This window comes from Onychostoma macrolepis, chromosome 08, assembly GCF_012432095.1.
Source record: "Onychostoma macrolepis isolate SWU-2019 chromosome 08, ASM1243209v1, whole genome shotgun sequence".
Lineage (NCBI taxonomy): Eukaryota > Metazoa > Chordata > Actinopteri > Cypriniformes > Cyprinidae > Onychostoma > Onychostoma macrolepis.
Genome location: NC_081162.1, coordinates 25,220,553 through 25,292,641, shown reverse-complemented (window position 1 = coordinate 25,292,641; position 72,089 = coordinate 25,220,553). Strand labels below are relative to the sequence as shown.

General features: G+C 35.8%; 1 protein-coding gene across 3 annotated transcripts; it reads left to right on the top strand.

The window, feature by feature from the left end:
- The first annotated feature begins 15,890 nt into the window (after window positions 1-15,890).
- lrrtm4l2 (leucine rich repeat transmembrane neuronal 4 like 2) lies at window positions 15,891-69,860 on the top strand. 3 transcript variants are annotated; one of them, XM_058783737.1, is made up of 3 exons: window positions 15,891-16,243; window positions 23,777-25,389; window positions 69,588-69,860. In XM_058783737.1, the coding sequence occupies exons 1-3, from the start codon at window positions 16,240-16,242 to the stop codon at window positions 69,645-69,647; spliced, it is 1,677 nt and encodes a 558-aa protein (XP_058639720.1). In that variant the 5' UTR covers window positions 15,891-16,239; the 3' UTR covers window positions 69,648-69,860. The 3 variants fall into 3 exon arrangements, with proteins under 3 accessions (XP_058639720.1, XP_058639722.1, XP_058639721.1); XM_058783739.1 differs by lacking the exon at window positions 69,588-69,860 and adding an exon at window positions 50,128-50,651 and having other exon boundaries at window positions 23,777-25,438; XM_058783738.1 differs by lacking the exon at window positions 69,588-69,860 and having other exon boundaries at window positions 23,777-29,328.
- Window positions 69,861-72,089: the final 2,229 nt, after the last annotated feature.

Genomic DNA, 72,089 nt, shown 5'->3' with positions numbered 1-72,089 from the left:
CACATTTACTGGAGACTGTTAATGGGGTCATATCATGTGGAATCACATTTTTTTCTCATTTTCTGAGATAAAAGTTTTTGGTTTTATGAACATAAGACATCAAAACTTCCACCCCGGTCCATAAAGAGCATTCATTAAAAGCATTAAGCTGCAAAAACAGCTTTTGGCATCTTGTCCCGTCTCTGACTTTTTGGGCATATTTTGTTAATAGTGATCCAATTTGGACTCTAATGTACTCTGGATTGCATCCAGTTGCTATTTCCACCCTTATGGTTTTGAAATTACACTATTGTTCAAAAGTTTGGGGTCAGTTAGGTTTTTTTTTTTTTTTTTAAGATTTAAAACAAATTAATAGTTTTCTTTCAGAAAGGATTAATTAAATTGATCAAAAGTGTTAGTAAAGATTTAAAGATTAAAATAAATAAATTTGAACTTTCTATTCATCAAAGAATCCTGAAATATGAACAAAAATATGAAGCAGCAGCACAACTGTTTTTAACATTTGATATTAATAATAAGAAGAAATGTTTCTTGAGCAGCAAGTCAGCAATGATTTCTGAAGGATCATGTGACACTGAAGACTGGAGTAATTATGCTGAAAATTCTGCCTTGGATCACTGGAATAAATCATATATTCAAATAGAATTTTTTTTGAAATTGCAATAATACTTCACAGTATTACTCTGTACTGTATTTTGTATGATGATCAAATTAGTGCAGCCTCTGTGAGCATAATAACCTTTTTATAAAAATAAAATAAAATACCCCATTGGGGTTGGTAAGAGCTTAGTCAGTCAGTTAGTTAGTTAGTTAGTTAGTTAGTTAAAGTAGGTTGGTAGTTGTTTGTATATCACATGCAATATCTCTGTGTTGAGATGCATGCATGCATTCAGTGTATTGACACCAAGAAAAATTACTAATACATGGAAAAATAAATGCCAACCTTGATACATTATTCAAGAACATACACAATCAACACAGCTATAATTAAAGGGATAGTTCACCCAAAAATGAAAATTTGATGTTTATCTGCTTACCCCCAGGGCATCCAATTAAATTTTTGGGGTGAACTATCCCTTTAAGTGAAATTTGAACATATGAATCAGTGCTGATTGCTGTCAAGCTGTATTTCATTTCACATGCAAAGAAAGTGAGTACACATGTTGTTTTGCTGCTGTGCCTTTAAGATGTCTATGAGTCATAGAAAGGGTAGAAAATGTTCATAAATTAAACTACGACTGTTTTGGCACACCAAAAAATAAAGTTTTCTAACATTATAAGTGAAGAAATGCATGACATGATCCCTCTAAAAGATAATGCCACCTCATTAATCTCCTTGACTCTGGCATGATTGGGAATTTCTGGCACGTTGTGCCACCCATAGAAGGCTTAAGGGATGCCACAGGGCACAGCTCCTACTGAGACTCAAAATTAAAACACCGGCCTCCCTCTGCCTGTGGATTTACGAGGAAAATTCAAAGCTCAATAACTGTGCGCAAATGGCCAAACTCTCAAACTATTCTGCTTTATAGCATCATTTTAGCAGAGCTTGTGCAGTGTGGCCATACAACCAGTCCTGTGCACTCAGCTCAGCTTTATCATTAATTCATTACCTGACCTTTCAGGGGTGTAGTTAGCTGCTTTGGGACGGTTCTAGGTTGCTACACGCTACTTCCTTGAATTTATTTTCATAAAGCACAAAATGTCATTGAGGTGCAGAGGAAGTACATGGTGGTTCAATCTATCAATTAACTATATTAACAACAACAACAATAATAATAAAAATGAGGAGCATACAGTAGTCAACATTTGAAGTGGATCAAAAAAGTTCATCAAAGTTGTCCTAACACAAGAACGCATTTTGGTTTTAGGTTTTAGGACAACTTTGATGAAAGGTTTTGATCCACTTCAAATGTTGACTACTGTATATGTGTGTGTGTATATATATATATATATATATATATATATATATATGATCCACATTATTATTATTAATAGATAAAAATAATTATATAATAATAATAATAATAATATATAATAAAGACAAAACAACACATTTCTATATTAAATATGCAATATTACAAATATAATAGATCTTGGTATATGTACACACAAATGTGTATATACACACACTTCACGTTTCTGAAATGTTTAAATAACATTCACATGCATTAAATGTATATACTCCTAATTATCATTAATAACACATTAATAATATCATAATTTATTATTTGATAAATAAATACATTATGTTAAATATAAATATTATAAATATAATACTGTAGATGTCAATGTGTGTGCACACACATACATACATACACACACACACACACATTCTAAAAGGTTTAAATAATATTTATATCCATTATATGCAAATACTCCTAATTATTTGTATTAATAAGTGTAAATATGTAAAAGTAATCTACAATGCGGTAGTCGGTGTGTGTTTTTGTTGTTGTTGTTTTTTTAAGCAACAGCACTATAGGGCATTCATTAGTGTCTTCTTAGCCACAATCTGAAAATCAGTGTAACACATGGCCTTCTGTGGGTTATTGCTTCACCAAGGCTGACATTAACACTGAAGATTTCCACTGATACACAATAGTTTTGACAGTGCAAAACACATTACAATCTGTGGGATAATGCCACGGTTCAGTGCACTGTCATCTTATGTATAGCTCCATGAAAAAAAGCTGTTCGTATAGTCATGAGAGACACATAACACGTGTCTGAGAGACCGCAGTACATGATTATGTGGTATTACTTACACTTTCACTTCAGACACAGAGCACCATGCGTGTTAACCTTCTCTTAAAGGCCAAATGACAGAGTCGAGATGAAACCGCTAGACGGACATCTAACCTGAAAAATAATAACCAAAGAAAGTCCACAAAGGCATTACAGGTTTGAGTTCAATTCCCATATCTCCAATTTCTGAACTTCTTGAGCCATTATTTGCTTTCAGTGGAGATTTTGAGCGAGCGGGAGAGAGCGAAGCATCTCATATGTGGGCGGCAGTAAGCCGAAGAGGAGCCACAAATACAACATAACTGTGAAAAGTCTTGAGATCTACACATGCACTTTCTAAAGACGTTTGACACGTTGCTCCCGATGGTAACCTCAAAAAAGGAAAAACAAGAGAATTACACTGGATTCAATCCATCAGTGTGATGAACTCTATTGCTGAAGGTGAAGAGTGCAATTTCTGCGCCACTGGCGGCATCAAACGAAATCGAACAACCCTGAACAGACTTAAGTGGTGTTTGCCCATGCAAAACTGACAACAAAGATGCCAATGTGTTGTTATGCGGTTGCTAGGGTGTTCTGGGTGGTTGCTAGGTGAAATGCATTTCAAGCCTCCAGGATAGTCTGGTCTCTAGATGTGGCTGTGGGAGTCAGAGTGTTTACACTCTTAAACAATAAATGGAGAAAGTGTTTTAACATTGAAAATATAACACACATCACCTTTAAACATGCTTGTTTTCAGAGAGCAGGCTTTCACATTTTATTGACAGTTAGCGTTAGCTGCCAGTGTATACATGTCCTTGAGCATCGCTCCTTCAATGTAAGAAGAGCTCCGCTTCAGTTCATCAAACTAAATAAAAGACGGCAAACAGATGAAGAGGATTTGATAGTCACTGTCAAACAGTCATTTCAGGGCAGTTCAGAAATCAGGAAAAAAAAGCATTCCAGTTGCACTTGGTGTGCCGTTGATGGGATGAGCTATTGTTTTGTAGTCATATTTCAAATTATGAACACAATAGCAAGAGCTGCACACTAGAACAGAACGTATTCATTTGTTCGAGCCACACAAACATACGCACCAGAGTATTATTGTACCTTTCATCTCAACTCTCATAAAGGACACGTCATTGATCAAGTGAGGCTGTCATCCACTCTATGTGATGTTTTCAAAAGGTTCACCTCTTCCCGATAGCGACAAGTGGTACCACAACACAAGGGCATGTTTTAGAAACGCTAGAATCACTGTGAATGCAATAATGGTTCATTTTAAGCATATTGACAGAGACGTTCACAGAAAGTTTAGCAAATACTGCATTGTTCTGCTCAAACGATTTGCCATTTCCAACCTCAACAAAGTATAGACCCACACAAGCTGTGAGAAGATATTCTATCCCAATGAAGTTTGAGGTTTACTTCCAGATTTGTGGTTTGGCATAAAGGTAAGAGCTGTCACTGGGGCAGTATCCTCTCAAACGATATACCTTTGTAACCTATTTACACCTACATGGTGCATGTTAGTTCCAAAATGGTGTATATTAGTACCTTTAGAAAGGGTACTGCCCCAGTGACAGCTTTTGTACCTTTATTTCAAAAAGATAATCTACAGGTTACATTCAATTTGCATATGTATATTAAATTGTTTGTTTGGTTCCTCAAAGGGCCTTTCAGTGAAAAGTTCTTAAAAAAGAATAATAATCTCTTAGTGTAAAGAACATTTTGATAAATTAATGAATGTTTTGTCCATTATAAAGAAGCAACAGTAAGGTCCCATGGATGTTAAAAGATCATCGTGGAACTATGAATGCTAATAAAAACGAACCTTTATTTTTAAGAATGCATGGATGTTTGAGATTCTTCATGAAACTGCAGATGACAGTAAATAACCTTTATTTTTGAGAGTGCATTATAAAAGTGTTTAAAGGTCATATAACATGGTATTTTCCAAAGTAGCATATGAAAATAAGCTTTTATTAAAGCCCGTTTAATCATAATTTGTGTGAAATTGAATGTTAATGGTGTTTTATTGCCACTAGTTTTCATTTCAACTGGAAACTGCAGTGTATTGAAAGTTGTTCTCTCATTTTTGAACCAAGGTTGCGCTGTCATATTTAACCTGTTTACTAGCAGTTTGCATGTGTTTTGGCTCATATTATATCCTGTTTCCATTTTCCTCACCAATACATGAATAAAAAGGCCAAACAATGTAACTACATTGACTTAGAATAAGAGTTTATTGTAAACCACTGACCTTCAGTATTAAAACTCCGGCTCATAACTCATTCCACATCATTTGTGCTACAGAAATGAATTATATCTAAAATCATGCAGCTTATAATAGAGATGTATTATTACTTTTCTTAGCAATCAGATATGCACCCTCACCTGATGGATAATAAAACAGCTGAAAATGCATTAAAATGATGAACACAACTCATATCTAGAGACTAGAATATAATATATACTTGAGGGTGGACAATATACAACCTAGCAACCAGCTAGAACACCGTAGCAACCACATAGCAACTCTAGGCTGAATCCACTCTTGGCAACTTACTGTAGCAACCTTAAAACAACACTTAGCATGGTGGACACCAGTGCTTGAACATAACATTTCATTCTTCAAAACTATCTGAAACCACAGGAGACTGGTCATTAAATCATAAAAACACTTCATTAAAACTGAAAGATGTCTCAACGTAATATTAAAGTTCAATCATGACAACTCCCTGAAGATTTTAGCATGGTGATGGATATGACAATGGATATTTGGTCTTGGCGGAATAGATCTGCTAAGCTGCTGCTGTTGGTTATTGCTGTAGGTGTAGATTATCACTGCTGCTTCAAGCAGGTACAGGAACTTGCTACTGCCAATGCATATGGCAATATGGTGCCGTGAGTATTTAAGACATACTGCTGCTGCAGAAATAGCATATAAAATAACCCATAGTAAATCTATAAGGTGGAGCTGGGGAAGGTGGAGGATTTCAGAGAAACTCTGAAAACGCGTGCTGCAGGAATCTCAAGTGAATGCTAGCCAGCCAAATAAATGCAAGGCTGTAAGCTTTTTGGCTGCATATGCATCATGAACCAATCAGCTTGTGCCAAGTCGTTTAACTCTCTGAATATCATCAGTTACGTTAACAACCCGTCAGCCTGCGCCATATAGAGTTTCATGACTGAACTATATATTTATATCAGCTACAGAGATGAGTCAAGAGGGCTATATGGGGAGATGTGGACTGGTCGGTGAGTCAGTACTGAGAGTCAAGGTACGAGATGGTGAAAGAAAGACTTTGAATAAGGTGCATTTCAAGGTTGAAGCGGGACTGACAGACTTGCATTTGAGATTAAGAGAAAAACCTGAGGGGGAAAGAATAATGTCACAGTGCTGGTGGACTCGGACGATACTCTCCTCTACGTTTGAGGAAATAGTTTGATGTCTTGTTTTTTTTAGATGAGTTACAAAACTTTAAACTTGAGCAAAATAGTTGAATGCCTCAAGATAAACTTTGTTTTATGATGAGTTTAACTCTAAATGTGGACTGGTCAACATGAATGGGAAATAGCAATTTTACAATGCTACAACGATACAACCAAACAACCTATTCTAACTCTATAGACTCATCATCAATGCTTCGTTTATTCTTTAAATCAAATCACAACAAAAACCTTTTGTTCACACTTTATTTTAAGGTCCAATTCTTGCTAACAAACCATTAACTATGACTTTTGCTTCAATGAACTCCTAATGTTCTGCTTATTAATAGTTAGTAAGGTAGTTGTTAAGTTTAGGATTAGGGATGTAGAATATGGTCATGCAGAATGTGCTTTATAAGTACTAATAAACAGCCAATATGTTAATAATAGCAGCTAGATAATAGAGAGAATTAATCCCTACAGTGTTACTGTAAGGTTCCACCCACCAGCCCAAAAAACGGAATCCAGCAGCCTGGTCGAAGGTTTAATGCATGTTCGGTCTTTTCCTTGCACCTCTGAATTTATCTGGAATTAGCTTCAATTTTAGTCTAGCTCCGTATTCAATATGACTCCAATTTCAAGTGATCATTAAATTTAGGCAATATTCTTAATTAAAAACTGATCACAGATATCGATTTGTATATTCATTTAGATATTTGATTATTCTGGAAATCCCCTACTTTCAAATTTTTGTTCATTAGGGACCAGGTATTTACATTTACATTTATGCATTTAGCAGACACTTTTATCCAAAGCGACTTACATTGCATTCAAGTTACAATTTTTACATTTTATCAGCTCTTGCTTTCCCTGGGAATTGAACCCATGATCTTGGCGTTGCTAGCGCCATGCTCTACTATTTGAGCTACAGGAAAGCACAGGAAAAGGTATCGCACAGGAATTACACTTCGGCCGATTTTAGTGAATCCACGGACACAAACTCGTAAGTTCTAAACTTACCAATTTACCCATCATACAGAGACCTTTAAAATGACACCAAACATGAAAGGGAAAAACAACAGGTTCACAGGTTACATGATATGTGGGATATACATATTCTTAATGAACTTTGAGTGAAAACCTTTGGGGTAAAGAGGGAGAGGTGGAGAGGGCAGGAGGGAGAAGGGAGTCGTAAATGAACAAGCGGAGTGGTGCTGTTTGTTGTCTTTGGAGATCTCTTCTCCAGATTAGTTTTATGGTTTTATTGCATGGCATCTGTTTTGCGAGGGTTTCTGAGTTTTGGCCTCATGAGAAATTAATTTCATAAGAAAATAATTTCACTCCTTTCATTACCAACCTTTTTCATTTCTCAATTGTGTCTGCTTGTCTTTTAACAGCAGTGACATCAAATAAAGAGAAAACAAGGATTTTTTAAATGTATTTTATTTATTTTTTTTATTATTATTATTTAGTCATTTATAATTTTTACTTCCAAAAAAACATATGTTTTAGAGTATATAACAGTAAAATTACATGCAATGCATTGTTGAACCATTTTTCACATATGCAGTAATAATAAGGTAAATTACAGTTTATCAATTAATAGATTTTTACTTTAGCATTTTTACTTTTATTCTGTGGAAAAACAAAACAAAAACAAAAACAAAAAAAAAAATGATATAAACATTTAGAGGGTAACTATGTGCTCAAATTTGCCAGTACACCAAAGCCTGCAAACAACAATCTCAATTATTCCATGGCCAAATGATGTATGAAATAAGCCATTATATCCACATTAATTTTACTGTACCATACTCTGTATGTCAGTCAAAAATTGTCTGTTTTAAGTCAACTTTTATTTCTCTAAAGGACTAAAAGGCATTTTACAGAAACTGAGAACTCAATTACGTCTCCAGAGCTATGCAAGAGCAACCTCTAAGCAATAAAATTTTTCCTTTTGTGTGAATGGTTTGTACATCTTCCACTTTGTGCTGATTTTTTTTTTTTCGATTGGGCGGCGGAACAAATTATTTATTTCCTGTGACAGCACAATATGCTTAAGGTGTCACAATAAACTAAGCAATATGTCTTCCCTTTGGGACTGAGCCCAGAGTGCTGTCTGAAGTGAGAAATATGACAGTTTCCTCTCATTTCCATAGTTCGGCGTTTCAGAGTTTATTCAATTGAATTGAAATGCAATTGTTATTTATATACATTTACATGTATTTATTCCACATCAGTGCCGTATAACATGGCTGTTTGGTCCAAATTGGAAGAAAGCATCATGAATATTGGCATAAAAGTTTCCAGTCTCCCATGGACTGAATAAATCAACTGCAGAAAATTTGATACACATTTATCACACCATAAGAAACTTATTGTAATTCCAAATAACCTTAAATTGCAGCACAAACAGCTTGAATTCAATATTCAATAGGGGTTGATTAGAGTTCATAGGTTTACCATGACTTTCTGCCATTTTGGGACAAAAGCTGGCTCATTTCAGAATAGCTTGGTGCATTACGCAGTCAGAGAGCTGTCTGGCTGATAAATTGCATATTGTCATTTTCTGACCAGTATTCCCCATTCACTGCAACGTAAGAGATTATCGATTAGGTAAATGTTTTAAGGGTTTCATGATGCGAACTGCAAACAAGAACAAAAGCTAATTTGGAACAGGGCGTCTCTCATTTTTGTCCTTTCAGAACAAACCACGGGAGAAAAACTTGCTAAACGCTCACAAGTGTCACATGAGGTCTTCCATCGATCCAAAAGACTCATTCCTGAGGTTCTATTCTCTCTCTCTCGCCTCATGCCTGCCAGGAACTAAAAGCTTTCTCATCTCACGCTCGTTCCAGGCTCGTGGCCCTCTTCTTCCCTCTTTTCCTGCAGTGGCAGCCCGGCGGCTCTCCTGCCTTCCGAACCATTTCTTAATTACTTTCAGATGAGACCTGACAGAGAGCGCTCGCTCTGATTAACTGGACGCAGCGAAAGCTAATTCCTCCAGCAGCATTCATAAAGTCCAAGAGGGGTGTTTTGAAGCATCGCAATGATATCATTCTCCATTTCTGCACTGCTTTCCGCCATCTTGAATGAAGAAAGCTCACGGTGTGCTCTCAGTGGGTCATTTTATGGCAAATCAGAGTAGTTTAAGCGCTCACAGTGGGTGAAATAAAAATACACCTGCGGTCTACGCTGGAAGAGACTTTCTAAACGTACATTAGCACTAGGGAAACAACCTCTTGAGCATGTTCTTGCAGTGATTTAAGTCTTTTCATAAAGTCCAACTGAGAAATGTCTTTGAACGATTGACCCTTCGCAAAGACCAGACCCCTCTTCGTTACTGTTGCTACATCCGACAAGCCATGGCGCTCTCACGCTGCACATCATGTCCTCACGCAGTGAAAAATACATTGCAGAGCGAAGAGGAAACCGAAAATGCGCCGACAGATCAGATAGAGCGGGTTACTTTTAGTATGAAACAAAGTCTCAACTTTCAAATGTTGTCATTTTTAAGAAATTCAAGCAATAAGTATCGTTTTGTGGCTCTTTAATGTTTCATGACAGATCACTGTAGTGTCTCAGTGCAAGCGTCACGTGAACCGATCATCTCTTCCACTTTAATAGTTAAAGTGTGAAATAAACATGAATGAACATCAGAAGGCATCTTGTTTTGGCTGTGGAGAGACGTCAATAGACACCATTTTTCAAGTTCAAGTCCACTGATGTTAATCTCCTGTCTGGTTTGTTTGTCAGAAAAAAAAATTTAAATCACAGATTCTACGTTATGATTGCCCAGATCGCCAGTCAATCCAACTCCTGGTGAAGGGTGCATTTTTATTTTGAACTAGTATGGCACAAGATGCCACCAAAAATGATAACCCAAAAATGCCACCCAAAATGAAATTTATTATATATAATAAAATATATTATTATATATAATATTAAAAAAAAATCATTTTTGGATGAACTATCCCTGTAATTAGGTATCATGAATAACAACAAACAATATTTTTACATCATGTATTCATCTTGATTCTATTCATGTTCTAATGCATTTAACATTAAATTGTTCAAAAAATGAAAAGAAAAATATTACAAATATTTTCACAGCTGATTTTTCAAGAAGAGTCTTCAAGCAAATACAAAAATACATTACTTTCATAATTATCGGACATTAGTGCTTTGTGCAAGCACTCAAGGTCCTTTTCTGAACATGTCTGCTCATTTTTTCTCCTATAAATTCATGTTTTCACTGAACTGACCTATTCAAAAAAGGAAAAATATAACTAAAAATGTACCTTTCCACTCATTCACAGAATGTTTATTTTATAACAATTGTTACAAGCACCGCAACCTCTAAGCAATGATAAACGCTTATATGGTATAGCTGCTAGCGACAAAGTTAGCATCTGTCATTCTAACTTTAACCAACAACCTAAAGATAAAATAAAGTGATAGAAATCACTGATAGAAAGATCTTTCTCTGCATATTTAAATTTTGACAGGATTGAAAATGAGGCTGTGATGGATAGAAGTACAGTGAGTTCACTAGACTGTACTGTAGATTAACAACATAACAACTGTTCATCTGACAAAACATCTTTCTGAAAAAAAAAGAAAAGTTGAAAATTGTGAAAATCACATGATCTTGAATCTTTATACAGTGCCGGCCATAGCCTTGTTTTCACCTGCATTAAATTAAATTTGGTGTCTAACCAGGTGTATTGAACATCCAAAAATTATTTTCTCAAAGTACCATTACTTACCAAGTGAAATGACCGCATTTATTTTTCTCAGACAGACAGAGAACTTTTGTATTACAGAAATGTTGCGTTACTACTTAACAGTTTTAGGTTTCATTATGGTTGCATAACATCATACTTTTGTGCATTCTGTCAGCCTCAGTAATCTTATGAAGCCATGGAGGAGTTTACAATATTGTTTTTGACGGTAAAAGGTCAAGGTACACACCCCTGCCGTATACACACACAAACACAAAGTACACACAAAACCTTAGAGCATGACATGAAGACGCTTGATAAAGCAGAATAAAGTATGTATAAATGTCATGCCTTTCTCCAAGGATTCCTTATACTTGAATTTTTTTAAAGCACCACAGATTATTAATTCATGTTCACTCTATAGAGACACACTGAACAATGTTTAAGAGGTTTAGTGAACAGGGGAAAAAAGTTAGATGTGTTAACACTCCAGTAAATACCAAGGGTGCATGAATAAAGTCCATATGAGTCTGTCGCCACAGGTAATAAGAACTAAATGCTTTTAGAATCAATTCTCAGTGTCAGTCATTGTCAAGAAAAAACGCATAACCTGAAGAAACCATGCACTGACAGCAGTAATTATGCAAGTGAAAAGATTTTTTTTGTGGTTAACTGGCACTGCTCATTTAAGTAATTACCCAGAGGTCAAAGCAGACAGTCTTGCATAAGTCAGGGCAAGTAATTTGAGATTCGGTCTTGTATTTTCCAGAGCTAATGTGATCAGAAGCACTGGGATAAAAGTTATGGCTTATGGTCTGAGTACACTCTTTCAGATTACAATATCAGCTTTACATGTTATAGGTGGAGCTCTTTTCTGCCTTTTCGTTAGACACAAAAAGAGAAGCCATAAAGATTTGAAAAAATGGCATGAAATGTAGCTTAGCTGTTAAATCGGTGCCGGAGTTCCACTTTTCTCACATCTGGACTCTTTGCAAAACTTCACTGAGAAGAAAATGATATCAAAATGACTGCTTCAAAATGTCAGGCTTCATGATAAACGACCAGATAAATCCTTAATACCCTTTTAATGCAGTGGCACGTTTTCAGTGACTCGGTAATAATAAAACAAGCTTCTTTTAGATGCCTCAGATTTTTTAACCTTTAAGCTACATTCCAAATATTGATGTTGTTTTCATTTTGAACTCAGGAAGTGTTGTGGTGCTGGAAAACTTTGACTTTCCCCTCCAAAAGAATCCTCTGGGAGCTCACGGAGCTGCACACAGACCGCTGTGTACTCGAGCTGTTGATATGAGATGTTTTTTTTTTTACACACCTTGACATTTAAAAATTGCATTCTTTGGGGATTCAGTAGCAAGACATTGTGTGCTGTTAATTTTGTGATTCATACATATAAGTGCATTTAACAAAAAAAAAAAAAAAACACACTAGCACCGCGTATTATTGACTATTCATTTTACGCATAGAGAGAGAGAGAGAGACTAGTTGAACCCTTTAAAAATATGAACTACTTAAAATTCAAAGGCATTTCACATTCAACGAATCCCTCAGCAAAAGTATGAACCTCACTTATGAAGTTACTTGCCCAGCACAGGATATACAGTAAATGATTCCTCAAATCAAGCGGAGAGGTTTGCTATTACTTTTCTAAACACCTGGACGGAAATGGGCAAAAAAAAAAAGAAAAAGTCAATTAGGCCTACATTTAAGGAGGCACCTGAGTCATACTGAGAATATAACAGAGATACTGGCCAGTAAGCAACCATATTGCAACACAATAAATAAATAAACAAACAAACAAACACATAAATATATACATACATGCATACAGCACCCTCGCATCCACATATACTCAGCCCATACTCTGGCAACCAATTTGGGCAATATTCAGAATTTAAGAATTTGTATTACTTTCAACTTAAGAGTTTGAATTGGCAATTACACACAAAATGTTAAACTGGAAAACCAAGAAAGGGAATTTATATCAGCCACATTGTTTTCAGATATATAAAACAAACTTAAATTATAACCACCAATGATAAATTAGTTAATTTTATTTTTAAAACATATATAGAAGAAAAAAAAAAGAAAAAGAAAAGCACTGGGACTTTGTGTCACTCTATTTTAATTCAAATTTGTTGTTTCAATTCTCCATCCTGTTTACAACCATAATTCAAATTTGGGAAGTAAAAAGAAACATAAAGGGCATTTCATAAACTTTCAATATAGAATTCTGAATGGTGCCCAACTCTCTCTTTCTATAGATAGATAGTCAAGTGATACAAGTTGTACAATTGTAATATAAAGGGTAATACAGCAATGATAGCTGCTAGCAGTGTACTGCTGAAAACTTGTGATGAGAAGCAGATGGTAAAATGAAGAGCTTAATATATTTAAGGGTGTTTATTACAGAATTTTGTACTGTTCTTCAAGAATAAATGACCTTGTACATCTGAGTTGTCAGCATATGCAAGAAACTGCAGGGATAATGAACAAATAATGCTCTATTGATAATGATCATGTAATTTTCCCCAACTCTCTTACTGAACTCTCTTAAAGAACTTCTCTCATGGTCAATTAGAAAGCAAGCAAGCCTTCATTTAACAGCTGAGGACTTAATACTGTAAATTCACAGGTTATGCAACTGACATTTAATCATATACATCTATTATTATCTCAGAGACTGCACAGAGGTAATTCAATGTTTAATGAAGAAACGCGAGGGGTTGAGAATGAGTGTTCTGGATTAAATATACAACACCCATGTTCAGCCGGGACAAAGACATCACTGATCACCGTAATCACATGAGTCATGTTAATATGACCTTTAAACGTTACTTTAAGCGCATATAGCTCTGTATCAGAGCTGATTCTGGTCCAAAATGATGGTGCTGCTAATCTGTGATTAGCTGGTGAGTCAACAGCAACTCCTGACTTTGGCTGATGATGAGAGAATTACAACATAATTACATTTGACATCAATTAAAGATCACGAGAGCATCGCCTACTGTCTGCCAACAACTTTAATTTATTCAAAGGGTGATTTCAATGAAGCATTAAATAGTCAAAACAGTCCTCAAGGCACATCAAATCGTTACAAAGCGATTTCACTTTTGCATCGATGAATGATCATTTCTTTCCTAAACTTCTGCAGGGCAAACTTTAAAATCATACTGCCATATAAAACTTTCAGATATTTTTAGTGCCCTCCATGGAATCAATGAGAAATGGCTGTTTATTCTGCACAGACTGATTTCGTTGAAGGCAAGATTTGTCATCATTTACACCTCCTCGTTCCAAACCCAAACTTTCTTTTTTGGTCTGGTGGAAGACAAAAGCGGATGACTCTTTTCCATACACACAAAAAAAAAAAAAAAAGTGAATGAGGACAAACTCTGTCAAGATTTAAAAATGAAAAATGCACCGTGAGAGTATCATAAAGTGGTCCATGCAACTATTGCAAGTCTTCGGTAAAATATCATAAAGACCTAGATCTGATGCAAATGTAGCTCAAGAGCATAGATCCCATTTTGCCAATATCATCTCTTTATATGAAACCTTAATAATGGCCTTCTGCCGGATTTACAGACGGCAGTAGAAAAGATGTAAGGTACTGTAAGATCAAGCCATTAGACATCAAAATGAGACCTCATGAGGATACAAAATGTGTATCCTCCTCCTTGCCATCAAAACTTTGATATTTAAACCTTGATTTATCACTGCCTTATTCTGCGCTTCAGGGATCAGTCTTTTAACTAACCCAAGAAATGGTTTGATAAACACAGTTCTCTTTCCTGTAATGATCTATTTCCTATTGAAACGAGAAGTCAGGATGGGACATGGATCTTAGATCTTGTCCTCTTTTCAGATAATCAATTTGTCACAGTCTGGCCAAACCACAAGTGGACATTCTCATTGTAGAAAGCACATTCCTTGCAGAACCTATAAGATTACATTTATTTAGACAAATTTAGTAACATATTTCAGGAGAGAAATATACACAGACCAATCACAAGCAAAAACTGCCCAAAACAGTTCTAAACGAATATGTGGATGGAATTTGATGTTATTATGGACACACATTTTGGCCAGAAGTGAGGGTTTCAAGTTAAAACATCTTAATGGAGGATGTGTTTCTTACAAAAACACAGCTTTTCAATTCTCAAGACATTAGTTGATGGACTGAAGTGGTGTGAATTTCTTGTGCATTATTGTGATGTTTTTATCAGCTGTTTGGACTCTCATTCTGACGGCACCCATTCACTGCAAAGGAGCCATTGGTGAGCAAGTGATGCAATGCTAAATTTCTCCAAATCTGTTCTGATGAAGAAACAAATTCATTTACATCTTGGCTGGTGAATAAAGTTTCAGCATATTTTCATTTTTTGGGTGAACTATTCCTTTAAAGATTCTGCAAGGGCTATTTAAATTCATAATTGTTATTGACTCAACTGTACCTGCTGAAAGTATCCACTAAGAAATTGTGGGAAAAAATATATTAAATAAATACATATCAGAAAATAAAATCACTAAAATAATCGCAAGAATGTGTTAGAGAAAAGAAAAATCAATAAAAAAAAAAAAAAGCTAGAATACAGTATTTAATACATTTTCTTGCAGCACCCAGTGACATGAACAAATTGGTAACATCTATAAATCAAAGTTGTGAATTCAAATGAAATTAACCACTATGTTGACAATAGTATTGTGATACAAAACACAATTCATGTTTGATATTTCACTCATTCTATAAAGGTGAAACATTAAAACGTACATAATTAGTCACTCTGAACTGTCTACAGGTAAACAACAGAAATATTTGATGAATCAACACTTGTTTGAGTTGAGAACCTGCAGCCTATCATCTTCAATCATTAAACCACTAAACCACAGCCACCCCCAGACGCGTGACGTGTGATCGCTGCCGTCCATCCGCGACGCTCCTGAATCGCTCGCAGCGCAACACTGTAACCGGCGGATGCAACACGTCCCTCAGACTCACCGGTGCTGAAGCTGCGCGCGTCCCGAAGATTCCAGCATCCCAGCCACAGTATGGATCACGATGCCTTTTATCGCCTGATAAACTTCTCTTCGTTTTGTTTTGTCGCTTTACTCATCACGTTCGCATCATCTCGCGATTTAACATTCGTGGGAATCGGTAACCTGACACATCAACTCGGTTTTTGGTAGTTACGCTTGTCAGTTTGACTCTCGCGCAACTGCGCTCAATAAGCTGACGCTTTTATTTAGTTGCACTTCAGCATCACCAAAGAGCGCAGAGAGATTTCTGGAGTGAATCACCTTCTAAACACTCAACTGGAGCAGAACCAGTGCCATGGGTAAGAACATGAAGCAAAGAAACATTTCTGTCGGTTTGCGTTTTAAGTGCGTAATGGCACGACAAACAATCTTTCAACATTCGGAGCGCATGCAAACCATTCAGCTTGAATCATCTGTTGCAAATGCGATAATTGTGTGGTTTTGACGCGTTTGATTATTATGGATTTGTGCTTGTGCGTTTGTTTTGCATGCATTTCGATGGGCAATCAATTTCTCCCTTCCTGATTTCAGTCATGTTCTTTTCCACCTTCCTGATCATTCATCACTAGACACATGCATTTGCTCAAACGCCTTGTAATTTATAGTGAAACACGGAGCTGAAATGGAAAAGCGTTAATGCTTCTGGACTTTTAAATGTGAGCCTTTTTGTACAAAGCGAGCATTATCGTGCAATTTTAAAGATATTAACATATGATGCAACAATATATATTAACAAAAGCATCTCTTTTTTCTTATGTTTGTCTACAAAACTGAGCTCAGTTTTGTAGTTTTCTAATTATTATGGACACGGATAAACGGACAAATAATATTTTTTCTTTTTTTTCCTTTTTTTTTTTTAGTGAGAAAATAATGCACTGTTGCCCACAGTAACGCGTGCAGCAGTAGATGTGCGTTTTCTTCTAGATCTATAAGGCTTGGCACATTTATTTTATCACCATTTTAGGAAAATGTCACCCTTTTATCTTTACTATTTAATTTTATGCATTTATCACACATTTAAACACACTAGTTACATGCAAAAATGTGACTTTTCCCTTATATATTGTTAGCAAAAATACTGATAAATATTCATAGTCTCACATCTGCATGCATAATAATAATTAAAATAATGACCACAATCTTACTTTAGATATGTTCATGGCATGCCTCAAGACATCAACTTCCCAAAAGTATTTCCTGTCAACAACCCTATTAAATGTTTAGAAGCGCTTTATGACAAGTCTGAATCATATGGAAAGAGGCTTTAATTGGTCTCTTGCTGGCAGTCCAGTGGAAAATGATAGACCTTGCCTTTTGTGTCTTTGCATACTAGGCTGCACTCAGCAGTTGCTGGGCTTCATAATGTTACATTTCCTTGTGCTTCCTACTGAAATCCACAAGCACCTCAATCATCATTTGAATCAGCGGCCATGTTATTATCAATTAAGTCTGTGTATTAGAGAGCCTCCATCTGTGGACATAGCTGACTCGAATTAAGTACAAATAGACGTCTGTCCTGCAGTCATATAGATCACTAACTACTGTACACTGCAGAACCAAAGTTCTGCATGTTCCCCAGAAACGTTGATGTCACATTTAGCTTCTAAATTTTATATTAGTTCCACAAATGATTTTGAGTGAGCTTTGTGTGACATCTTTAATCATTATAATTCAGATGTTCAAACTGCTTAAAACCAAATTGTATGGCCAAGGTTTGATCAGATTGAGCTAAACCTGCTATTATGTTGAACCAAATGTTGGAAGAACTCCAAGCACCTATAAAAGGAGCATGCGAGGTCCTCCTACAGAAACTGCACCTGAAAACCAGAGAATTCCCATTCTTGGCATAATGCAAGGAGTTGCAGATCATCTTATGATAAAATCTTTAACAAATACTCCATTTTGAGTCTCAGAGCTAAACAGTGTTAAATGAAGTATGTTGACATGAATAATTCATTTTCAAACCACAGATATGTTAATGCAAGTGAACACTTAATGTATGCCAGAGTAACTGAGAAAACACCAGCTGATAACTGTATGCTCTATCAAGATTAATCTAATTTATTATTATTATCAAATGCATTATCTTAAGGACTCCAGGGCAAAGAAGGGCTTTGCCCATATGGCACAAATCCAACCACATTAAGAATATTTTGATATTCCAGTCATGCACATCAAAGTAGCTTTAATAGAGTTAGCCATGACTGGTTACTTTGCCCAGACTGCAGAAGTAGCCACAATACAGTTTACTCACTTGGTAAACACTTAAAAGTCAACATGTTTTATGTAATATGTTTCTATTTTATTATTATTATTATTATTATTATTATTATTATTATTACTACTACTACTACTACTACTACAGATTCATCCATGAATGTTTCTAAATACATAAATCTAAAATAAAATTAATTAATTAAAGAATAAATGAATGCATACATACCAATCATATTTCTTCATTAAAACTTAAGATCTCATTCTGCCTTTGGAACAACTTTCCTTTTGTATTATGTCACTTAGACTTTAATGCTAACCAAAAGTCAAATAGTCGTTTAAGCAAAGAGTAGTTTTAAGTTACTGACAAAAAAGATACAAAAGCTGTCACTGGGGCGGTTAAAGGGTGCTTAATATGTACTTTGAAGGTACATATTAGTACCAAAATGGTACATATTTTTACCTTTTGAAAAGGTACTGCCCCAGTGACAGCTTTTGTACCTTTTTTGTCTGAGAGTGTAGGTAATGCAGCCTATGTAATTATTAGTGCTGTCAATCGATTTTAAAATACTAGGATTTACCTCTAAATGTGTTGAAATAAAGAAATGCATGACAAACTAGTTTAAGGAAACAGAACCTTTCACACTTCCGCCAGGTATGAGACATAATCCTTATTATTCATTTAGCATTATTCTTTTGTTTTTATTCAGCCATTATCCGCCTTTAAACTGGCAATAAAGCGTTTTCCAAGCCACATCACTTCAATCCCAGTATACATTTACCCAACTATTATCAAAAGTATTTCTAAATAAATACAACAAAACATTTTCTTGCGACCTTACGTGAAGTATTATGACAAAATGCATTATGAAGAAGAATTGGACCTGTTCTGCAGGTGAATTAGAGCTAATATTAGCATCATGCTTCATAAGACAATTTATGAGATTAATAGTACACTTTTACTCAGAACTCTTCCTTTTACGATCACATGTGGAATTTGATCGTTTACTATTGTTAAAATATGCTATTTATAGCCTTTTATATCGCTGCACAAATTAGCATTTCAGATGTACACATTTTTCTCAAGAAAATCACATACAAATATCCTATCATAATCGTGTGTTGATTATCTTATATAATCTATAGTGGCTGTTGTCATGTTTATTTCTGCTGTGTAAAAGCCTTAACATGTATGCTCTGGCTGAAACTCACGTTGTTTGTGAAGTTACAACCGCCTCTCCGTTCTTAAGTTGCCAGGGATACATTCCAAGTATAATACACATTAGTAAAAGGATCTATTTTAATTTTTATTTGTCTATATACACCTTGGGTGGCCTTGGTACATTATAAAAGTAGCCCAAAAAACTGCAACCCACGGCTCTGTAATTTTTCCAGAGACTGTATTTTCAAAATAGCCCACTTGTGCCGCTAACATTACCCTGGCAACACTAGTTCGCTGTACCCTCATCACACAATGATAGATAACCTTCCGCGCTGCGATGATAGGAAAAAGTTGAGGTCAAACCTTATCAAACGATTCATTTGCATAAAAAAAAAAACGCATGCGTTAACGCGTTAACGTTGACTCCCCTAGTAATTATAAAATAAACAATGACAGCAAGGATTTGAAAAATAATTTTTTCAACTGGGATAAGTAGAGATGCTCTGGAGTGAACTTGACCTTCACGCCTCCACGTCCCAGTCCTCAAAGCCTCCTCAAAAGTGAGTGTTTCAGGAGGGGAGTAGTCCTTCAAACCCACTGCAAACTCACATTATGACTCTAGTTTACTATGAAATGCCCACTTTAAACCCTAAAATCATAAAATCAAGTCTCACCCTTTTGTGGCACTGGATATGCTGTTTCACTAAATGAATCACACTATGGAAACAAAACGGGTTTCTGAAAAAGAGCAACTCGCAGTGCAATCAAGATATATTTTCCATAAGCATGTATGTTCTCTGCGATTTGAACCCGTGACCTTGGCGTTGAGTACAACAGTTGAGCTATAGTAATTGAGCAGAGAACAGATGGGGTTGAATGCTTGTTAATTTCAGCTTCACCACTGACGAAAATAATGAAATTCTTAGAACCACAATATGTTTTCACCTTTTCCTCAGGCAAGGTTTAGTTTGCCCTCCCCTATGGCTCTTGACAAGGCTCGTATTTCAATCAGAACGGTTTCCCTTATGATCGAATGACACACAATAGACTCAAATTAGGATGAGCTATGCCCTTAAACGTTAAACTCTGAGGACACAGAGAAAAAGGCATTACAAAAGCACAGCAAACTCCTTGCGAGGAGAGTCCATTGGGAAGGGAAGTCCCTGTGGACAGACAGCCTGAATAAAGGAGACTTTAATAGACTTCATTGGAAAGTGTTGGGAACTCATTCTGTGGACTGGGAGTTGATGCTTGAGTGAAAGTTAATCTACCACAAAGCATGACATCAAGCAACATCCTTCAAAGTTTAAACTAGGGCTGTCAATCGACGTGAATTAATTGCATGATACGCCGTTTAATTCATCATTTTCAAATTGATTGCGTTTATCAATATTAGCTAAGAAAATCTCTCAAATGAAGATAATGCATTCATTAAAAGTTACTTTTATGTAATTAATTGTACTAAATTCAATTGACAGCTCTAATTTGAACACAAATGCTTACTCTAGAGTAACTCTTGACCTCTCTCCATCTGGTGCATTTCTAGATGTGTTGGTTAGTTTTCTTCTTTGGATAAAGACAGCCCTTTCTGCTAGCACCAAAGATGTAAATAATCTTGTGTACCTGAAGAACTGGATAAATGTGGCCTGTCTGCCACATTTTGCTTTATTTGGTTTGTTACCCAGCTACATTATTTCTCAAACCCTCATCACATTCATCTTGTTTCTTAATCATCTCCTGCTGAGTCCAGCCCGAGTATTACTCTCCATGTCAGGGTAATGGAACACTGCAGCATTCATTTGAAATATCAACTTGTCTTTTTGCCAAGGGAGATGGCAGCCCTCGTTCTCTCAGCCTCTCTCCTCGTCCTGATGTCGAAGGGCCTGTTAATGGCCTTCTGAACCACAGAAACATGGACACGAGTGTCTCAAGTGTCAATTAGTTTTCTTTGGGCTCCTCAAAAATTGTCTGTTAAAAAGTGGTGGTAACACAGGTGAAAAGTTCACAGTTCCACAGTACATTATTTATCTCATCTTGTGCATCCATCAGATCACAACTATGGCCTCTATAGTGAGACGCTGAGGTAGGAGATAGGGAGCAGCAAAAGATGAAGCAATGTTCGCAACCAGTTTTACTAATAATGTGATACATTTCAGATAGATAGATAGATAGATAGATAATACTATTTGTCAAATTGTAAATTTGTTAATTCAATGTGCTGCTTGTTCTCTCTTTATAATTATTGGCAAAATTTAGTAGTTTTTTTTTAATATGCTGATTTATTATCAATGTTGGAAACAGTTGTGCTGCTTCATTCTTTTTTTTTTTTTTTTTTTTGAACCTATCATACCTTTTACAGGATTTTCTAATGAATAAAAAGTTCAAATGAAAACATTTATTTATAATAGAAATCTTTTGTAACAATATACACTATCGTTCTAAATACTTTTATTCAGCTAGGGTATGTTAGATTGATAAAAAGTAATCGTAAATACTTTTAAAAGTAAAAGTTTTCTATTTTGAATAAATGTTGTTCTTTTTAGCTTTCTTTTCATCAAAGAATCCCTAAAAAATGTATCACAGGTTAAAAAAAAAATGTATTCAACATTGATAATAAATCAGAATATTAGAATGATTTCTGAAGGATCACGTTGACACTGATGGCTGATGAAAATTCAGCATTTCATCATAAAAATAAATTATACTTTAAAGTATATTAAAATAGAAAAACATTTTCTTAAAATTCTAATAATATTTCACACTGTTTTTCAGTATTTTTAATCAAATAAATGCAGTTATGTTGAGCATAAGAGACTTCTTTCAAAAACATTAAAAATCGTATTAATCCCAAACTTTTAAACAGCAGTGTATAAACCAGAGGCGAAACTTATTCCATTTTGATGAAACATTACAAACACTAATTAAGGATTGTGTATCGATAAAGTAAACAGATAATTTTGATTTCATGCTGAGTTCAAGCAACCTAATTCAAGAAAATCAACATATTCTAGCATGTGGCTAGTTAGGAAAACGCAGCAAAGCTTCAAAAAAACATTGGGCAGCTATGCTTTTAAAAACATCCTTATCTGCTCTTGATTTTAAACAGTTAAGTGAGAGGAAAACATTAAACGAATCCGCTCTGCAAATCTTTAGCTTCTAATGACTCTCAAAGGTTTAATTTGCTCATTGATTTCTTTAACAGCCAGATGTGGAGATTGATTGCTAAGGTTCACATGCTGCCTTTTTTTGGATGAAGTTTTTTCCTGTTGTACCAGTTTAATAACAAGCAATAGAAAATGTTCCAAATCCATTGAGTAGCCCACTGCTCATGAAATACCCTCGAGGAAAACCCAACCATATCTCAGTGGGAGCACTGCTCTCATCGAATTTCTTGTCCCCAATTAAAAGAATGTGCGGTATTAATGGGTCATATAATTACTTACAAAATGTTGTCTTCTTTCTATATAAAAGTCAGTAGGGAATACAGCCAGCTCGCTTGGTTGTGAAGTCTCATGTTGGAAGAATTACCACATTCTTATGGGTCTTTATCCATTAAGACCATGTCACTAATGGTCTCTGCTGCTAAGGGAAGCGATGTGGTCTCAATGCCATCTCTCTGTTCCAATAACTAGTCAGCAAGAGATGGGTGACTGGCCTTTAGCCACAGGATGAAGCATATTTACTGCCCCAATAGGACACTATTATATAAAATTGATGACTGTGTAAACCGTTTGGTATGCCTCATTGCTGTTGCACATCTCTTCTTGTTAAAGCTTCAACGCAAAGCAGCAGAACAGTGGGAAACTTATTTGTCATGTGTTACTTGCTAATGATACAAGCAAACTTTGAGACGGATGACCCTGATGTTGCCTTTCTCTCATACTTAATTTAGCGTGAAGACTAAGATGCATTCAGTGTTCGGCTGCTTTGAGCTACGTAGATTGTGAATGCTATTTTTAATCTGCAACATTAGTTAAATCTTTTGAGGGGATGTGAGAAACGGCGAACTGTTCCGTGCATATGTTAGACATATGCTGATTAGCTCCACTCTGATAAGTGGATCTCATTGATTTCCATTCATTTAAAACACCCTCTCCGCTACCCACTCGCTTCCATTTTGGCTAAAACCAGGGTACATTAAAAGGTGCAGCGCTAAATGATGGATAATTCGGCTCGAATCCTCATATTCAATTAGAGGGTCCCCAGTGCAATTTTTTTTTTTTTTTTTTTTGATTTCATGCATTACGTCTTAATAGCTTGAAAACACTCGGCACACTCTACAGGATGTTCCCCATCCATCACAGTCATGAATCGTTTTCCTTGATGATAAAGATGAGGCTGTGCATAATGGATGAGCGCACCCACTCTGTCACTTGCAAACCTGTGCTCTCTAGAGTGAATACTAAAACTGACCTCAAATGTTGTCTGTCTGTGTTCTGTCTGTGTCTCTCCACAGGGCCCTTAGTCTGGGAAGGGCGCCTGTCATGTTTTCTTCTCCATGCTTCTGTTCTCCTGCTGCTCAGCAAGGGGGAGCGGATGTGCCCTGTGAGTTGCCGCTGCGAAGGCAAGATTGTTTACTGCGAGTCTGGCGCCTTTCAAGACGTCCCGGAGAACATCTCTCTAGGGTGCCAGGGTCTATCCCTGCGGTACAACAGCCTCTTGTTGTTGCTACCTTACCAGTTTGCTCACCTCAACCAGCTGGTCTGGCTCTACCTGGACCACAATTCCATCAGCGTAGTGGATAGACTGGCTTTCCAAGGACTTCGCAGGCTAAAGGAATTAATCCTAAGCTCTAACAAGATTGCGCAGTTGCAAAACGGCACCTTTGAGACTGTCCCAAACCTGCGCAACCTTGACCTGTCCTACAACCAGCTGCAGGACTTGATGCCGGGGCATTTTCATGGACTACGCAAGCTTCAAAATCTTCACCTGAGATCAAACAGCATCAAAACCATCCCTGTCCGTACTTTTATGGAATGTCGAAGCCTGGAGTTTCTAGATTTGGGTTACAATCGCCTACGGACTATAACTCGTACGACCTTTCTGGGACTGCTCAGGCTAACCGAACTTCACCTTGAACACAATCAATTTTCCAGGATTAACTTTTTCCTATTTCCACGCCTCTTGAATCTGCAGGCTCTTTATCTGCAATGGAATCGCATACGGACGGTCATCCAAGGTTCGCCTTGGACTTGGCACACTTTACAGAAATTAGATCTATCAGGCAACGAGATACAAATTTTGGATCCTGCTATTTTTAGGTGTCTGCCCAACTTGCATACGCTCAATCTGGAGTCTAACAAGATCAGCAACGTGTCCCAGGAAGTTGTTTCATCGTGGATCTCCATTAGCACTATCAACCTGGCAGGAAACATATGGGACTGTAGCTCTAGTATCTGCCCTCTGGTGTCTTGGCTGAGAAACTTCAGGGGAACTAGAGATGCCAGCATTATTTGCAGCACTCCCAAATCCCTCCAGGGAGAAAGAGTCATGGACGCAGTGAGGAACAACTCGGTGTGTGAGGAGATATTCACCATGGAACCGACCACGGAATTAACTCTTTTTTTGACTACTACTACGACAACTCTTTATGTAACAAAGCCGCCCACAACCACCACTACAACCCAACGCACGACAAATAGACAGCTTTCTCAAGTTACCCACATACAAAGAGTCACCCCAAAGGTTTTATTCCCTGTTCAGTCCAACAACGAATTCCTGCCACCCCTATCGGTAACACCTAGCAGCCTACCCTTCACCCCCGAACCTGAGTTTGAGCATATGACTTTCCACAAGATCATCGCTGGCAGCGTTGCCCTATTTCTCTCGGTGTCTTTAATCCTATTAGTGATTTACGTGTCATGGCGACGATACCCTAACAGCATGAGGCAACTCCAGCAGCACTCCATTCGACGCAAGCGCAGGAAAAAGACTCAAGAGCCTGAGCACAACATCAACTCTCAACTGCAAGAGTATTATCTAAGCTACAACCATGCCAATGCCGAGACCATGGACTCTTTGGTTAACGGGGCGTGCACCTGCACCATCTCGGGCTCCAGAGAGTGCGAGGTATGACCTACCGCTAAAAAAACGCATTCTCTGCACCGGGGAGTCAGAGGTAAACTTTTCTAAGAGCATGACTGCCCGTAAACCTTCTCTCCTTCTCCCTGTCACTCCTTTGAATCACATCTTTTAAATGCTCACATTAATTGCATGAGTAGAGGAATGGTTCACTTAAAAGCAAAAATTCTCTCATTAGTCACTCACCAAGTCATTCCAAACATGCGCTTAATTGTTTTCCGTAGATCTCTAAAGGAGAAGTGTGAAGAATCTTTACACAAAGACTGTTTCATGCAACAGTAGTTTAGAGACTACATCAATCAAGCTGTAAAAAGGACAACCCCTTCCCGTCATGAAATTAGGATAAATGCAATTGGACTATATTCCAAATCTTTAGCTGAGAGCAGCACAAGTCGTATGAGCCTCTATGGTTTTGTCATTTTTTGGAGCTTGACAGACACGGTCGCTATGAATGGTCAATGGAAAAGATAGAAACTTAAGATTCTCCTGCCATTTACAGCATAAATGTTTAGAAAGAGTAAATAATAAAAATTGTCCATTTTGTGCCCCTCATACAAGATTTGAAACAGTCAACACCCTTTATGATCAACACCGCACAGGATGTTAGTCACTATTATGAAAAGTATGAAAGAAGTAAGCGGTTCACATCAACATTCAGGGATTGTGGCTGCTCAGTGAAAATTAAATGTGTCTTAGTGTGGCAGGTAATGGAGCAGCTCCCTGTGATATACTTTTCTACCCACCATCTACCTGTCTATCTGCTCTTGAGAAAGTCTCCTAACCTGCCAGAAGCCAATCAATCAAGGTCAATCAAGTCGATAAAATAAGTAAAATCACATGACCTCCTTCAAAAAGCAAAAGTCATACTACTAGACATCATCTCAGCCTCTAAATTAATAAGTAACAATAATCCACTTGAATCGCTGGTTTTAAGTGAACTATTCCTTTGAATCGAAGTTGTCAGAGACGTGTCACACTGGTGAGTGCATGTGTTCAATAGGACACAGGTTTAAATTCCGCTACCTTGGTTCACACTGATAAGTAATGTGTAAAAGTTGTAAACAAGTTCATCCTTTGACCCATCATAGTAGTTTATTTGATTTTACAACCCTTAAGTGCTTTTCAACCAGCTCTATAATTTTCTCTTGATGGTCTCCCTCAATTAAACCTAATTCGTATCTAACAGTCCTAGCAGAGTAGTGTCATCTGTAGTTGCCTTACAGAAACGAAGCCTTCTTGACATGAAACAACACTCACAATGACATTATTGTGAGTCATTATTATAAGCCTTGTGTTTATCATGGAACGAGAAGGAACTGAAACAGCGTTCAGTAATTATGGACTTAAATTATGCAGCTTTATTTTACAAAGCATTGTTTTTTTTTCTATTTCTAGACGCATTATGCTGCATGACTACATGCCCTTTACCAGTACCAGCTGTTGGAAATCAATGTACATATTCATGTTTTCCATCACCTTCAATTATTGCCTAGTCTTTTAACTCCTGCTTGGGGCTGCTACATCGTTCATTTGATCACATTTTGGAGCTCTGTGTTATAATGGGTCATCACGTATTCAGTTTTGACATTTAATAAGCGGGGTACTCATTTATGCATCTTATTATTTATCTTTCTTTCTTGTGTTTGTGTCAAATTGACTCTTGTCTCTCTTATCATTTTGGGTGATGCAAAATAATTAAAAGTACCCTCATAAAAGCTTTTACAAACCTAACCAGATAATGCATGACATTTTTGATGGGGAAGATATACGCCTTAATTGTACCCAATTTGACTTTCTGTCCCACCCCAAGAGAAAAGCATAGCAATAGTAGGTCACACTACATGAGATGTTAGGTTGCATGCATCTATCAAATCCTCACTGTTTTTTTCAGGCTGAAACACTTTTCTGAATGCATTGCATCAGGCCTCAAATTATGGTCCATATTGAAAGGCTAAAATAAAGCAGGGAGAAAATGCTAATTAGGCTTGTCAATTTAACATGTTCATTTAGTGCGATTAATTCTTTTAAAATGTGATGCAATTTATCATGCCCCCTAATATTTATGTAAACTCCGTAACCATCATGGAAATTCAAGCCTGAAGTATCCATTCATGGTTTTTTTTGTGAGTCTGCTTAAAAACATTGCAGAACAGAATGAAAACAAATGTTAATGTGAAATACAATGCAACAGCCAAATGTGTATGAAGACCAATAAATAAATACATAAACAAAATAAGTCAATGCAAATGAATGTACCCTAAATAGCTGTGAAGATTCCATTGTAAAATGAATTGAGCTTTAGGTCAGTCATATACTTTATCTCCATATAACTGAACATCAGTCTACATTTATTTAACAATACATGGACTTCTAAAGCCAGTTGTTGTCTATTTAATGCTTTGAAATGCAAATTATAATTTAATGACTTCTCAACAGATATTTGCAATCAATTCTGATTAATTTGATGGATTAATTGGCATAATTAATTTAATTTAATTAATTAGCAGGCATAAAAATTGATTCACAGCCATAATAAAATACAACGAACAACATAATCACACAAAGTTAGTGCAAAGCAATAAACAGGCTTATTAAAAGGAAGGAAAAAAAACTTCCCATCCAATAAAAACTATCTGTGTATTACAATATAGCCAAATTACACATATGCTGATATGGGTACACTACACACATGAATACACATATACAAAACTACATAACGTAAATGTCTGCTCAAAGCATAAAACCATTGCATTTCAAAAGACATTTACACTAACCAAAACAGTAAATTATCCTATTCCTATCTTATTCTTGATGTCCAATGCAGTGAAATCAACTGAGAGCCACTGCCTTAACTCGTGTCACCATAATGATGAAAGCGATGTTACTGGCTTGTCTCCAAGTGCTGATGTGTGACATTCAGAGAATGTCACATTTTATTGTGCCTGATAGTTTCATAAAGATGTCAATCATCTTCCCACCAGTCTCTAAAGCTCCCAAATTATAGAAATATACAGTGAGGCATATGCTCATATGCATCCTGCTGAAGGCATTTAGTGCTTATATTATCCCTCAGGGACCAATAAACTACATGATTCATCTCTCCATCCACCCATACAAAAAAAAAAATTGGTCTAAAACATGTCTGTTTTTTTTTAGGGAGGCTTGAGTATTTTAGGATCAGAACTGTAGTTGTTATTAAACTGATTTGTAACACCATAAGCAGAATAAATTTTGCGTTTGCATAAACATCATTTTTGCATGCTGTTCATGTGATAATTTTTCAGTTGATCTCCCGTACAGTTGACAGTTCCCAATTCAAAACCAGCTGTCGTCGTTTTATGTTTTGATTCATTAGGAAAACCTGGTGGAATATGCATCTTGAATTTGAAAGGCATAAACACTGTACATCAAGCTCTGCTTTAACCTGTACTTCAGTACTGTGACTAACTTCTCCAATCTTCTGGTGACCCTAGTAATCGAGATTGTTTTTCTGGTCCGTCACTGGCACTTCCACCTTGGCTTCACACTTCTAATCTCAGCATGAAATTGCTCATTTTTTCATCCCTGCTGAAGGTTCCTAAGTGGATACTTGCTTGCTTGTTTGCTTCTGTTGCTGATAAGGATATTTTGCCTCCAGAACCATGAAGTAAAATGCAATTTTAAGTTTAAAGGTTCGATTTCAAGCAAGGTATATATGCAGCAAGTTGTCACAACATAACTTTTCTAGAATAGTTTTTTGCTGAGTGAATCTCACAAAGCTGGTCAAGAACATTTCAGAGTCATAAAATATAAGAAATCATATTTTATATAAAGAAATTTAAGCGTATTTTAGAAGTATTTGGACTGTGAAATTTATTTTTTATGAAAATTAAACGCAACATTCTCATTACCAGCATGCATTGTGAAGTTGTGTTTTTGATTTATTTTTAATTTCCAACACTTTAATTCAGTCGTTTATTATGTCTAATACATATTTTTATTATATATTTTTATTTATTAAAGGTGCAGATATTTTTCATGCAATTTATATATATATATATATATATATATATATATATATATATATATATATATATATATAATTTCAATTTAAAATACTGGAAAATATTGATCAAATGTGAGCAGGTCCATTTTGATTGTGATTGTGGCTCAGGCTGATGATTTAGGCAACTAACTTCATCACTTCCTGCAACAAAACAGGCCTAACAATAATTACTCTAAATTTGCACTCCAAATTAAAATGCACGCGGCTCTTCCCAGGAGTAAGCCAAGGACGGTGTTTACACAGGCGTCACGTTTATTAGCAATCTTAAAACAACATGCTAAATGGATGAGATAAAAAGGCGAGGTGTATTAATAGACAGCAGTTGGCACATTTTTCAGAGCCTGCGGCATTTTCCGAGGGAGAAAGCATTGCGTATTTTGTGTTAGGAGCCTGCAGACTGACAGATCACAGTGAAGGTGATAATATTACATGTATGTGCATTACATGCGAAATGGATTCCACTGCAAGGTGAAGAGGGATTTGTTTCATGAGCTGTGAATAATCAAATCAGATAGATCAATGTAAATTAAAAAAGTGTTTCTGTATCATATTTCATATTTAAAAAGCAATTACTGTAAAATCTGCAGTCGAGATTGGTGACTCATAACTGTCATATAAAATGTGTGGCATTCTGAGGAATATTAAGTGTCTTCATATAAGAAAGTCAACCTGTCTTGTCATATCCTGAAGAAGCCATTCATATCACCTCAGAGTATTGCGTATCATGTGTGTGAGGTGTGAGAAGAATAAAACATTACCGATAATCCTATGCTGTGCTTCCGTCCTTCCTGGAGTCTCACACTCTTTGCATAAAATGCACAATCCTTGTATTTACTTGCATGGATCGAAAACTATGTTAAAGTCAACATGAAATCTACCCTGATTCGATTGACTTCCATAATGTCATAAAATATAATATTAGATAAATGATTCAGTATATGTCATTGTCATTAAGAGAGAGATATTCAAAAGTTTAGAGTTGGTAATTTTTTTTTTTTTTTTTTTGAGGCTGCATTTATTTGATCAAGAATATGGTCTATATCTAAAAAATATTTCTGTGATGCAAAGCTGATTTTTTTTAGCATCATTAATCCAGTCTTCAGTGTCTCTTAATCCTTCAGAAATCATTCTGATATGCTGATTTGCTGCTCTGCTCAAGAAACATTTCTTATCATTATCAGTTTTGAAAACAGTTGACCCTTCCCCAAAGCCCACCCTCATTAGTTTGTCGCCTGTCAATCAAGCTCTTTGCGAACAGTCAATTGTGCTGCTTTATTTATTTTATTATTATTATTATTTATTTTTTTTAGAAACTGATTTTTTTCAGGATTCATTGATGAATAGAAAGTTTATTAGCATTTAATTTTGTAACAATTTCAAAGCATTTACTGTCACTTTTGACCAATTTAAAGCATTCTTGCTGATGTTTTGTGTTAATTTTTCTTACTGACCTCAAACTTCTGAACAGTTGTTAGCAAAACTAATATGCCTCTGATGTCATTTTTCAACCCCTCCTCCATCTGTCATATATTGCGACTTTTTACTTCTTTACTATCAAATTTCACCTAGTCATGTGTAGACTTGTCTGTTTCACATTAGAGGTGGTCCAGGAACCACACACTTGGGAAGAGACTGTCTGAGCGTAAAAACTACAAACCAGAGTTAATTTTGTTCATACGTGCTGGTTATGGGTGTTTTATCTGAAATAGTGTAATAGACCAATCATTTAAACACTGTTATTGCACAGCAGTGCCAGTCTGTGAGTGCTTATAAAGAAAACACAGAGACATTTGCAGAAATGTGTGCAGACTTTGCAATTACAATTTTTATCTGTCTAAAAGTAGTGATTATTTCACAGACATAACCCAGAGAAAGAAAAAAAAGAGTAGTTCTGCTTTGAGGATATCTAGTTCACTTGCTACCAACTGTCTCAAATAAAACCCAAAGCATCTTTCAGATGTTTGATGCAAGTTGGAATGCAACTCTGGAGTCATTGAATCAGACAACATTTTTTGATACTTGTACTTCTGTTTTGTTTTCCAGTACTACATCTAAACATAACAAAAGAAAATGAAAATAAAAGAATGTAGCCTACATAGAAAAGCAAAACGACTAAAAGGGACAGTTCACCCAAAAATGAAAATCAGTTCATCATTTACTAGCTTTGTGCTTTGTTACTTTTGATTCTGTCCATTCTGTCCAAATTCTGTCCATTTTATTACAATATTCAAACAATAAATACATTTTGGTGCTGTTTAATGTGGAGTGACAGATCGCTGTAGTGCCTCAGGTCAAGAGAAGGACATGAACTAGTCATCTCCTCCGCTTTAATGGCAGTTCCAGTACGAAATAAACACGAATGAACATCTGAAGGTATGTTACAAGAAAGAGTACAACTTACCAAAATCCGTATCCTGTTTCATGTAATCAGTATTTCAACCATGGAAAGATGTTAGTATAAAAGATTGCAAACAATAATATGTTTTATTTAATAATATGTTTTATTTTTATAGCGCCTTTCAAGAACCCAAGGTCACTTTACAAAATAATACAAGCAATTGACAAACAAAATACACCAAACAATCAGAGGGGACATTCAGACAAACAAGTGTTGACAATGCTATGTAACATCATATTTACCTCAAAAAAAAATAAAAAAATAAAAAAATCTGTGACCATAAACTCGTTAGACACCTGTAGAGAAGCAATTTGCTAAAAAATAAATAAATAATAAAAAAAATAATAAAATTAAAAAAATAAAAGATTTGTACTGTTCTTAAATATTTAAATTGTTTGAATTAATCCGTCAAGTTTTTCTTTTATGACAGCTCATTAAATGTTTATATTTCAAAAAAATATATTAGAGTAGAAATATAATTATGTCATTGTAAAGTTAGTTTTATAACTTTATTATTACACATTTGAGTGTAATTTAAGTGTAATTTAACCATCAGTATTATAGTAAAATATCCAACTGACTCTCATTACTCAGCATTATTTGAGAGATTTTTTTTTCCTTGAGAAAATTTGCCATGCATTATACCTGTTATATATCCCCAAAAAAAAAAAAAAAAAAAAAGCTATACACGTGTAAAATCGAAATCAAATTGCAAGAATGTTAATCAAAATCAAATCGAATTGTGAAATTTGTGTCAATATCCAGACCTAGTGAATAGCAATCAGCATCAAGCTTTTTAAAAAAGAAGCAAAAAAAGAAGTGTATCACAGAATGGTCCCATGCCATAAATTTCAAGTGTTCTGGGTGTATAGGATGGGGTATAATGATAAACAAACTGAAAATTAATGAATTATTAAATGAAAATCCTGACCGTTGGTCTCTGTAAATGACTGTGTGTTCATGAGACTATATTAGCGCAGTTCACTCCAACTCACTCAGGAATACTGAGAAAATTTAATCAATATTAATAAAAGTGAAACATGAAGCACAATGCCTAGAAATCCCAAAAAGTATCTATGTACTTTCTTCACTAATATGTTGAATATCTCCGGGCCAGAATTCCAGTTGACAGTCAGAATGACAATTGCGAGGCAAACACGATAATTTGTTGCAGCAACGAACACAACAGATGTATTTACCTCAGAGAAGAAAGTACATGGATTTTATTTTGTTTCAGTTTTTGTATCAATCTTGACTTTTCACAACTTGTGTGTTTTGCCTTGGTGAGTCTCATGGGTCTCATGAGCACGCAGTCGTGCACTGAGACAAACAGCTAAGGCCAGGAGTTTCGTTAAATAATACAAAATTTCAATTAGTTTTTCACCAAACTATCATATACACCTGTAAGACTTGAAATATACGACATGTGTTTGCATGGGACCATTCAGTGATACTTCTCCATCTTTTCCATCGATTCCAGGCTTGCCAGGTCTGCGAAACAAAACTAGCCTAACTGCTATTCAAAACTTACCCAAAACTAGCCCAATCGTGTTTTTCCCCACCAATAAAATTGTGTTCCAGGGGATGGGGGAGATCTAAATGGCTGTAACTGTATTTCCTAATAACAAAAGTTACATAACAAAGGAAATCAAGGAGTGCTTAAATAGGAAGAAGTTAGCTTTTAACAACCAAGATAAAACTGAATTAAAATTAGTTCAAAAGGAATTCAATAGTTTGTTGAAGGAGGCTAGGAAAAAAACATAGAGACATCATAGAACAAAATTTTAACTTTGGGAATTCCAGGAAATTATGGGATGCTATGAAAGTAATAACCAATATGGAACCTGTCTGGAAAAGGCTTATAACTAGTAATGAAAAGCAAAGAGCAAATGATCCGAATGATTTTTTTCTGAAGGTTTGAGTCACCATTAGATGAATTGGTGGATCTAGACTCTGTCATATGTAATTCAGATTGTAGATTAGAAGTTGTTCTACACACAGTCTGTTCGTTATTTAAAGGTATGTGTACCAAAAAATCTACGGGTCCTGATGGAATCTCTGCTTTTTTGTTAAAAACTTGTGCTGATGAACTTGCTCCAGCATTCTGTCCTATTTTTCAGAGATCTTTAGACACGCATAGTATTCCTTCATTGTGGAAAAAATCCATAATCATGCCGGTTCCCAAGAAAAAATTGCCCAGTTGATAACTGTGATTTTAGACCTATAGCTTTGACTTCAAGCATCATGAAATGTTTTGAAAGACTAGTAGTAAATGTTTTAAAAGAGGTGGTTAAATGATCACTTGACCCATTTCAGTTTGCTTATAAGGCTGGACGGGAGACAGAGGATGCCATTAGGTAAATAGACACCTAGAGGATACCAAAGCATATGCGCGTTTACTTTTTATAGATTTCAGTTCGGCGTTTAATACACTCCAACTTAAAATATTAATTAATTAAGCTGACAGAACTGAAAGTGAACCCCTTTTGTATTAAATGGTTTTATTCTTTTTTAACCAATCGTACACAACAAGTAAGGGTCAATAATTGTTACTCTGAGGTGAAAATCACCAATAAGGGGGCACCGCAGGGGTGTGTTAGCTCACCCATTCTGTTTACGTTATATACCAATGAGTGTGTCTCAGGTCAGGATAATAATTTTTTTAAATTAAATTCTCAGATGATACGGCAATACTGAGTTTATTGCATTGGAACACTACTTGTTTGCAATACTTTTCAGAAGTTGATAGATTTGTAAGATGGTGCGATGAAAATTCTTTGATTTTAAATGAAACAAAGACTGTTTAAATGCTTTTCGACCCTAGATCTGTTGGGGATCACAGTCCTGTAATAATAAACGGGAAGTCTATTGAACAGGTTACATCACACAAATACTTGGGTGTCTATATGGATAATTTGTTATGTTGGTCTTTTCATGTCAACAGTCTTTGTTCTAGATTGCAGCAGAGGTTATACTTTTTGCGAAGGTTAAAAGTAATTGGGGTAAAGAGGAGGATTTTATTTCTGTTCTATCAGTCTGTTTTCGAGAGTTTGACAAGATATGGTATAACAGCATGGTATGGAAATCTGACTGTCCAGTCTAAATCAAAACTTGCTCGACTTGTACAGACTGCTTTAAAAATTGTAGGTTGGGAAGAGAAACGACCTATTCAGGAGATAAACTGTATGAAGTTTCTGTTTTAAGACAAGAGTCAGTTTGGCATATTGTAGCTTTAATATATTTGATATGTGTAATTTATTGTGAGTTGTTATGTGTAGTTTGAGTCAATGTTACGTACTGGCCATGTCATGATTGTCCAAGTTGAATTTCCCAGGAATGGGACAATAAAGTATATTCAAGTCAATATTCAATTCAAAATGGGGAACTAAAAAATAGGGGTGACCCCGAATAGTCGACTATTCGATGCTTCGATTCGAGGAGCCTGATTCGTCTCCCAATCTCACAGTCGAATATTCGCAGAGGTGTTATGATCATGCCATTTTGGCTATATGGGGGTGCTCAATGTCTTATTTCACATAGAACTACCGGTTTTCTCCCAATAATTTAATATACAGCCTATTATGATAATGCTGTAAATAAGAATCTGAAAAGAAAAACAGCTTTTAATAAATATTTTAACGTGCGTGAATAAATCCAACCACCCCTATTATAGATTTAAGTTTCACTTTCCATAATCTGTGACCGACGGAGGAGCATTTTGGCGGCAAAGATTTAAAACTTTAACAAGACTCAAACTGACACAGGCAGAGTGAAAGACTGAATTTTTTTCGATCAGGCAGGATACAAGTGATTTCAAAACATTTCAGCCGGTTTATATCGTGTATATTATTTATCTCGTATAAGATGCATTTGGTTGAGTCGCTGCAGTAATAAAAGTGAGTGCTTCATTGTACGGTGATTATCTCTTCAGTGCGCAGGACAAACAATTATGCAGAATATTAATAACTATGACTGGGACTGTCATATACACATAACATTATAATGAGAACACTATCATAATAAAACGCTGTAGATTTTTAGAGTTTAGTTCCCGTGTTTCTGCACGTTGTTGCGTGAAGAAAGCGTCCACAAAAGGAATTCATTCAAAGCCGCGCAGACACGTTCATGCATCGGGGCATTTTGTGCAGATAGCCTATAAGTTGTTATATTAACGTTATGTTGTATAAATAAGGACGCGTATTTTATATGAGATAAATTAGTTAAATCCCATTGATTAAAAACCTGCTATTATATGCTTCATTCTACTGGTCATCTTCAGCACGCAGCTCAAAACAAAAATGCAGAACATTAATAACTGTCATATACATAACGTTATAATGAGAGCACTATTGTAAAAAATGATGTGAATTCTTAGGGTTTCGCTGACATTTAATTTTAACTACCTTTTAATCAAAACATAAAGCATTATTCACTCCATTTGTATCTGTGAGGCGTCCAATACACATTTCCCCTGTGTGTTAACGTCAGTATTTATGACTGTCGAATGTCTGACTTGAGTCTTGGTAATGTATTTTGCCCCGCCCCCCAAACATATGATTCGACTATCAGCAAGATTCAAAAATTCCGATTCGACTATGAAAATATTTAGTCGGGGACACCCCTAATTATTATTATTATTATTGTTATTATCTTAATAATATATATTGTTATCTATTATCTTGCTATAAACATGAAATCACTTAATTCTGATTTATTAACATCTAAAGTCATTTTGTTTCTCAATGTATATTTATTCAAGAATGTTTAGATATTTGTACTGGAAAACAAAACCTAGGAAAACTTCTTTTTTTTCCCCTTTTGGTGCACCTGATGTTCAACCAAACAGCAGTGTTTCTCTTATTTACCCACTGTAGCTCTCGCTTCTCCTGTCCTACTGACATAATGCAACTACTTCAGTTTTTCTTCCATTTTCCTCCATCAGTTAAAGATAGACACTTAGCGCCCTATCTGCTGAAAGCGGCTGCCCTCTCGAGCTGCGGCATATGCGCATATGCGCGCACACACACACACACACTCACAGTGTGACAGCACAGGTGTAGAGCTGAGGGGACAGTTGAGCTCAGGGGGTCAGAGGAAGTCTTCCCTTATTAGAGAAATCCATTGGCACAATCGCTTCATTACTGCCCTTGCAGTCTCCTCTCTCTCTCAACACTCTTTAAGGAGTGAGAGAGGAAATTAAAGTGAGAAGCACAGAGCAGAATCCATCTCGGATTAAAGGTGCAGATTAAAAACAAACTGTGCGGCAGGATGTTAATGCTATTTATATCGCACCGCGACAAGACTTCATCAAAGAAAGGAAGAATTTGCTTGAACCCTCAACCCAGTGGCTAATTAAACTAAAAAGTAATTCTCGTGTTTGCAGTTCTCCTTTAGTTTTCTTTCTTCTGTTGAACACAAATGGAAAACATGTTTCTGAATGTCTGATATGCTCTTCCATTCAATAAAACATATGGGATAAGGGATGGATGATAATCAGAGAAAGGCTAAAAAACCACCATAAAGCCACCATTAAAATTGGCAATATTTTAAGTCATATAACAGCTTGGTTGGGCTTCCATTGTGTTTTTACTGTCATTTTTTAAATTCAGCCGGCCTTAAGTTTCCATATTAACTTTAATTGCACGAAAAAGCCAAGCTAGGACAAAGTGCTTTTGTGTTCCACAGACGAAATAAGGATTTTAAGACCAAATTTTAGCTGAATTACTCCTGTAGAGATAAAACACATCACCCAGTTGGCCTACAACAAAACCTACCAAAACGTGCAGTATACAAGAGCACACTATGTTGAATACTGTTACTGTAAAACATCAGACATTGAGAAAACTCAAAAACTTGAGGTATCAACTTAAATTTAGCCTGTGCTTCCATCAAGTAATACAGGAAGTTCTATAAACTCAATAACAATACGGTTCTTTACTTGTGAATTTTAAGTTAATGCCCAATGCAGAGGCTAGGATGAGGGCTGTGAAGTTTTTTTTTCCTCATCCTCATTTGGTTGGGGGTGAATTGAGCGAGCGGCTGGCAGGCTTGACGCTGCGGCAGCCAACGGGCTTGAGTCAGCGGCGGACAGCTAACTTGAGTGAGCAGCAGCCGGCGGGCTTGACTTCGGAGTGACCGGTGGGCTGGAGTGATGATCCGGTATCTGATCCGGTATTCTGTCACGATCTCGCCTGTGTTGGAGCAAGGAGACACAGAAGAACGCAGGAGAATCATCAACAGTCTTTTAATGAACCAAAAATAGCCAGGAGAACACACATAGAGCAGGGTGAAGACATTCAATACCAGACCAGAAACAAGGGGCAGAACACACTATAAATACTCAACTAAACGAGGGGATGACAAGACACACCTGGAATCAAATTAACACAACGAGAACCGGAACAGGAAAACAACCAAATATGGGCATATGAGGGAGGGAAACGCAAGACACAGAAACACAGGCCTGATAGAAGTAGAACTTTAGTTTTAGTTTTTCTACCTTGTGTATCAGTTTGTTGAGTGAACAGAAAAGGTCATACAGTGTTCATTATATACACCAAAATAAGTTGTAGATACTCATTAAAATAGACTAATCACTTTAAAGGTGACTTGAAACATTACAATCAAATATAAAATGTTAATGGGGACCAGCAACAGTTTGGGTACCAGCATTCTTCAAAATATCTTCTTTTGTGTTCAATAGACGAAATAAACTCATATAGGTTGGCAGTTTTGGGGAGTAAAGTTATAAATAAATTTAACGGTAATCTGTTACAGTTACTGAGAATAAAATGTGTAATTAAATTAGTTACTTAAGAAAATGTTAATGATAAAAAATTGGTCTACATCTGAATATGTTCACACACATACAGATTTGATTAATTTCTTTCCCAAATTGCATTTAAAATATGAGACACCAATCTTTCAGGAGTTTAGGACACAGAATAGGACACATCATTATAGGACAATAGGAAATACTATTTGGGTTTGTGTATATGCTGTCTTTATTTTTTATTTTATTTTTTTAAGATTAACAGTTTTCTTCCCAAGCATTATTAGATGCCAGTGTTGATGCCATTGTCATATCTATGCAAATATTTGATTTCAAAAAACAGTATTGTCATAATAATTTCAGAATGATCTGAAAGTAAAAAGAGGTGATAAAATCTGATTTTGTGGTTGATGTGCTTAAAAAAAAAAAAATAAACAATTATCATCCTAATTCAAGTAATGTTGGATTTTGAAAAGAATGACCGTAATCAGTGTTGAGTCCTACTTTAAATCTTTCAAAATGATTAACATTCAAAAACATTCATTAGAAATTTAGAGAAGTAATCAAAATCAGTCACTTTAATAAAGTAATTGACCCTACTTAATACATTTTAAATAAGGTAATGTGTAATCTGTAACCTATTACATTTCCTTCCCAACACTGCAGGTTTGGAAAAATACAGTATGGGGGTGAGTAAATGTTGACAATTTCCATTTATCCCTTTAAAAGTGGCCAACTAGGCCAAAATCTTGCAACTGACTAAAGTATGGGGGGGGGCATGCTCTTGTCTGAAACATGCAATGTCACATACTATATTAAACTCTTACTCGCTATTAGTTGGCAGTATGCATTGAATACTGCACAGTATGCAGCACGCTAGTATTCCCTTCCACACATAGCCAGCTTTCAAATCCAAGTAGCACTGAAGAAACAGAATCAGAGCCTAATCAGCAAGTAAAAGAGGAGTCTTTCCTGCAGAGAGCTTTGAATATACATCTTAAAAAGGTCAAAATTCTCCCTCAGTTATCAGCATGCCTGCAATTGTGGAACTTATTTAACTTGATTTCGGTTATTCACAGCTAACAAGCTGTTCTACATTTTGCCCTCTTTCATAATGTACAAAGGGGCACTTAAAAGCGCAGTTAAACTTTTTCTTGAAATTTCCCCTCTGAGAATGTCACAGTAGCCTGAAGATATCGCCGTCCCTCCCTGCAGATGCTTGTCTATTTTTTTTTTCTGCAATCACCAACATTTTGACATATAAAAGTCGCTCTCCTGCTAGTAATAGAGACAATTATACGGATCCAAACCCCTACGAACCCTCTGGGTGTGCATTTGCATACTGCCGTCACAGCCGTCAAAAAGGAAATTGTTGCACGACCTACATGCTCATTTCACTCTGCAGTTTTCCCCATTTCCATGTTACCTGATGGGAGTACGAGTGAATGCTGTGGGTGGGCGTGTAAATGCCATGTGCACATATAAGCAATCTCCTCTGGGATCTGATTCAAATTGGAATAATGTAAAAATAAACTAGGTACAAATGAGGTCTGATTGCACATTCATTTTTTTCTTGCCACATTCTGTTATTGGAATTCCTCTGCCATCCTTTCCCAAAGGAAAGTAAAAGAATTTCAATCATTACACATCTCTTTACGTGTTCTACATCTATCAGAATCTATATACCTTCAAAGCACCCTATGACTCTGCACTATATTCAGAGTCTTCTGAAACTACACAATGCTAGAAAGATTTAGAGGGCAGATTATAAGTGTTTTCTTTGCACTAGCTCATTTGTGACCCTGGACCACAAAACCAGTCTTAAGTCGCTGGGGTATATTTGTAGCAATAGCCAAAAATACATTGTATGGGTCAAAATTATCCATTTTTTTTTATGCCAAAAATCATTAGGATATTAAATAAAGATCATGTTCCATGAAGATATTTTGTAAATTTCTTACCGTAAATGTATCAAAACTGAATTTTTGATTAGTAATATGCATTGCTAAGAACTTCATTTGGACAACTTTAAAGGCAATTTTCTCAATATTTAGATTTTTTTGCACCCTCAGATTCCAGATTTTCAAATAGTTGTATCTCAGCCAAATAATGTCCAATCCTAACAAACCATCCATCAATGGAAAGCTTTCATATGATGTATAAATCTCAATTTCGAAAAATTGACACTTAAGACTGGTTTTGTCATCCAGGGTCACATTTGACTTCATAAGGCTTGTTGGAATATAGTGCATGAAAGTAAATGAAGATCATTAGCATGAAAGAGCCATATTTACCCATTTTTTTTTAAAGTCCAATTTGATCATTATGAACTGCTGTTGTGTAGCAAAGAACTCCATGAGGATTGATTGATTTCACATTGGAATTTTCCATGCAAAGCATGTGGTTTTAAAATTACATGAGCAAATAATGTCAGAATTATTCCTTTAAACTCAAAGTCTATTGAGAGTAGGGTTGCAAAGGAGCGGAAAATTTCCGGAAGTTTTCCGGAAACTTTCCATGGGAACTTCGTCTGGGGAACTTTGGAAATATTCCAAATTTGAAACTTACCAGGAATTTATGGGAATTTACGGGAATTTTTGGGAATTTAAGGGAATTTATGGGAATTAATTGGAAATTTATAAAACTGTATCATATACAAACAGAATTATATATTTTTTTGATCGTAGGCTCACTTGCATGCAAACTAATACAAATTTTTAAATTTTTTGGGGGGGAATCTGTGATGCTTTTTTCAGGATTTATTGATGAATAAAAACTTATGAACAGTTTATCAAAATATAAATATTTTCTAACAATATTAGTCTTTGCTACTACTTTTTTAAAATTAATTTAACACATCCTTGTTGTATAAAAGTATTAATTTATTTCAAAAAAAGAGAAAAGATACTGACCCCAAACTTTTGAATGGTAGTGTATTGTTAAAAAAGGATTTCTATTTTAAATAAATGTTTGTTTGTTTGTTTTTAAACTCTTTATTCATCAAAGAATCCTGAAAAAGAATCACAGGTAATAATAATAATAATAATAATAATAATAAATATATATATATATATATATATATATATATATATATATATATATATATTAAGCAGCACAACTGTTTCCAAAATTGATAATAAATCAGCATATTAGAATGATGTCTGAAAAATCATGTGACACTGAAGACTGTAGCTTTGCATCACAGAAATACATTATATTTTAAAGTATATTACAACAGAAAACCAATATTTTAAATTGTAATACCAGCAATACTGCACAATATCACTTTTTTTCTGTATTTTTGATCAAATAAATGAAGGCTTGATGAGCAAAAGATATGCAATGTTTAAAAACATTAAAAATAGTAATGTGTCCAAACTTTTGACCAGTACTGCACTTCTGTATGATAACAGAAAACTTGCTAGCAGAAGGAGCATCACAGCTTGAGCTATATAGCACACAGCCTACCTCATAAACTGTCTAGCTACTGTATGAACACTTTTTGGTATTTACTAGTTAAACGTGAATCCCATAGATCAAATATATTTAGAATATCAAAACTTAGATGTAGTCTTTGGGCTCAAATACAGAAAGTGCGGCTTCAGAGAAAATGTAGGAGAATCCCCCTCTTAGGTGACTAGAGAGGATTTACATTTACATTTATGCATTTGGCAGAAGCTTTTTATCCAAAGCGACTTACATTGCATTCAAGTTACAGTTTTTACATTTTATCAGCTCTTGTTTTCCCTGGGAATCGAACCCATGATCTTGGCGTTGCTAGCGCCATGCTCTACTATTTGAGCTACAGGAAAGATTGTGTGTTGGGAAGGGTCATTTTTAGACTTAGACTTTTGTTTTATTATTATCTCACCTAAATGTTTGTTCAGTCAGTGTATTTGTTTTTACTATGGTATAGCCTAATTTAGTTGCACAGTATATTACACACAGCACAAGGAAGTTTTAAACATTTTTTGTAATATTCATGTAATTTATATGAATACTTACCAAGATGGACATTTTGATATTTTGTGTGCAGGATTTAAGAAATGATCTGTGCATGTAATGGTAGATAAGCACAGTGCATGTAGGGGGCGTGGCCTCGATAGCCCTGCAGTAAGCAGTGTGCTGTGTGCGATTGAGCAATGTGTAGAGTAGAAATTAAAATGAAATTGCATTAAATCTGGTTGTTTTAACCAAGATTATGCTGCAAGTTTTTGTTCTCAACTACATTTAAGTTCCCAGTTCCTGCAATTTAGCAAATTTCCAGTTTATTCCCATTAATTCCCATATATTCCCGTTAATTCCCATATATTCCCGTTAATTCCCATGGAAAGTTTCCAGTCTTGAAAATTCCCGGAATTTTGCAACCCTAATTGAGAGATAGAGTGACAACTGATATTTACAGTATATGCATTTTTAATGTAAGCAGTCTGCTAAGCTGTTGTAAAGTGGTCATATAAATCAGTAAGTGCATATTTTTGCTCATCCTCATCCTTCAACGTGATCTCATGATAATTCGTATGTATTTTACGTAAAATGTGATTCTATAAAACGTACATTTACTTACGTTTTTACAGGCACTAAAACGTACAATACTTACGTATTTTCAGTATCTAAACGTACAAATACTTACTTATTTTCAGCATTTAAACGTACAAAACTGACGTATTGACGACATCTAAAAATGAATCCTTATGAATATTGAAATCGCAGCATTATTATTAGTTGTTTTAGTTGTCATATCAATTACCTTGTTTTCAATTGCATCATTAAATTGTTTACTCGTTTACTTAATACGAAATGATAACATTTCGTTTTGTGTGATTTCTGCTGCCAGCTCGTTTCCAAGAATATGCCTACATAATGTTAAACAAGACTTCACTTTAAACCTTAAAATAAATAACATTTGAAATCGTTTAACCTTTACTTGTCATGTAATGTTTACTTTGTTTGCCATGGGCCATAAAAGGCGTTTTCTCCGTCATGCTGTGACTGACAACAGAACTATAAGTTTTACGGCAGGATAATCGAATGCTCATTGGCTCTCGCCTGCATTCGTCACAGATTGCGACATGCCGTGTTTCTGGTGAGGTGTGTATTTGAATGATGCTAGCACGCGCGCCTTTACGAGTTCACTGAGAGCGAGAGGATCAGGAAAATAATCAGGGTAATATTTTCAGCGATTAACAACATAAATTCTGCTCTGCATCTCACACAAACCTACTGTATTCCGCCAGAGAGGACTGCGGCTGCAACGCATCGTCATTTGGATTACTTTTGGTAGTGATTTTGAATTTTTTGCAATAAATAAATGATTGTAATTGTATTTATATTTATCTGTCTGTCATGTTTTTCTTATACTGTACAGAAATAGCTATGTTTAGATGTAGGAGTGGGATTAGCGACTATAAAAACATTTTTAATGCTATATTGCTACTAATTACTAATATTGTTAACTTCCTGCATGTTTCGGTCAATTGCGTTTTATATCCTTTTATATTTGCTGTAAAATAGGTAGGTTTAGGGGTCTAAATGTAAATCGCCTATAGATAAAATGATAAAAATGCATATTCGCTGTAAAATGGGTAGGTTTAGGTTTGGGGGTAGGTTAAGGGATCTAAAAGTCTAAATCGCTTATTGATAAAATGCTAAAAATGCATTGATTCGAATATCTTAATGATATAAAAGATACGTAAATATTTTTACGTTTTTTAGCTAAAAATACGTATCGATTTGTATATTTTAAACATTGAAAAACGTCTAAATTGTAAGTTTTAGCATCAATAAAAACGTACAAAAATGTACGTTTTGTGCTTGTAAATGTTACGTATTAATACCTACGTATAAACATGAGACCAGGCTGCATCCTTCCTATATCATACTATAGAAGCCATAGAAGCCTGATGTATCAAATATGATGCTCAACAAAAACACATCTCAGATTTTCTCCTAGGTAACAATGAGATTAAAATAGAGGGCAAATGGAGACATTTGCTGATGTCTCCTGTCTAGATTTTACTTGATTTTTTCCTCTATGATTAAGTTGCAAGACTAATGTAAGTATAAAGTGGTTCTCTAAAACACTGTGGCAGAAATCACAACTAAATTTGGACACTCTAACTGTCACAAACAACAACAAAGAATACAAAATATCTCTCCTGGATCTCAAGAACGCAGTAGGGGTTCAATCTTCAACTGGCTGGCAGGAGCCGCCACTGGCAGGTCACGTGATTCACGCTTGGAATCTGTGGAACCCCTCTGTCTTTCTGAGAATCAGAATGGTTATCTATAATCAAGGAAAAACACAATCATTACAATCGTATCACATAAATTGTGCATTAAATGTAGAATTGATAACAGCATAATTCACACACTATATTTAAAAATATCATTAGCTCTTGAATTATTAATGTCACAAAATGTAGCATACCTCAGGTGTCATGACTTCCATAACATAAGAAACGCTTGATGAATCTTTTATTTTCAGTGCCAAAACACTGAATACTTTGTCAATGATTCCATCAGTCTATGACAAACAACAATGCAGATATTTCACTTATTAGTGTTTCAAATAAATCCAGCATGTAATCATTTAATTATATTCCAGTGGCTTCAGATTATAATGAATGATAAGATATAGAAAATCTTTGGTGTAACAGTACTATGAAGCTATAAAAATAAGTAATTATGGTAAGTTATTGTACCTGTTCTTCATCAAACACTGAGAGTTTGCACAGATTTTTCAGTGTGGGTGCATAATTCGGATGCTTGTGTAAAAACATTCTTTGTGATCATTTGGGCACTTCAATTGGGATAAACCCACCTAAAACCAAGAATAGAGTCATATGAATATATTCGTAATAACAAAATAATGTATGTCCTTGCAGCAAGAGTGAACGCGTTATACTTGCAGCGCCGCAGCGGCTGGCAGGAGCTGCCACTGACAGGTCACGTGACCTGCCAGAGGCTGCCTGGCAGCTGGCAGTACACTATCGGGAACCATTGATTTATGGCAGATTTATGTGTTTTGCTCTCCTTCCACTGTAGCTAGGGGAATAAAATTATTAGAATTCCTTGGAATAAGGGAACGCGTTATAACACGGAGCACTCTTGCAGCTGTCTGACTTAGCAGCCAGTGGAAGCGACAATCAGCTGCCAGTTGGGAATCACAGCCATTTAAACACTTTAATCGGCTAAAATCCTCTAAAACATCGACCATGTAAAAGTAAAGACCTGAACAGGTTCACAATAAGAAATCAAGCACAAAACACAAAATCTGGCAAAAATGTGCTGAAACTTGTTAAGGCATACTGCCAGCCAGCCAGCCACTGGCAGGTCATGGAATTAGACTGGCAGCTGCCACCGACCTGCCAGTGGCGGCTCCTGCCAGCCAGTTCAAGATTGAACCCCCACTCCAAGAACGTATCAAACTGTGCTCAGATTTGTCTAGAAAAAGTCTGCAATCAAAAATCAGAAATCTTAATATGAATTCAAATATTTCTCACAAGAGCAAAAGATCTAAGCTGCTATCTACATTCAGTACTGTTACTGTACTTCAACTGTTGACTCGCTTATGAGAATTTCTATTTTTCCTAAGGGATTTTAGCTGAAACATCTGAGGCATGTTGACGTATCAAATGACTAATACTTATATACATAACAAAATATTCCATAAGATTCCTGAGCTATGAAAGCAATAACCTTTCATTTTTGTGTCTCAGTACTGTTAGATTCACTCCAGCCTTCTGCCACATTATATGAAATGTGTTCCAACCTGGCGAAGTGTTGATGTTGACGTTTTTATTTGTCATCATAACAATTTATGTGGCCCATCAGTTAATTTGCATCACCGCATGACTCATGATTCTATTGTACAGGCGGAGAGGTGGACTGGCCATCAAGATTTATATGCTTGCACGTTTATGTGTCGCAGCGTTTGGCTCGCTTCTCTTAGAGCTGCTGTCCTTTATTCACAATCCACAGCAATTCAGGCCTGATAAATCAAGGCCAAGTTTGCATACAAACACATGCACACGGTAACACGCATGAGTGCAGACGTGTGCTGAAAGGGCAGTTAGGGAGTACAGAGGCGGATTTATAATGATCCAGAGATGGCATTATGGTAATAAGTGTTATTTTGTACAGAAATGAGCACCTCTGATGGACAGGCTCATTTAGAGTCTCTGAGGAAGACTAATCAATGATAAGGTGAGCGCTACCCATTCTCCGTCTGGAATACTCTATTGCAGGACTGATGAGGTGCAAATTAAAAAGCCATTAGAGAAGCATCTCCTGCCGCGGTGAAAAGAGTCCTCAGGTTAGCGGTTAGCTGAGGTCTGAGTGATTTATAAGAATCCAGAAATCTCAAAACTCAAGATCAAAAGAAAACAACTGAGGTTTAACAATAAACACATACACTGACACGCTGCAGTGGTGCTTATAAGGGCAATTAGAGTTTGAATCTGGCTCACAACGTTTAGTTCCCCTATTATCCTCCCCATCACGTCCTATCTTTATAAAATAGTAAAAAAAAAAAAAAGCCAAACGTAAACTATATAGACAGCTAGCTAGATAGAACTATATGTACCAAGAATGATCATTAAAACAACAGCTAAATAAATAGAGCGACAGATAACTAGAATGATGTCCTGATAAAAAGCTAGCTAGAATGACAGCCAACTAGAGCAAGAGCTAGAACAATAGCTAGCTAGAACAATGAGTAGATAGCTAGCTAGAATGATAGCTAACTCTGACAAGAGCAGGGATGCCAACTTTCACGCATTCAGCATGAGACTCATGCAACTGACACTTAGTAGTAATAATAGGATACATACCCTGATGTAATAATGGGATATTGGCGAGACAGATTTGGTAAACACTCCAGTGCGAAATTGTGTTTGAGCTCTGGAGAACATCAAATGTTTCTATTTACAACATGTTTTTTTTTTTTTTTTTTTTTAAGCGTTGAGCAGTGTAGCCAATCACACACTGTTGATTCTTGAACACCTCTGATCGGCCATTCCGTTCAAATGAGTCAGAATTCCCTCACAGCTAAAGGCTGGATTTTGTTCTGCTTACTGTAACAGTGTAAATAAGAGGTTCATTGAATACAAAGGAACTTTGTGAGATTGTGATGAACCGAAGTAAGTGACAGCTTTTTAGTGATTACAAAGGAAGGGATTTGCGCACTTTCTAAGCTAAATATAATCCGTTCTGAATTTGAATAAGAGTGTTTTTTGCTAACATCATATACCCTGTACAAGCAGCAAAATTTTGGGAGTGAATTATATATCTGTCATCCCTCACATAAAAGTCTCTCTCTCTTTTTGGTGTCCTTGTTATACATGTACTTACTATTATAATAACAATTAAATATGCATAATTAGGCTTTCCTGTAGCTCAAATAGTAGAGCATGGCGCTAGCAACGCCAAGATCATGGGTTCGATTCCCAGGGATAGCAAGAGCTGATAAAATGTAAAAACTGTAACTTGAATGCAATGTAAGTCGCTTTGGATAAAAGCGTCTGCTAAATGTAAATGTACATGCAAGTAACCCTAAACCAAACCTTAATCTCAACTCTAGCCATATAGTCAGACTAAGATGCTAAGAAAACTCAGGAAAGAACTGGATATTCCCTTATCTACAGTGTGCATGTTGTGTTTGCATAATGTCAACATGACCTTGAGTGATTCTTTTAAAGCGTTCATTTTTCATTCAATTTATGTGTTGTTTTTTAACAGTACATACTGTTCATTGTTCATTTATAGTAAAAAAAATAGAAAGATTTGGTACTAAACTATATCTTGCAGTGAGTTTAATCCACACCCACACAGTATTTTATTTATTTATTTATTTATTTAATAAGGGTTTTTTTTTTGTTTGTTTGTTTTTTTTTTGTTATTGCACTGCAAGCTTGCGTTGTGAATAGAATGTGATGAGAATAACAGACTGGGCACAGAAGAATTATACAAATACATCTTTCTTTTGCCTTCGAAAGCATATGCAACAAACATACAGTACAACCAGTGAAAATAATGACTCTTTTGATCTGGTTCTTTTTCATTTAATCAGTCAACAGACTCACTGTAAAATTAACTGGATGTTCATTTGACATCAACTCAATAGAGAGTTATGCTGTAAAAAAAATAATAATAATAATTTTAAAAAAAGAGCTTGATTCCAGTATTTTTATTACATCAATATATATAGGCTACTATAATTCCCATTTCCAGTCGCCGCTTTAATCTGGGTTGAGAAGTACCAATAAACTTGACTTTCTGGCTGTGAAAACAAAACCTCTATCTTCCTTTTTTATGCCAATGGCTATTTACACAGTGTAACAGAATATTTCACCAGTTCACATCTAATGTAAATAGAAACACATAGCATCCTTTTCAGACAAAGTGCAAATAGACATGCCGTTCACACAGTGTAAATTGAAGTGGAAAGCTATTGTACTTAACATACATCGCCTAAGCAATGGTAGGTGGAGAGAAAACAGCTTTTTCAATAACTCAAGGTCAGTTATTTGCACTTAGTGTAAATAGATATTGCCTTTTCTAATTTGCTTGATGTGTCAACATATTCCGTTCATTATGCATGTATGTTTCCTGCCCACGGCCATTTCTAGTGTTATAATATTAACTAGATAGGCAGTTCAAAGTCATGCCTTAGCTATACTCGCCTTACAAGACGTACGCCTTCCTCTCCGTGTTCAGCTTTGACAAACTGAATTCTACTCTGTCCACATGAAATATGATTTATTCATAAGCTCAATAATTACAACTCGCCGTGGAGCCCTGCGATTGAGAGATTAGACCCCTACTGTTTTTGTGTCTTCACAAAGAATGAATATCATATATTCAACTAACACTGCAAAATAAAAACAGCATGTAAACTCCTCTGTTTGGCACATAATTACGCAAAAAAAAAAGATTGTTGGCTGGATGAAAGGACATTTTTAAGCAGAGAACAAACTGTATTCAGAAGACGCAAAGAATGCAAAATTAATGTAAAACTGTGATGTATGCGCAGCTTCTTTTCCAGAAGGGATTGTTTTAATTTCACCTGTTTTAAACATGAAGAGTTGTTCACAGCACAGGTTACTCTCTACATGAAGATGAGCAAGTGCGAAACATGTTTACGTGCATTAAGTGAACCGTTCATCTCACGAACGCGCCGTCTAGAAGTTAATTGGAAAATGACATGCTTTTTAAAAATGTCCCTGGCTGCAGGAAGAAAGATACCGAATATATAGTTGTGACAGTTAATTGATTCTTCTACCGGAGTCAAAGACAGCTCAGCTCGATTAAAAGCAGAGCTTTGTTTGCACAAGATACATCATCTTGGGAACACTATCAAATTAAACACATTTGAAAGCTAATTTGTTTGGATGCATTGAGTCTGGGTGTAAACAACATACTTAGTGCATTCCAATTGTGCTGGAAAAGTGCCCGGTACAATGCTATATTTGTCGTGTAATTCTAATGCATTCTCGCTTGTTTTCACAGAATGCATACACATATCCCAGACCGCTGCCAGGGGCCTGGATGGGAGACATATCCACAATTCACTGAGGGGCCCGTGAGAAAATGCACCACTGCCCATTATGATTTGCAGCGGCTCAGATAAAGCCTTTCCTGGATTTTGCTTCAGCGCTGAGAATTTTCCAACACAAAAGGAGAAAGAATTAGGCTGAATGCGCGGCACACATCCTCAACCCCTCATTTTGGACTCTTTTAAAAGTGGAGCAAGCGGATACGGCATCAATTTGACACCCCGTCCCCAAGTCGAACCGGTTTGGTTTTTACTTCGACCAAAACAATAAACGTCCCCCACAATGGGGCTTGTGAGCACGCAAGGCAAATCCATCCGTAATGTTTTTCGACGCTGCCATTGTTGCTGTATGATAGCTACTACCTGCTCTCCCCAAGGAATCGACGCCCACCGTCCAACTTCCCGTCCTGTTCATCCCTTTGTGTTGTGTAGTGATGTGACAAACTATTCATGCCGAACCATCGGAAATGTCTCTCGTGATCAGTGGACAGTAATTGCTCAATTGAGCACAACCCACGAGGATCTTTCTGAGGACTACATAAGATATTTTTGACTGCTGTGAAAACATCATGAAGAAAAGCCTGTTTGCAAGGACTGTAACCTCACCACGAGTTCCCACTGTGATTTGATTTCAACCCTGGCTGAACTCGGACACACCATGGGAGAGTTGAATTGTGGGTATCGTATGTGTGTCGTGAATGTGCTTTTTTGTTCTCCGTTTAAAGCTGGAATTTCCACTTTCCCTGGATTTTTAGTAGTACTTTCTCTTTGTTCAGACAGAAAAGTTAGCTGACTATTTTTGTATGAACAACATATCATCTGAATGTGATGAATCAAAGAGAGATCAGCTTCATGTTTTTGAAACACTTGCATCTGGATGCCTTTTTGTCGCTCGACATCTGATCAACACGCTGGACATTTTCTCTCAACACCATCATTATTTTGTGCTGAAAATTTGGCATGGCATAACACAGTGGTTCTCAACTATTGGGTCGCAGGTCTGTTCTGATCAGGGTCGTAGACAAATAATAAAATGCAGCTAACCATATAATCATTCATAGTTGAGACAGCAAAATAAATGTTTTTGTTTGTTGGATGTGTACAATCCAACAGTATTTTGGCACAAATTCATCCACTAGACAGAATGAGAAGCCAGAAATGTAGAGGCTGCATAACATAATCCTCATAAACCGTGAACAAACTACTAAACGTGAGGAAAATATGACCCATACTACGTTAAATACGGGTTCACAGGGTTTGTGTCAACCACAATGTGTTTTATATGGTAAATTTTTGTCTGTTTAGGGCATCATACTTTAGAAACCAAAATAGTTTTAGCTTTTGTCACGTTAATAATTTAGCTTATTGTTGGGCCTTAGTATTTCTTGGAAATATTATTACTGCATTTTAATGTTTGAATTCAAGGACATTTTTTACTTTTTGTACTATAAAATATTTGGGTATCATGTCGGGTCACTACATAATTTTCAATGTAAAATCTGGGTCCTGTTGAGAACCACTGACTTTCTAGGATCTTCACACTTGGACAACCATAATATATTAATCACATTGGATTTATCTAACATTACGAGGAGATTTACAGTGCATTACCATTCAAAATGTTGGGGTCATCTACATTTTAAAATACATTACAATGGAAAACAGCTTGTAAATTGTAATTATATCGCTGTTTTACTGTACTTTTGATCAAATAAATGCAGCCTTGCTGAGATTAAGAAACCATTTTTAAGAACATTAAAAATCTTACTGACCGCAAACTTTTGAACGGTATCCTGTACAGCTGAAACAAGCCACAGGTAACAAGTTTGTCTGTGCAACATGAGGACAACCCAATGTATTAATGTAGCTAAACGCAATCAGTACACCAATGAATGAATGCAAATGGACAGAAAGTCATGGGAAAGATTATGCAAACCCACTGCCATCTGTCCAAAAGCCCCTCTTGATTGCTGTATAATCATTATAATTACATCCATCATAATTGGTTAACATATATGCAGCTGTCTTTAGGCAGTAACAAGCTGAATGAGAATCAAACCTGCCAAAGCAGATCAAATGGTCATTGCTGTTAGTCAAAGTTATTGGCTAAAGAGAGCTAGATTTGATTTGGAGGAAACTACACTCTTCAAAATAAAGGTTCTTTATTGGCATCTATAGGCTCTTTCGCACCGCAGGAACCTTTTCACAGTACCCGAACTAATTGTGGAACTACCCACTTTTTGGCGTGTTCGCACCACGGAACTAGGAACTGTTTTAGTTCCCGGAACTCCGTTCGGAGGAACTAATTAGCTCCTACTTCAGAGTAGGGTCTAAAACAGTTCCATAGGAACTATCGTGACGTAAGTGTACGCTGATTGGCTAAATGCCATGATTTAAAACGCTGTGTAAACACATACTGTGTAAACATCGCATCAACTTATTATTTCGCAAGAATGGAGAACAGCGATAGATGGACGGACACTGAAGTGCAGGCACTTTTGAACATTTTGAACTCCTTTCCGATCTTTCAATCACTTGACGTATAAGTTACGTCGACATTCCATGTCCATTATTGTGAACCCCACAAGACACAACAAAAAGCTCCGATCACAGCGTCCTCCATCCTCTTGTTGTTCTTTGTTTTCGTTGTTGAACGCCGCGCACAAATGACGTCGCTGTCGACCGGCTTACGTCACTTCTTAGTACCCACTGTCGGTGTGAATGCAACCCTTTAAATGATACTGGGAAATAGTTCGCGCAAAATCGTCCCAGTACTTTAGTACTGTACTTTTAGTTCTGGAACTAAAGCGGTGCGAAAGGGGCTTATGGTTTCATGAAGAACCTTAAACATCCATTGAACATTTCCATTGCACAAAAGGTTCATTATAGTGGAATATGGTTCTTTGGATCATTAAAATATTCTTCACACCAAGAAAAAAAAATGGTTCTTTTAAGAACTGTTCTCTGAAAGGTTCTTTTTTTAAAAAACCTTTTGAAACCTTTATTTTTAAGAGTGTAGAACCCTTCCATTCCACAAAAGGTTTTTTAGTGGAAAAAGGTTCTTTAGATTAATAAAATGGCCTTCACACTGAAAATAATTAAAAACTGTTCGATAAAAGGTTCTTTGAGGAACCAAATAGGATTGTTTAAATGTTTTAAGTGACTTGACATTGACTTGAGTATGGTTACCCATACTCGGAATTTGTGCTCTGCATTTAACCCATCCTAAGTGCACACACACAGCAGTGAACACAAACACACCGTGAACACACACCCGGAGCAGTGTGTGTTTAAATGACATTGCCACAAAAACCTCCTTTTGGAACCTTTATTATTAAGGGATAATTCACCCAAAAGTGAAAATTTGATGTTTATCTGCTTACCCACAGAGCATCTAAGATGTAGGTTCGTGATGATAAATTGAGGTCTTAAGACACGAAACAATCGGTCTGTGCAAGAAACTGAACAGTATTTATATCATTTCTTACCTCTGATCCACTGCAATGTCCAACTGTCCTGAGCGCGTTCACAACATCCGGTGCGTGACGCGTCAACGTGCTCTGGCGTAGTAGACTTCAATGGTGCATTACTGCCATCTACTGTACTGGAGTGTGAACCGGAGCTAGACAGAGATAAACTATAATTACTGTAGAAGGGAGACTTCCATCTCTCTTCTTCCCCTTCCCCTTTAATTAATAACAATGATTTCCAAAACTGTATTCTATATCATATTTGCTATACCAGGGTCCCTCAGGAAACTAAATAAATGCGGAAGCGATCTAAACAATGAGTGACATATACGCGCAACAGATCGCACATGCGTCTACTTAAGACCTCAATGTATCGTCACGAGCCACAGGGTTTAATTTGGTTTTGTCTGTGTATGTTTTTTTGTCTCTCAAAGCCGTGGGTCCCATTGACTGCCATTATATGACTGACAGACCGCAACGGTTTGAGTTAAAAATCTTTGTTTGTGTTCTACTGAAGAAACAAAATCACCTACATTTTGGATGCCCTGGGGGTAAGCAGATGAACATCAAATTTTCATTTTTGGGTGACCTATCCCTATTATTAAGAGTGTAACTAGATGCTTTTTCTGAAAATGTGACACTTGCACATTCAAAACTGACCAGCAAGGGTGTATACTAAATGGTGTCAGTATTGCTATGGTCTTCTGGATCATTACCCCATGTCATAAAGGCCCACATGCAAGTCTCTATGATATTTTGATCTCTAGATTAAAGGCTTAGGTCCTTTCTTCAATATCTGAAGGAATTTTTTGCCTGTTTGATCACCTGCCAGACAGAAATCATAAGTCAGATCACTTAGAGAAGTAATAGCACGCCTCTCCTCAACAAGCCGCGTGATTTGTGGTATCATGCCCGAAGTACAAACGCTGAGGATGAGCCACGAATGGATGAGTCACAGCTCTTAATTCTGAGCAATAGCGATAGTTAGGTTTGCCTGTGCAAACTCTGCTGAGAAAAGATGTAGAACAAACCACTGAATTGTGTGCCATCATGTGTCCTTTAGTGAGAAATGGCCACCCTTAAAGTCTCATGTTATCAGATCCTCTTAGGGAGAGCCTCGTCTGCCAAGAACACACAATCTATCAATGTCACTGCAGGGATGGTCTGACTGTGGGGGTTTCTGTGCAATTTACTTAGTAACATTTCACATCCTCTTGAAGAACAAGCCAAATAATTCACAGATTTTAGATTAGGAGAACGGCTCTCCCCTGATTTATTGATTTTTTTAGAAATCCTTTAGTCAGAGGTATAATAAAAAGAACTAAAAAGGCCGTCTCGGTTGCTTAATCATGCCTCTCGGTTTAAAGCATGATGAAGTGTCTTCATTCCTCCCAAGAAATGACTGGTCTCCTTTTTATCAAATTAAAAAGATTTTTCCCATAGTTCTTTTAAGCCTTTCACATGTTTACACGCTCAATATGAATGCATATTTCTGTTACTCATTCACTTCTCAGCATGCACAACAACCTTGGGTTTCTAAAGCAAAACTAGGCTGATGGTGAAAACACAAATGATGCAATTTGCTTCTCTAAGAGGCCTCTATTAGCTGAACGTGTTCAAGGCTCTGTACCATTATGATTGAACTGAAGTAGACAGACGGTGAAGGTGTAAATACTGATTTGCATTTTGAGCTCATGTGTGAAAAGGGTGAAGGACAAATTGCCCAGTATTGCCATCTCAAGCAGCCCTCACATTTTAGGACATGTCTTTTGTGTAAAAATTAGGATTTTCAAAGCATAGTTGTTGTTTATGTTCTTAAAAATACAGAAATGCTGTGATGTTACATTCTGTCTTTATAAAGTTAGAAAACCAACAGCATCAGAAAACTCCCTTTGTTGATCTTTTGAACTTTAAATTATGTATTTTTTCTGTTACCATATTATCCTTTGATTTTTCCATTACTGGCTCACATTTAAAAAAATAATAATAATAAAAAAGCCACAGAAATGACAAGCAAATTATAAAGGACTGGTTCATCCAAAAATGTAAATTTACTCAAAAAATACTCACCCTCAAGCAATCTAATATAAATACAAGTTTTTTTTTTTTTTTTTTTCATCAGAATAGAACAGAATTTGGATAAATTTAGCATTGCATCTCTTGCGAACCAATGGATCCTATGCAGTGAGAATGGGTGCCGTCAGAATGAGAGTCCAAACAGCTAATAAAAACATCACAATTAATTTGTAATCCAAACCGATCCAGTCCATCAGTTAATGTCCTGTGAAGTAAAAAGGTGTGTGTTTGTAAGAAACAAATACATCAAGATGTTCTTTTTAACTTAAACTTGTTGCTTCCAGCTAAAATAAGAGTATGAAATATGAGGAGAGAAATGTGCGAAAAGTGTCCAAAACAGTTCTAAAAAAAAAATTGGTTTTTGCTTCACAAGGCATTAATTGATGGACTCGACTGCTTGTGGATTATTGTGATGTTTTTATCAGCTGTTTGGACTCTCATTCTGACGGCACCCATTCACTGCAGAGAATCCATTGGTGAGCAAATGATGTAATGTTAAATTTCTCCAAATCTGCTCTCATGGAGAAACAAACTCATCTACATCTTGGATGGCCTGAGAGTTAGACAATTTTTGGCAAATCTTTATTTTTGGATAAACTATTCCTTTAAAACCTGGGGGGGGGGGGGAGAAAAAGAAAAACTCTTCAGTATGTTCAGTCCTAATTTATTGTTAGCAAGTCAGAGGAAACAAAATGTTCTTGTCAAGTAGTTTCATCAAGTATCCTATTTCCTGGTCATTAATGCAAGTAAATGACATTGACCTTAAATTTATGTTAATTTTCCAGGTCAGCTTTTCAATTAAACTTTCCACTCAATTTCTCATGCTAATAATATAATATGAAATGAAAAACATTTACCAAATTAAATTAAAAAAAATGCGCAATAGAAGGATTTTTTAGTAGTGACAGATTTTGGGTCCAAGTAAACCAGTGCTGTGTCAGTGTTGATCTATATGTACATTAACCCAGGAGACAGATAGGGTGGTTATAGGTTAACTGCGCTGACTGAATCTTAATCTGTGCTTGTGAATGTTTGTATGAAGGATAAACTGCTCCTCCTTCAACTTTAATACCAGACACATCATGCATGAGTGCAAGAAAAAAAGACTCACACCTGCATTCGCACTCATCACCCATGTCATGTATGCAACACTCACAGGATCACAATGACATTTGAGAGCGAGTTCAAGGAATGTTTCCATGGTTTAAAACAAGTTAAGCTGTATTGACAACCTCTGTGGCACAATCTCAACCATTGGGAGACACTGACTTGTGTAAATTGTCATGAAACTACACTGGACGATTTAACCAGATGAAAACCTCAGGATATTGAATTGGCTCATACAAAAATGAACTTCTGAGACAAAGAGTACCATAAAAGTGGTCCATTTGATGTGTGCACTATGTTCCAAGTCTTCTGTCACTTTTGGATTTAATACAGTATATTCGTGGCTTCATAGAGGACTTTGAAAGTTGAAACAACTCATATGGATTGATATTATTCTTTTTTTCTTTTTTTAGCGCTTAGACCCAGTTTTAATTCACTTGAGGGAAAATGAATAACAATAATTTTCAATGTTCCACAGAGGGAAAAAAAATGTTGGTTTATGACAATTTGCTTGTGAGGTTATTCATTTGTAAGTCACTTTGGATGAAAACAGAAAGACGTCTTTGTTTTGTTTTTTCCACTCATGTCTCCTTTCATTCAATAATCTCAATAATGTAGATGCGTTTACAATAGAAGTCATGGTTGCACTTTATTTTACAGTACTTACAGTGTAAGAAATTACTGGTAATATAAGGGGTAACTACATGAGGTAGGGAAGGTTTAGGGGTAGGTTCAGGGTTAGTCCCTAGTTATTACCTAGTTATTGTAATTACTATAATAAGTAAATAGTATGTACATGAGTAACAGGATCGTAAAATAAAGTGCTACCGAAGTCACTCTGAAGGTTTTGAGAAGTTTTATATTGGATATAACGTTATAGAAAAGGCCAGTAAGTGATTTCAACACACTATTTCACGTGAACACAAATTATGTTCAAGTCTTGGTCACTTTAATTTCAAAACAGTTTACTTTAACATTTATCCTTGTTTAATGACTAACTAAACAGGGTACCACTGTTAGAGCTTTAGGGTAAATGTACCTTGTGCTTGTTTTTACATCATGAAGGTTTGAAGCAGAAATGATTTTCATCATGTCACAGATGTTGTCTATATAGCTTTACTTATATTGAATCTGAAACATTTCTTCATTAAGATTCCATTATGACGATACATCAAGCACACTGTGACACACTTAGCTTTTGTATGTTCATCATTCTTTATGATCACAGTCCACACCTGGCTGTGCCTTGCAGCATGCATTTCATATAAATATCAGCCAAAAAATAAGACACTTGCCATGCTCACATGTACAGACTTATGAAATCCTGGACCAGAGATAAAAGATATGTTGATCTTTGTATTTTTATCTGTATCCTCGGTATGTATGTGGCTCCCTTTCTTTAGAAAAATAAAAGAAATACTTTCATAAAATCATCCTGAAAGACTGTGATTTATCAATTTAGGGATAAGCCGGTGACAAATATTTGCAGGTACAAATCCTGCAAAACAATAAAAAAGTTCACCATTGTATTTATATAAAAGATAGTATAGCATTAAATGCTGAAAAAAGTAGAGAGAGAGAGAGAGAGAGAGAGAGAGAGAGAGATGAGAAAGTAGAATACAATATAGAAACAGAATAGATTTTTGACTACTTTTTGTCTTCATTTATAAATAATAAATAAACTAAATAAAATCATTCAGCCTAACTGCGTCACTTTAAATACAAAATAGAGTCTGCCCATTTAGAAGAAAACAAAAAAAAGTCTGCTAAATGACTACTATGAAAAAATAAAAAAAATAAATAAAATCAAGGCACTGTTCCTGAAATGCTGTATTAATATGGAGGCCTATTATAAAGGTTTAATCAGAATGACTGGCATCCAATCAGTCCTATTCTGTATTTCATAATAGCATGGACAGAAGCAGCAATTGTTTCTCTCCTCTTCCTCTGCAGGGGTGAGATCTCTGTCTGCTGTGCTCCCTGTCGGTTTCTCCTCTGACGGTGAAGCTGGAGTTATGGGTGCAATGGTGTGTGAATAATGGATTGCCAAGCTGTCGTTGTCACTGGCTCGCATCCTTAAGAGAGGACACTAATGCACTTTTAATTACGAGTGTCATTATAGAGACACATGAGTGACACAGCCGCAGTCATATCAACATTTTTCTCTTAATCTGCAAGGCTTGCTGTTTAGTTTCTTAGTGGTATTAGCAGTAATGAAGTCATGCATCGCACTGATTTCTGCTGCGTGCGAATGTTCTAATGCAAAGCAAGTAGCCGTTTAGCAGGTGCTACGTGACTCACAACGTGCACTTAAAAAGAACTTTAAGGACACAATGATGTCTTGATGAAGGACACGTTGACTCTTTACGTCCTAAATGATCACAAGTGGTTAGATGGTTACCTGTGCAGATTTTGTAACTACCGGTGAAAAGTCTGGAATAATTACGATTTTTTTAATGTTTTTGAAAGAAGACTCTTTTGCTCACCATGGCTGCATTAATCAAAAATACAGTAAAAACAGAAATATTGTTGAAACATTACAATTTTAAAGAACTGATTTCTATTTGAATAAATTAAAAAAAGTTGAATTTTCAGCATCATCATTACTCCAGTCTTCAGTGTCACATGATCCTTCAGAAATCATTCTAATATGCTGATTTAGTGGTCCTTTATTATCGATGCTCAAAAATAATGGTTTTCATTATTATCGATGTTAAAGAGTTTTTATTGCTTAATAGATTTGTGGAAACTGTACTTTTTCCAGGATTCTTTAATAAATATAAAAGAACAGCATTTGTTTGAAACCGTAGTTTTTTTGGGGTTGTTTTTGTTTTTGTAACATTATAAATATCTGAAAAGTTAAAGTTAAGTTAAAAAAAATTTTTTTTAATTAATTAATTTATTTTAAATTAAGGAAAAAACAAGGGCACTGTATAACAGTTTGCACAAAAATGATAAGCAGCAAAAAGTGTTTTCAACTTTGACAATAATAATAATCAGAATATTAGAATGATTTCTGAAGGATCATGTGACACTTAAGACTGGGGTAATGATGCTGAAAATTCAGCTTTGAATCACAGAAAAATATATTACATTTAAAAATATATTCAAAAAGAAAAGTTATTTTATAATAATATTTTACAGTACATATTTTTGATCAAATAAATGCAGCCTTGGTGAACAAACAACTTCAAAACCTTTTTTTTTATTATTATTATTATTATTCTAAACATTATTTGATTGATTATTTTAACATTATTTGATATTCTATCCACAGTAAGCAAAGAGCTGCCATTGTCCACTCAATATACAGTACAAAATTTTAAAGTCACATAATATTGATTTTGCTGCAACAACAAGTGAAAAATTAAGAACAGGCCGGAATCACCTTTTCTTTACGTTGCTACAGCAAGAATCTAATTATTTAACTCACGCAAATGATTTGCCTGTTCATGATTTTGCTGTGCAGACAAATTGTTTTTACAGTGCACATCGGAAGTGAAGGGTGGAATTAAAGCATCGTGTATTAGTTAAATACCTCCCACGCTTCATCTGAGATGATGGGCCCTGCTCTGCTGATTCATTTAATTTTGTTGCAGAAAGATTTCATATGTACAAGCACCTCACATGAAGTGTCACTCATTTAATCATGCTCTTGCTTGCAGTTATCGTCATAAAAAAGACCTGATGCAATGTAAATACGATGTGAAACTCTTGGGGATTTAACTACAATGAACCAAGTGTCATGATGAAAGGAAAAAAGTGATGCAGAAACAAATGATGTAAATACAGTTAAATATGGCTCTTATTATCACTCTATAGGGGACAACGAGAATGAAAGTGGTCTTTGTTTGCAAGTGAAATTCACCTAAAGAATTGATTTTACTAGAGGTTATGTAAATATATTTCCATTTGCATGAGAAGATCTGCAATATGCAGTTCAGAAAGCAAAGATATTTGACTCACAGAATTTTATATTCCAGTCATATATCTCAAATAATATTCTGGTTACCATATGCTACAACATATGCATAGTGCATACTACTATACATGGTGTACACTGAAATGCTGACTTAAGATATGAATTATCATTTTCTAAAAAATAAACAAGAAAAATATCTTCCAGTGGGGTAAGAATAAAGCTTGTTTCTCCCTTAACCTAAGTTCATTTTCAACCTGGTCTCATAAAAAATACGTACCTCTGCGCACTTTTTGTGCGACACCGTTTTACGTACCTTGCTGCAAGTTTCGCCGCAGTTTCAAATAGAAATGTCCACTGAGTGGCGCTAAAACGCAGGTTCAATATGTGAACCCTGACACGTTTTTATTACGTAAATATTTGTACGTATTGCTGTTTTTTTATTACGTTGCTTCAGATACGTATTGCGGCGGTTCAGAATTCAAATATCCGGGGACTGTCGCTAAAGGTTAATGCTCTATCGTGTTGGAAATATGCCCTACACCAAATCCAGCCCTAAACCTACCCGATAGTGTTAACAAATGCAAAACTGATATAAAAACGTATTAGCTGATGCGACTGTGCCATTTGAACTTCCTTTTACACAGATTTTAACTGCTTTGTCGAACCGTAGTTACACGGGATTCGGACCGGTGCTTCTCGTCTCCTAAATCTGTCTCCGTACTCCGTGAGCTACCGAACAAACTTATCATCTATGAAAACCCATAGATATGAAGCTGGATGTGTGCGATGCTAACGTTCAAAAGCATCAGTTTTCAAATCTCCCAGCATATTAATATTGTTTTGAAGTCATAGCATGATATTCTTCAAGTAATTGTGCAAAAATGAGGTTTTATTAATCGCAATTATTGTTACGTATTTCATGTCACGCTAAAAAGTGCACCCAGGTACGTAAATGCCATGAGACCATTTTTCATACCCAATTAGCAGATTTTTGACTGAAAGATTTGACATTTTGTTTTTGTTTTTTGACTTCTTTACTTCATCAGAATGGTACTTGGTAGAGGTTTTTGCACAATAAAAAATAAATAGATAATAATAATAATAATAATAATAAAAATCATGGACATTATTTGAAAAGGCTAAATGGTCCTGCATTGGAAATGAATGAGAATGGAATTTCTAGTGGAAACGTTTTATACTTTCAATTTTTGAGATATCAACCTCAAATTTGGAACACAACTTTTTCGTTAAATTTCATTTTTAGGTCTATGCTCAAAAAGTAATTATTGGATCATAACTATTCCATAAATATAATTTGCTGCCATGAAATCCCATAAAAATGCAAAATATTACATAAACGTAATATCAAACTAAACTATAGTACATTCATTTCACTGAAATTATAAAAAAAAAAAAAAAAAAAGTAATTTTTTGACAGCACCACCAGAGGGTTATTATCTTATGTCATTGTCCTACATCATTTTTAGATATTTGTAATTATAAAAACAAAAACAACATTTTGGTTGTAATTTTGTATACTAAATTTTTGCAGTGTAAGACTAGAACAATACATTTGTGGCTGAAATGATTGTCTGTTCGTTTCTCACACATTTGCGTTGTGCATTGTGGGATACAGCATTCTCTGTTTGAAAATGTAATACATACTGCAGAAACAGTCTGAGTAGTACGGTAGTATGATTTTGACATCACCAGACTCAAAAATAAGATAAATAGCCGCTTTGAATAAATTATTAAGTATCCTATATCAGCATGCAAATGCAATCTCTCTATGCACCCAAGCATGCCGTTTCCAATTACGCTTATCAAATGCACTGTGTTTATGAAGTACAGTCTTATATGACTAAAAGGCACGGCTTTACAATATTTCGGTGGCAAAATCAAATTTAGCATTTCTGCCGGAATGCAATGCGACTAAATCAAATCAGTGCTCGTTTATCATAGCGTTATCTGATATCAGGTTTAATAGAGGCCAGAACTTGCTGAATCCACATCACAACATAATTATCCACCTCTCGTCTGACAGCCTTCCCTCCTTTAATTGACGTGGAGTGAAATCTTCTCTTTCCGTGTCCTGAAGGGAAACTCGTGTAATTGCAGCGCAGCTTTTAAAGTGACGTTTAGCAGATCCTCTCGTGGATTTTTCTCCTCTGCTCAGCAACAATTTGAGAAACATCTCAATCTATTATGAATTTAGCTCACGTCATAACGAGTGTTCTAATACAACCACGTTTACTCATTAGACAGGGGTTAAGCATAGTTTAAAACCATTTGGTGATGCAGTAACGTCCTTTTGGTTGATTTGTAACACTAATCACAGTCTCTTACAACTCACTCCCACTGGTTAGTATAGATTAAAACTCAACTCAAAGTGCTTTGCACACACCATAAAGCTCAGCTTGCAGGTGCACATCCATAACATCCCCACTGCTGTTTTTCTGTAGCTCCTGTCACTGGTGGCGTCACCCATGATGCCCTTTTCCAAAAGCTTTTTACGTGTCAAAGATTGTGCCGCGACACAGCGCCGTTTACTTGGCATTACAACAGACAACCTCAGCCGTGACATTTGAGTCATTTTTGTTGGCTTATCCACCAGTATGTGTCATATGAGTTCTGTCCAGAAAATTATTACTTTTAGAAACAGGCCAACTACAAATCTGCAGGATACTGCATGTTTGCTTTTCTCCTTCGTTTTATTATTTACAATTATTTTCCTTTTTCTACTTATTGTTCTACAAACCTAGCATGTTAGAATGGATAAAATGTCAGCATTTTAAATGAGCAATAACAGGAATATTTTAGATTCTTCACTAACAAAGTACCAATAAGGTCTAAAATATTCACAGCAGGCAAAATTCTCATGTTCTCAACATACGTACTAAAAAACGAAACAATAACACAAAATATTCTATTATGAGAGATGGAGATGAATTCCTTCAAAATATGATATTAAAAATGAGCGCACAAAAAAAAAAAAAAAAAACTCTAGAGAAGTATTTAGGTTTGTATTTTAGAATTTACTGCATATTTGCCAAAGAAAAAAAAAAAAGTTTAGAATCTAGGCTATAATCTGTTGTTATGACTTTAAGTTAATGCTTATTGATTATCAAAATCTTAAAATCAGGTGGAAACAATAAATAATAACTATGGAGTCAATTTAATGCCGCATATATATGCAAAAGAAAATGAAGTATTGCAAAAAGAAAATAAGTTTTGCAAATAAAAATAAAGAATTTCAAAATAGATAAATAAAATTTTATTTTGCGTTTCAGTCAAGTTTGAGCTTGCGATACCGTTTTCCCTTTGCGCTTCACGTTTCTGCGCGTCTCACTTTGTGGCGCTGTTTTGACATGGGGGTGGAGTCAGGGGACGGGGGCGTGTCCAACAGGCCTGGGCATGCCTCCCTGGAAGTGACGTCATCGGCCCGAGACGCAGATCACAGCTGATTCAGGCACCATCATTGAGCAGAGGCATGGGGTGGATCGTTTCCTTTTATTCACTAGCTTTAAAACATGCATGCTTTCATTTTATTAACAAATGTATATGTGTATTAGCAGCGTTTGCTCAAGTTAAAGAAGTTGTTAATATGAACATCTGCTGTTTATTTCTCTCAATGTGTGCACACTTTTATAGCATTAAAATGTGTACTGTTTCATTTGGTTAACTAAATGTGCATTAATAGTGCTTGTTTAAAATCTCTTAACCTGTGCACAGCGCTCTTTGTTTACATTAGTTCAGAGTTACTGCTAGTTTTAATGTAAAAGAATGCAATTAACTTCACAAACTATACATTAAAAAGGTCTAAGACTCAAGCTTCATATCCATCTCGACTTCGTTTTTCATTTACATAACTCCTGGCATAAATTAAGAAATGACTGGCACTGGAAGTTTAAAAAAAGATTAAAAAGTCATTTTGGTTTAGTTTTGTCGTGGCCACGAGATATTAATGGGTAAACAAACCAGCGTGACCATAGCAACCTGGGATTATCAGAGATGTATTTATTAATATTTTATTTTTAATTAAGAAATTATAAAAAAAAATACATTATTAAATTATTATATTAACACCACCACGGGGTAATTTTACCCATGGCTGTTTTTCAAATAGGCTACATAATATATTTTCAATTAAAATATCCAAGTCTTACAGTCATTGACTTTTACTAAAATTGTGTTATTTACAATCCCTGTTTATTGTTAAAAAAATTGTTTAGATAAAACCAGAACAAAAATGGGGCATTTATACCTATTAGCGCCATCAAGACAAATTTACGCATAATTCCTGTCATCAAGTTCAAATGAAGATGTTTTAGATGTTTATTCCTCTACTCATAAATGTTCAAACTTTGGATTAAATATTAATTTGTGTTTGCAAATTTTTATCGTTTATGGTTCGCTACTGTGTTGCTTATTTATTCCTGAAAAAAAAATCTGAACTATGATGTAATGAATAAAACAATTTTTATGATTACCCCAAGTTTATTGGTGTTGTTCTCTTATTCAAATGATAAATTATATAGCTAAACAAATTAATTAATTAGGTGAAACTGTGCACTTGAATTTGTCATTGTACATCTTTTGCAATGTGGTGAATTAGTATTGCTTATAATAGTCTATTTAGGGTGTTTTAGTCATTTAAATAACATGGGTTATCTTGAAACATTTTATTAGCTATAATATTACAACACCCAAATATGTATTTATTTCCTCGTAATTCTCGTTGTCATTGCAGACTGGTTTATATTCATCATTAAGAAAAGTGATTAGTGTAACCTGCTTAAAAATAGCTGTGAACTTAAAACAACAGGACAAAAACATAGCTGATGACTAAAAATAATAATTTTATGACTCTAGACATTGTGAAGACAGTGGCATAATACAGTGACATACTACGTTTTAGCCATATCAAAACAGTAGTCATGGCATGGGTGAATTTGACCGCTGGCGCTTTTAGGTATACAGCGACCTCTGGTGGTTGAAGTGTTAACCATAGGCAACGTACTGGACTGTATCGCGATGTAGACAACATTCGAATTAAGTTTATTATGAATAAATGTTACATAAAGTATAATAAAATAGGCCGACAAGAAAACATTTTTATCCATCCCACAAGTCTTGTAAGTCCATGTATTTTATTAGTATTAGTAATATTTTTATATTTGTTGTTATGTATTTGATTTATTTTCCCTTCATTTCGATCTCTTAACGTTCAGGGCTGTATAATAATAATAATAATAATAATAATAATAATAATAGCCTAATATACACATATATTACATAAAAAGACACGATCAACGGACTGTGGGATGGATAAATGTATTTGATCAGTCTCTGATAATCCCAGGTTGCTATGGTCACGCGGGTTTGTTTATGCATGATTAAACTCATGGCCACGACATACAGTATTATCATGTTCCCACGACTTAATATCTCGTGGCCACGACAAAATTAAACCAAAAAGACTCAAGCTTAATTTTTTTTTTTAAACTTCCAGTGCCAGTCATTTCTTAATTTATGCCAGGAGTTATGTAAATGAAAAACGAAGTCGAGATGGATATGAAGCTTGAGTCTTAGACCTTTTTAATGATGTATAGTTTGTGAAGTTAATTGCATTATTTTACATTAAAACTAGCAGTAACTCTGAACTAATGTAAACAAAGAGCGCTGTGCACAGGTTAAGAGATTTTAAACAAGCACTATTAATGCACATTTAGTTAACCAAATGAAACAGTACACGTTTTAATGCTATAAAAGTGTGCACACATTGAGAGAAATAAACAGCAGATGTTCATATTAACAACTTCTTTAACTTGAGCAAACGCTGCTAATACACATATACATTTGTTAATAAAACGAAAACATGCATGTTTTAAAGCTAGTGAATAAAAGGAAACGATCCACCCCATGCCTCTGCTCAATGACGGTGCCTGGATCAGCTGTGATCTGCGTCTCGGGCCGATGACGTCACTTCCAGGGAGGCATGCCCAAGCCTGTTGGACACGCCCCCGTCCCCTGACTCCACCCCCATGTCAAAACAGCGCCACAAAGTGAGACGCGCAGAAAGGTGAAGCGCAAAGGGAAAACGGTATCGCAAGCTCAAACTTGACTGAAACGCAAAATAAAAGCTGCATTGCAAATAAATTAGTAGATATGGCCATGGAAAATATGTATTGCAAAATCATTGCTTTTGCTCCGTTTTATTTATCTATTTTGCAATTCTTTATTTTTATTTGCAAAACTTATTTTCTTTTGCAAAACTTTATTTTCTTTTGCATATATATGCGGCATTAAATTGACTCCATAGTAGTGTTACTTGTATCTTTGAATAAAAGTATTAATTTTGCAAAAGAAAAAAATCTTAATGTATCATCATGCATTTAGGTCTAACTTTTGCTGTAAAAATGATGCTCAAATCACAAAAAAAAAAAAAAAAAATCCAATATACCTGTACAGTTTCATAAGTGAACCTATACAGACATCCCACAACCCCATCTGCATCTCCTGATAAATGATAGATGTTCGAGCTATGCAGCATTTTGTTCTCTGCAAACCTTTCCCTAAAACCCCAAAATATTGTTATGCTAAATGGCCAGTAGCATGCCAAACCTTCACAGTGTTGTGTAAGTAAACTGAGAAACACAGGCGTTAGATGCTCACAATAGCGCTGCAGCATTTCCCTGGCTATCCTTACAGTTTGTGACAATTGCAATGCAACCCTAAGGAAATCTCTCTGTGGGAAACTGTGCTGACGACAATCTGCCCACAGAAGGCTTACAGCCGAACGGGGAAAAAAACCACTCAAATTATCCTGACTCTAGAATTAGCTGAATTTGACCTTTTTTTCTGGCTAAGCAGACAGGTTTCACGGCTGCCCAACCAATGAGCTCCCTGGTGACAAGCAAAAGAGCACTTTGTGTCAGTAACGGACAAATAGTGTTCCCGTGATTTGCAGCCAAAAGCTGTCAATTTGTGAAGGTGTGCACGACTTGTGGATTCAGCTTCAGAGGAAAAAGGTGACAAGGGAACATGGGATTCTGCTCCAGCGTTACAATCCTCCTCGGCTAGCAGTGTACTGTTAAACCGCCAGCGCTGCGGTCGTGATATGTAAATAATGTGATGAAACGCTCTAACTCGAACAAAACACATCTATTTATCAAGGTGAATGTCGTGTGAGCAACAAAACGTGGGTCGAGTGACACAGCATGAGTAACAATGGCATCTACCAACTTTTCCTTTAACATGAACACAAATTGGCATTATTAAGACCTAATATCTAAGATCATAGCAGACATGTTAAAACACTATAAATTAAAGTTTTAAGGAAAGTATGATTTAAATTAAAGAAAGAAAATAAATATTAAGCAAGTATGCATTCATTTGATCAAAAGTGACAAAGACTTGTTGCCAAATATTTCAAATAAATTCTGTTTTTCTGAACTCTCTATTCATCAAAGAATCCTGAAAAATAATAATAATAAAATAAAAATGTGTAATGATTTCCACAAAAATATATGAAGCAGAACAACTATTTTCAACATTGATGATCAGAAATGTTTCTTGAGCAGCTAATCAGCATATTAAAATGATTTCTGAAGGATCATGTGACACTGAAGACTGGAGTAATGTTGCTGAAAATTCAACTTTGATCACAGGAATAAATTACATATATTCAAACAGAAAATCATTATTTGAAATTGCAATAATATATCACAATATTAAATGCTTTTACCATTTCTGAACAAATGAATGCAGTTTTGGTGAGAATAAAATACACTAAATCGGTAGTGTACTTTTCAATGCATCTTTCATTCCATAAAAACAGAATGTGAAAGTGTGAACGGTTTTCTCTGACTGCAGTCTGATTAAAATGTTTAATTAAAGACATTGTGTAAATGAACTGTTTGAATCTGCAGGCAAAACCACATTGAAAGAATATTTATGGATTAACTTTGCTTTCCTGTTTTTTTCCTCCACATGAAAGATGATTGTAATTGCAGTGTTGCGAATTACAGGTTTCCTGGACTGGATGCAAATGCTTTATTTCATTCATATTTTGACAATTCTTTTCAGCTTTCTCTCACCCGCTCTCTCTCTCTCCATTTCTCATACTATTCAATTTTCATTCATCCCATCTTGAAACCTAAAGATGAAGCATGTAATTTCTATGCCACTTGTAACATCAAACCAGACTGCCAAAAAAAAAAAAAGGAGCGATGCAATATTCACCAGCACTATGCTGATGTGTTTCCTAAATATATTCATTATTAAATATAATTGAGTGTGTTGTTCAGGTACAGTTGCTTACTAGTTCATCTCAAGACTTTGATATTCTGCTCTGTTGTTACAGCTCGGGTCTCTACGTCAATGTAAATCACATGCAAAAGTGCAAAGCATGTGCAATAATAAGCTGATATTGATGCCTGGCTTAGCACCACTAATGATCGTCTAATAAACAAGACAGACAAACTCCAAACCTTTGCGATTGCTTGAGTCAGTGTCGCTGCTCAAACAAACAGATCAAGGTTTTGAAAGAGAAAAGGAGTGTTACACTTTCAGAAAGTCAAACCACCACTGGATTGTACTTATAGTTGAGGCTGAACAGTAAAGTGGAACTGGATGAATTATTTATACATCAAAACAAAATCACAACGCATCTTGCTAATATGCATTCAAAGCGCATTCATCATGCTAATAATCATCGATAGATCGCAGTGGCACAAGGCTGCATATGAATATCAATATAATAGTCATTAGCAGAAATCTAATGTTTTTGTCTCATTAGCAGGCTTGCAACTCATTGCACTTTCTTTGGGCTCTCCAGGGCTGCTGCTCCTCCAGAAACACTGTACATTTCATAAGTGGACAGTATGGATTACAATAATATTACAGTGAGCGATGCAGGATCCCTTCAGCTTTTCATCTGGCAGCGAATACTCAAATGCAGAATTGATGACTCACTTGCATTGTCTGGGTCTCTGGATACAAGCATTTTTGCCAACTTTGTGGGACAGTCAGGAGAGATGACTGCAATTTTAAAGCAATTGTTCGCTGATGTCGCTCCCTGCAATCTAAACCACAAAAGCCGCACTGTCAGGCAGCGCTTCAGACTTTTTCACAGACATCTGGCACAGACTGGATCTTGTTGCATGTGTATAAACAGCAAAAACAACGGGAGAGAAATGAGGTCAGATTTTTTTTTTTTGCCATCTCACATGAACCACTAACTGAAGACGAGCAATATCCATCATGATATTCTGCTGATATCACTTCTGATGTTGATGTTACAGTATATCATAACAATTGATCATTGCATAACATCAATAGGGATTTCATTACTGTGCATGAAAATTATTATTTCTAAAATTAACTTTTAATTTCTTTTCTCCTGCTGTTCATCTCATCATATAAAGTACTTCTCTAAATAATAAAATAAATAAATAAATGTGACAGTGTTATAATTAATTACTCTTATAATATAATATAATAATATTTTGTCTTAAGAAAAGATATCAATAAAAATATCAATACATTCTGTAATGCATAATATTATATAGGTTACATATAATAATCAATAATCAATACAATACAAGCAATACAGTCAGGTATGTCTAAAGTGGATCTGTGAAATCTGTCAAATGATCTGATTTGTGTGTTCAGCCTCGTTCTGTATGCAGCCTAAAGCAGCCAAGACACTCATTTGAAGACACCCTGATGCTGTGAATGCTTCGAAGTGGCTCTTACTCGCTAGCTGAGCATACAAACAGCCCTTCTATCGTGTGCCACAGCTTTGAGCCGCGCCGTCCCTGAGGCAGCTCGTCCTGAGCCGGATTCTCCTGGTCTGTCAGGACGGGCCGTGGATGATGAGGTCCGACACAGTCCAGCACTGAGCAGTGTGAAGATATTCACCAATTACAGGACTAGCACTGCAAATTCACAAGAGCGGAAAGTCTTGTGATGGAATTGCAGGAAAGTGAGGAGCTGTTGACTGTCAAAGAGGAAAAGAGGGACACAGAAGAGATGCAGGCCGAGAGCATATCAAGAACTCTTCCTGAGATACTTTAGTCATTAAGTGAGTCTCTTGACGCACTTCTTCCACACAATGCAGACTCGCAGCGCCTGATCTGATTATTAGAGAAATATAGCCACCAAGGGAGAGAAGACTTGTGCAGCGCATATAATTTATTCACTTTCTATTAGATTTAAACTTTATATTATATTTGAATAGACATCAGACGGATCCAAATGGCACTGAAGGGCTCTGCTGGCGCTGGAGGAGGACTGTGAGCAACTAAACGCTTTCACTGAGGACCCTGTTAGTGAAGTGGACTTACAATGGTCACGTCAAGAAAGTCATTTCGCCATTTACAATCACACAACCCTGCAAGGCATGTCCTCAACTACTCACTTTGAAAGCTCATTTATTTATTTTTATGTAGATATAATAAACAACTAGGCCTAAATAAATAGTTTTATATTTCTTTATCGGTTTTAATTCTATCATGTGCGGTGCTTCATGTTTTTTCTCCTCACTAAAGCCGTTAAGTACATCTTGCGCCTTTGTCTTTCTGTCTGATTTTCAAATAGGCTACTTGTATTCAGAAAAGATGCATTAAATAATAATAATTAAAAAAAAAGACATTTATAATGTCACAAAAGATTTAGATTTCAAATAAATGCTTTGAATATTGTGGACAAATATAAATGTTAACAATAGCCAAATTAAATAATTTAATTATAATAAATTATAAACTTATTTTGATGCCAGTTAACTATTAATTAAAGGCTATGGCAATAATAACAAATGAGATTCCTGAAAATTCAGCTTTGCATCACAGAAATAAATTTCATGTTTAAATATATTCAAATAGGACACTATTATACTAAACTGTAATAATATTTCAGTCTTTACAGTATTTTTGATCAAATAAATGCAGTCCTGAGCAAGAGAGACTTCTTTCAAAAGCATCAAATTACATTTAAATGGTAGTGTAAATCAGGCAGCAGTTTTCTAGAACTCAGTTCTCATGTCTTGATCGATTGGTATACATATTGCATTTATACTTAGCCACAGAAAACTGGTCTTTACAAAATTGATATAAATCTCATCTACAATTCCCATACTGCAAGCTTATAAAGAAAATCAAATGCTTTCTGGCTTAGTATGTGTCTCGAACCACCTCCTGAGTGATTGGAAATCGCTATACGTCTCCAATGTGTCTTGGAGGGCATTTTCACTCAGTCTTTTCATGATCTGTGATGGCTACACGATCAGTAAGAAACGAATGAAGTGAGCAAGTATAAAGACCCCCTGATTTCCAAACTG

Coding starts and splice junctions, on each gene's coding strand:
- lrrtm4l2 (XM_058783737.1), top strand. Junction 25,390..69,587: donor CGGGCTCCAGAGAGTGCGAG/GTATGACCTACC, acceptor TGGGCTCTCCAG/GGCTGCTGCTCCTCCAGAAA.